The sequence below is a fragment of the Loxodonta africana genome, chromosome 5 (assembly GCF_030014295.1).
Source record: "Loxodonta africana isolate mLoxAfr1 chromosome 5, mLoxAfr1.hap2, whole genome shotgun sequence".
Classification (NCBI taxonomy): domain Eukaryota; kingdom Metazoa; phylum Chordata; class Mammalia; order Proboscidea; family Elephantidae; genus Loxodonta; species Loxodonta africana.
The window spans coordinates 159605735-159677823 of NC_087346.1; positions in this window are offsets into that span (position 1 = coordinate 159605735).

The window sequence follows — 72089 nt, forward strand, 5'->3', positions numbered from 1 at the left end:
CTGTGTGGAGAAGCACGGAGGCGAGGAGACCAGGTAGGGGCCGCCACAGGTACAATGGGATGGCTCAGACCTGGCTGGTGGCAGCTGAGGAGGCAGGCATGGCTGGACTCTGGACAGGATTGAAGACAGAGCTGACAGAATTTGCTGATGGTTTGGAATTGGGATGGGAGGGAGAGGGGAATCGGGGTGGCCCCAGCGGTATAAGAACGTGAGAACCACCAGCTTAGGTGGGAAAGTCAGAAGGAATAGGCTTTGAACTGAAAATTGTGAAGGTGGCTTTTACATGTCCACTCAGCTCAGCTGTGGTGCCCACTCATTTGGTCAAACACTAGCCTAGATGCTGTTATGAAGTAGTTTCATGTGATAAACATTTAAGTCAGTCAACCCTAAGTAAAGTGGACCACCCACCATAATGTCGGTGGGCCTTGTCCAATCAGTGGAAGGTCCTTTGGAGCAAAAACTGAGGTTCCCTGAAGGACAAGGATTCTGTCTCCAGGCCGTAACATGGACTTCGTGCTGGAATTCAGAGTCTGTCGCCTGACCTGTAGATTTCTGGAGTCTCCGTAATCACATGAGACAATTTCTTAAAATAAATCTGTATAGAAATAGAGATAAACCCATTGTGGTCAAGTTGATTTTGACTCATAATAGCGACCCTAAAGGAAAGAGATGAACTGCTTCATAGGGTTTCCAAGGCTGTAATCTTTATGGAAACAGACTGACACATCTCTCTCCTGAAGGTGGGCTGGTAGGTTCGAACCACCAACCTTTTGGTTAGCAGCCATGGGCTTAACCACTCTGCCACCAGGGCTTCTACTGTGACCATAGAAATAGAAATGATATAGATGATCTAAATGTAGACGTGGGTGGCTTGGTGATGAGACCTGCCACTAACCAAAAGGTTGGCAGTTCAGACCCACCAGCAGCACCGCAGAAGAAAGCCCTCGTGGTCTGCTTCTGTAAAGACGACAGCCAAGAAAACCCTGTGCAGCAGCTCTCCTCTGTAACACACGGTGTTGCCATGAGTCAGAATTGACTTAACAAGACCAGGAAGAAAGGCCTGGAGATCTTCTTCCGAAAATCAGCAATGACAACCCTATGGATCACAACAGTCTGATCCACAATGGGTCACGGGGATGGCGCAGGACCAGCCAGAGCTTTGTTCCATTGTGCATGGGGTCACCGTGAGTCTGGGGCCGACGCCCCAGCAGCTAACCACAACCTTTGGGGGCGGTGGTAGTCCAGTGGTGGAATTCTCCTTCCCTGCCCCCCCACCTACCTGATTCTCCTCCACCGTCCCTGCCCCTCCCCTCTGTCCTAAGCTCTGTTGGGAGATGTATTCCTAAACCTTGGAGCTCCCTCCTCTGTCTGCACCCTCAGCCCATAACCATTGTTCCCAGTTTCTGGTGTAAATCAAGAAATTTTAATGAAAGCAAACAAGGTGCCAGTGTCACCATCCGGACCTTCAGAGCATCCATGGAAACGCTTATGTACCGTGTATTCTATTTGGTAGTAATCCCGTTCCCCTCTTCCCCTTTCCATAGTAAGTGATTTTTTTTTTTGAAGCATTTTATTGTGGTTTAGGTGAAAGTTTACAGAGCGAATTAGTCTCCCACATAAAGTTTTCACTGTCCGATTATCTGAAGGAGATGGCCAGGCCTTTCTTCCTAGTCTGTCTCAGTCTGGAAGCTCTGCTGAAACCCATCCACCCTAGGTGACCCTGCTGGTATTTGAGCTTCCAGTATCACAGCAACTCGAAAGCCACCACAGGATGACAGACGGACAGACTGGGGGAGGCACTCACTGCGGAGCAGCAAAGCCCTCCCTGATCCTGAGCTCGCTCTAAGCTCCAAACACCGCAGAGGCTGCACCTGGTTAACCCTGGGCCTGCTGCCCTGGACGGGGACCAAGGACGTGAGACCGAGCAAGGGGAGTGGCCAGCACAGGGGGTGGGGCTCAGGGGGCAGAGGCGGGGGGCCCCCACCAGCCCTGCCCAGGGTACGAGGTGCCAAGGGAGCCGTCTTCTGATGCCTTTCTCAAGGGAAGCCAGAAATCTAAACCTGCAAAATATGGACTCGGCCTATTCTTAAATGTTGTCACCTAACGGAATAGTTTGAAAACACTTTGAAGGTCTATAGAGTGTGTGGCCTCTCGTGAAGTTCAGGAGTCCCTGGGTGGTGCAAAGGCTGAAAGCACTCGGCTGCTCGCAGCAAGGTTGGAGGTTCAGGCCCACTCAGAGGCACATCAGAAGAAAGGCCCGGACAATCTACGTCTGGAAAACCAGCCGCTGAGGACCCCCCGGAGCACAGTTTTACTCACAGGGCGGCCGTGAGCCAGAGCTGACTCGGCGGCAGCCGGCGGTCACACTGCATTAGCCCGGCAGGCAGAGCGGAGATGGAGGCTCTGCGGGTCCAGAATGAAGCTTGGGAGGCTGTGAGCCTGTGGGCGTTTGTAAGGTGCCCACCAGGGAGGAGCTGGTGCCACCCCTCGCGATCCCGGGTGATGCTGGGCAGAGGGCCAGGTGTGCACAGGAGTGGGGCCCCTGGCACTGGCCCTGAGACTTGGGCCCCAGGCAGAAGAAAAGGGACAGGAACAGGGAGGCCATACTGCCATGTGTCACCCGGAGAACAGCGCCAGACGCAGTGAGCATGGCTCTCAGGACAGCCTGGTGCCCCGCGCTGGCCGTGCACAGGAAGCTTGACAAGCCTGCCCCCCGGCACCCGGCGGCCCAGTGACTCATCTCCCTCGAGTTATTTTAAGTGACTCGAAGGTGCCGAGGAGCCACCTTGACAGCATCTATGATTAGCCGCCCACCTAAGCCAGCCCGCAAGGCTCCAGCAGGTGCACCTTCCCCCCTCCCCAGCCTCATACAGCAAAGGGGCAGCCCCCAGGCCCAGTCCACGTCCAAAGCCCCCAGGACCTGCAGAGGTGCTGGCTGCCCTTTCACCAGTCCCTGCAGCTCTCTGTGCCCCCCAGAATGTCCAAGGGTCCCCCGGGTGTTAGAGCCCAGGACCTTCCTCTTCCCCTCCTCCTTCTCATGGGGACCTGGTTCTAATATCAGGGTTTTAATCCCACCTCTGACCCATATCGCCTAGTGGCCTCCAGCCTGGCTCCCCATCCTGGGCCCTGACCTGGAGATCCACAGCCCCTCAGCACCTCCATGAAGGTGAGGCATGAGGGCCCTCAAGCTTAGCCCACCCCAGGTGACTCCCCAGGTCCCTTCCAGCCTGCTCCTGTGCCACCTTCTCCCACACAACACAGCAGCTCCCTTGGCTGGACCTGAACCTTGGGTCGTTGTTGGCCCCTCCTTCCTCTCACTCCCACCGCTGCACCATCAGAAAATCCCTTGGCTCCTCCCGTGGGCAAAGCTTGTCCAGAGACCAAGCACGTCCCCCTCACACTGCCCTCGACATCTCACCAATGGCCCCCAGCCTCTGACTGCTCTATCTCTGCCGCCATGTCCCCATGGTCTCCTGCAGCAGAGCTTCCCAAGTGGTCCTCACAAAACTTCAGGTCTCATGGCATCTCTGCTCAAAGCCTGCCTGGATGCCCACCCACTCAGTGACTGCCAAAACCCTCCCCACGGCCTCCAGGCCACATGGGACGACCTGCAGCCTCTCTGACCTCAGCTCCAGGTGCCTCTTCCTCCTCCTCCTCCAGGGTTTACCCAAGTGTCACCTTTAGACAAGGAAGCTAACATTTTGACAGCCTAGCCCCAACTTTCTATATTGCGATTTCTTTCTTTACTTTTTCTCCTTGTTGTTGTTGTTAGGTGCTGTCGACTCAGCTACGGCTCAAGGCAACCCAGGGTATAACAGAATGAAACACTGCCCAGTCCTGAGCCAGCCTCATAATCATCGTTATTCTTGAGCCCGTTCTGTCAATCCATCTCGTTGAGAGTCTTCCTCTCTTTCGTAGACCCTCTACTTTGCCAAACATGATGTCCTTCTCCAGGGACTGGTCCCTCCTGATAACATGTTCAAAGTAAGCAAGATAAAGTCTCATCATCCTTGCTTCTAAGGAGCATTCTGGCTGTACTTCCTTGAAGACAGATTTGTTTGTTCTGGCAACCCAAGGTATATTCAATAGTCTTCATTGACACCACGATTTGAACGCGTTAATTCTTCTTCGGTCTTCCTTTTTCATTGTCCAGCTTTCTCATGCGTATCAGGCGATTAAAAAGACTATGGCTTGGGGCAGGCACACCTTATTCCTCAAAGTGACATCTTTGCTTTTTAACACTTTAAAAGGTCTTTTGCAAAAGATTTGCCCAATGCAATATGTCATTCGATTTCTTGGCTGCTGCTTCCATGGGCATTGATTGTGGATCCAAGTAGAATGAAATTCTTGGCATCTTCAGTTTCTTCTTCGTTTACCATGATGTTGTTTTCTGGTCTAACTTTTCCTCAGTAGAACTACCTAACTCATTATCTGGTGTCTTGATCTCCTTTGTATCTCTCTCACCCAGAAAAAGGAAGCACCATGGAGACAGGAATTTGTGCTGATCACTGATGCCTCTCCAGCCCCTAGAACAGGGCCAGCCACAGGGTGGGGGTGGGGGGGAGTCACAATAATTATCCACTGAATGAATGAATGAGCTTATCCTTTCCCTCCTGTTGGAAGTCTGGTCATTCTCGGGCTGCCTCACTAGGACAGCCCATGTGGCAGTGCTCTGGTCAGCAGTCCCAGCTGAGCCCAGCCTGCCAGTCATCCCCACCAAAGTGCCAAACATGACACCATCTTGGACCTTCCAGACCAGACCGTCCACAGGCTGGATTCTGTGGAGTGACCTCAGTCAACACCAGCTAGAACAGAAGAACCACCCAGCAAAACCCTGCCCAAATCCCTGACCTGAGGAACCATGAGCCATAATAAAATGACTTTTGTTTTGCACTCCCAAGTCTTGGATGGTTTATTACCCAGTGATAGGAAACTGAAGTGTGGGCAGTAGGCTGAGGTGGCTGAATCAGCTTGGGGTCATGCAGGTCATAAGACTTGCACAGATGGTTGAACCTACTTTCAAAGTCAGTATTTAATACCTGATGTTTTGTTCTCAGGATTAATGTACTTGCTGCTAACCTAAAGGTTGGAGGTTTGAGTTCACCCAGAGGCTCCTTGGGAGACAGGTCTGGCTATCTGCTTCCAAAAAATCAGCCACTGAAAACCCTGTAGAGCACAGTTCTACCCTGACACACCTGGGGTCACCATGACAGCAAATGGTTTTCGGGTTTGTTTTGTTCTCAGCCTTTGTGTCTTTGGCTGAAGAGGCAAGAGAATGGGAAAAGTGCCATTAAACATCCCATTACGAGGCCAGTAACAGTTGTGACAGTGCCATTCGTTGATTTTTGACCAAATACCGGGTAAGTGCTCTGCAAACACTTCCTTGCCCGGGAAGAGTAAAAACAAGGGCAGACACATGCTAAGCACGTTCTGTTATCTTCTCTTATGACTACTCTGCCATTGCCCCCTTTCCCAGACGAGGAGCTTGAGAGCTAGAGAGGCCAAGCCCCTTGCACCCCGTCCAAGCCAGGATCCAGACCCAGCTCAGGCCCCTAAGCTGGGCTCGGACCCCCACAGGCACTGCCTCCGCCCAGGCTTCCAGTAGCAATGTGTGGCCACATCTGACTTCAAAGGTAGAGACCACATTTCTCCATCTTCTGGGGATGGCTGATGAGTCTTGGGAAAAAAATCCAATCAAATTGGGAGGTGTTTGGCCTGATATAGCACAAAGGCCCTGGGACTCCTGGCTCGGATACCTTGGATAAGTCACTTCCTTCCTGGAGCTCCTGATTCCTCACCTGCCCAGGGAGGCTGGGGGGTTCTTCCACTCACCTGTTCTTGGGAAGATCAAAAGGGGCTGCCTAAGGACGAGATGGCATGACTCCACTGCTATGAAATATCTAGAGAAGGCACATGCATAGACTGAAGGAGACTGGAGGCTACCAGGGGCTGGCGGAGGGGGCGGGGAGTTATTCTCAGCGGGCACAGGGTCCCTGTTTGCGGTGATGAAGGAGTTTTGGGAACGGACAGTGGTGATGTTTGCACAACATGGTGAACATAATTAAGGTCGCTGAATCGTACACTTAAAATGGTAAAAACAGCAAATTTGATGTCATAGACTTTATAACAACAAAATCTTTAAAAAAAAATAAGGAGGAGCATTGCCTAAAAGAGTTAAGCTTTCTCGCCTCCTGGTCCCATCTTCCCATCTGCACTGCCATGGTCCAGCGCAGGGGCTGGCGTGTAAGCTGGGTGGGGAAGCCCGAATCTGGGATGGGGAAACCCTTTTCCCAGTGCTGCAACATGCTACGCCCTGGAGCAATTCCCCGAGGCCCAGGAAAGCAGGTCTGGGGCCGGGGCTCCCCTGCGTGTCCTGGGCATCCTGTCCCAGGTCGCTGGCCTCTGCCCAGGGCCGAATTTTTCCCGATAGGCAAAGTATCCAAGGGATTAATTGTGCTTACTTACTAATCTGTAGGGCACCTGTTTTTCACTGCTTCATGTGGTGAAACACATGCGAAATTGTGCCCTACAGATTAGTCAGTAAACGCAGTTAAGCCCATGCATACCCGGCTTACTGTAAGCCAGGGTTTACAGTGCTTGCTGGTTAAGCGGCCTCACCTCGCTCAGTCCCTGGGGCCTGGCAGCACTTGAGGAAACCTTTCACGGGGATGGGAGCTCTTGGCACGGGCTCGACTGGCGGTCGGCAGGACTGGCCAGACTAGTCCATTATCTCCTGGCAGGGTCAGCGCTGAGTGTCTGTGCCCCTGGCAAACCAGCCCCCAGGTGCTGCTGGCACCCCCAGCACCTCCATCCTCCCGCCGCCCCTGGGGGATTCAGCTCTAGAGAGATGGTGGTGAGTGGAGCCACCTAGCTGTGAGCCACCAGGAAGGGACACTGAGTGCAGGCTGCTCAGGAAACTGGCCGCGGGCCCAGGCCCTGACCAAGCCATCTTCTGACCTGGGAGAGGGGCAGGGCGGCAGAGTCTGTTCTGGAAGGCATCGGTCTGGGCGTCAGGTAAAGGGTCTGCGTTCCAGAGAGCAGCTTGCTGTCCAGGCAGCAAATCTGCTCGGTGCTGGGGAAGGGGGACAGGCGCTGAGCTCTGTCTGGGGCCTGGGGCACTTGGGACCCCTGCAGGCAGCTCATCGAAGCTGGCGGGGGGAGCCAAAGGCTCAGTGATCATCCAGCCTCAGCAGAAATCCCAGCACCCCATGCAGGCGCCCCAAGGCCACAGGCAAGCCGCTTCACCGCTGGGATAGGAGATCAGCATTCCTACCTGTGTGGGCTGGGGAACTAAAAGGCATATATAGCGAGAGTAACGTGAGGGCAGTGGTAGAATTCTCACCTTCCACGCAGGAGGCTGGTGTTCAATTCCTGGTCAGTGGACCTCACGCGCAGCCCCACCCCTCTGTTAGCGGAGGCTTGCGTGTTTCCATGATGCTGTGGCACAGTGGTAAAGAGCCTGGCAGCTAACTAAAGGTTGGCAGTTTGAATCCATCAACCACTCCTTGGGAACCTTATGGGGCAGGTCTACCCTGTCCTACAGGGTCGCCGTAAGTCAGAATCAACTTGATGGCAAAGGGTTTGGTTTATGATGCTGAACAGGTTTCAGGAGCGCTTCCAGACTAAGGTTCACTAGAAAGAAAGGCCTGGAGACCTACTTCTGAAAACCAGCCAGTGAAAACCCTGGGGGTCACCCTGGTCCAATTCCACTGTGCATGGGGTGGCTGTGAGTCGGGGTGGACTGGACAGAGCTAACGACGAGAGTAACATGACTGCACTTTGAAGGAATTGGAGAGGCCCACTGCTGCCTGCGGCGTTCCGTCTCCTGAGGCCCACTGCTGCCTGCGGCGTTCCGTCTCCTGAGGCCCACTGCTGCCTGCGGCGTTCCGTCTCCTGAGGCCCACTGCTGCCTGTGGCGTTCTGTCTCCTGAGGCCCACTGCTGCCCATGGACCCCATCTGCCAAGGCCCGCTGCACCCATGGGACCCTGTCTCCCAAGGTCCACTGTGCCCATGGGACCCTGTTTCTTGAGGGCAACTGTTGCCCATGGGACTTCATTTCCCAATGCCCTGCTACTCACATGGGGTGCTCCTCGGACCCGCAACCAGGGAGAGATTACCCAACAAGCAAGGTAAGCACGTGCTTAGGGGCATCAACAAATCAGGGCCACCAGTTGTCCAAAGCAAAGACCCACAGACGCTGAGCAGACAGGACACAAGGAAAAGCGAGCGCCACAGGGGGAGGGAACCGGCGGGGCGCTAAATGAAACTCATTCCAGCTCCTGTGGGTGAGAACGTGCCGGCGGAAATAAAGTCCACACAGGGTCACGAGGGCGCCCACACGCAGGGTCACGAGGGCACCCACACAGGGTCACGAGGTCGCCCACACGAAGGTTGTTTAAGCTGTGGGGCCCCAACCACTTCCACACCTTTGCTGCCACCTGTCTCCACAGCCCCCTCCCGTGTAACTGAAACTTGGCAGGTCTCTTGGGAGTACACTATTTCTTTCTAATAAACAAGAGGTGGACGTGGGCTGTCGAGTCTAACTCTTGCTACATTCACCCAGTATGCAGCTGGATCCAACATGAGCGGTTACTGCGCAAGGACGGATTATATGTATAGATAACATGTCTCTGATGCATCTTGAGAGAACCGTCTGGTGCATACCAGCCTGCTGATCCAGCACCTCCAGCCAGAAGGGCCAGCAATGCTCTTTGCCACGATATAAACACAAGGGTATGCGCTTGTGAACATCCTGGTAAATGATAAATGGGAACTGCAGCCCCAGGTGACACGCAAGAGCGAGGGAACTCAAACAAGTCGACAATTGAGATGAATTCAGTCGCGTTACTTTAAAAAAGTGTATCGCATTTATACACAGGGTTACGTCCTAAGTTTTGTAAACAAAAATATTTAGAACTTTAACATATGTTTGGCACACACTCAGGCACATCAAAGCCAAATAGGTGAAAGTCAGTTTCTCCTTGTGAGACATCAACAATTCTACATTGGTTGTTGAAACAACTAAGCTCACTGACTCGTTTTCTTTGTACTGGGATATATGGAATGTTCTTTTTGTAGAAAATGTGGTATATAGTAAAAATCTTTGTAGCCCACACCCACTAAGAATTTTATAATCCAGTTCATCTCATTCCTCTAAAATGGCACACGCCGCTTCTTCCTTCAATCACTAACATTACAGTTGCCTTTAACAAGAAGTTACATTGTAGCCAGCTAAGACGCCGGGATATGTGTGTATGTGACTCTCATATCCCTTTCCAATGCTTGCGTAAGCAAATGGGGCATCACAGATTATCTGTGTTTAGGGCCCCCACATGCCTCATTCTGGCCCCGCCTGCCACACCCCACATCCTCGGGGCACCTTACAATGCAGAAACACGGCCCTGCCCCAGGTCTCCACCCTGGGTTGGCGATATATTACCCTCTCAGAAAATGTGTCCCTGTAAAAGGACCAAACCACCAGCTATCCACTTGGGGTACCAGGAGCTCTGCTGTGAAAGGGTCTTTCCACCCAGCACTGAAAGCCCTCTAAGAGTGGCTCATGCTGCTTTTGGGCTGTGTGGAGCCTTCCTGCATGCTTCCAGTGACAGGGAGCTCACCACCACACGGGGCAGCTGGCCTCAGCTCCCACTTTTTGAAGGCTCCTTCCTAGGCTCCAGGGAAGGCTGTCTCCTGGGCATTTGGAGTTGGGCCCGCCTCTCCCCCCGCTGCAGCAGGAGCAGCCAGGCCCTCCGCTCCTCGAAGCCTCAGTTTCCTTACCTGTACCAGAGGTGGTGGAGTCCTGCCTCAGGCCTTGGATGTGCTCGAAACATGGGGACATCAAAGGACTGACTGTCAAAGAAAAGCGGGGTCTCTGAGGTCCCCAGGCCGGAGTGTCCCCCCCATCCTATCCAGCCACGGGGGAAGAAGTGAGAAGGACCCAAATCACATCAGGGATTGTTGGGGGCCTCAGATCCACCAGGGGCACTTGCTAAAATGCAGACTCCAGGGTCCACCCCCCAGGAGTTCTGATGCAGTAGGTTGGGGGGCCAGGACTTTGCATTTAGCCAGGGTCCTGGGACCGTTGTTGGAGGCCTCCCGGAATCACATGGAAGAACTCTGTGCCATTGTGATACCTTCTCATCACAGGTGGAGGCCACAGAGGGGAGGTGTGGGCCAGGGTCCCACAGCTGCTGCCTAGCACCTCAGACTTCCAGAACCTTCCTGTGTCTGTGGTTAAGATTGTTGTCAGCTTGGCTGGGCCATGATTCTCAGTGTTCATGTGTGATCACTCCCATGATGGGAGCTGCTGTGAGAAGCCAATCCATCAAAAGGGAACTTCTTTGGGGCTGTGGCCTGCATCCAAATATAAGCAGACTTTTTGGCTTTTTGCTCACTCTGGATCCTGCAGCTGCCTCCTGTCCATCTGACCTCCCATTCTGGGGACTCGAGCTATCAGCTTATGTGTAGATCTTGGGATTTGTTGATCTTCACAGCCTGTGAGCAAAGCCCTGCCCTCTGACCTGCAGACCTTGGGTTCACCAGCCCCTGCATCTATGTGAATCAAGAGAAGCCTTGCAATCTTGCCTCCCAATCTTGGGATCCGAGGATATTCACGCCTGTGAGCGAGAACCCTACTTTCCGACCGGCCAGTCTTGGGGTCGCCAGCCCTGTGACCACGTGAGTCAGGTGAAGCCTCTATCCTAATCCACAGAATGGGAACGATACAGCTTCTCCAACTGCATGAGCCGTTTCTTTGTCATAAATCTCTCTATATTTATGCACTGTACTGGTTTTGCTTCTCTAGAGAACCCCGCCTAAGATGGTGGTAGAGCCTCAGCCTCCTCAGGGATTGGCCCACCCCAGCCCCTGCCCAGCAAAGGACATTTGGAGACAGCTGTGACTACCCCAGCTTGCATCACTGTGGGACCTCGTAACATGCACACGCACATGTACACACACCCATAACTCTTGTGCACACATAGGGTGTACACACACCCACAGCCCTTGTACACACACAGGCAGCTATCGAGGGGTACAGGAGAATGAAGGCCCCCTGGATGGCCAGGGAGTGGAGCACCAGGACAGCTGGGGGAGTGGGGAGGATACTAAGCAGGAGGGGCAGGGAACCTGCTCCAGACTGGCACAGGTGCAGCTCAGGTGGGGTAGAACCAGGTGAGTTGAGCAGGGTGTGTGGAGCAGGGTGCAATGGGGACATGTCAGCCACCTCCTTATGCACGGAGTGGGGAAGAGGCCAGGAGGGCATGGAGTGGGGCCATCTGTCCCCCTCACACAATGCTCCCGTTCTCCCTTGGATGGCCCCACCTGCCAGCTTTCCTTTGTCTCTTTAATCCTTTGGGTGGAGCGAGGAAGCAACCGTGACTAATTTAGTTTTCTGCTTCGCTGTGAGTCCATGGGGCACCTTGTCTTCTTCAACTTCCTTCTTCCCTTGGGCCCTGCTTGCAAAGCCCCCTCTTCCCCTCCCAGAGATGGGGGTGGCTCTCCTGTCCTCATAATCATCTTAGTGAAAGGACAGGTCTATCACCTCCCCTCACACATAGGCTGGCCCGGGGTGCGGGCAGCTGCCTGAGGCTCAGGGGCTTCCCACCACTGGGTCTTTGCACAGCCCGTGCCCTCCACTGGCCACCCTTCCCTACTCCTGGCCTCAAACTTGAAGGTCTAGTTGAAATATTACCTTTCTGTGAAACCTTCTCCTACCACTGCCCCATCCCCAGCACATGAGAGCTCACTGGAGGTGCTCCTTAGCCTTTTGTAAAGACCTCAGGGGTTGCACTAGCCCTGTGCGCGTGCATGTGTGTGCGCACATGTGCATGTGTGTGTGCCAGCCTCCCCCACTACTCTACCCACCCCAGACACTCAGAGCCAGCCACGGGCCAGAGGACAGTCCCAACCCTGCACTTTGTCGGAGTTCCTGGTTGGAAGCCTGGTGCTGACAATTTCTAGTGGACACACCTCAGTGCCTCAATTTTCTCGACTGTAAAAACCAAGTGATCTCAGTAGCACACAGCCTGACACAGAGCATGTGGTAATGAGTTGACTTGTTTTTTACCGTGGGGTCAGTTCCAACTCATAGCGACCCCATGTACAACAGAACAAAATGCCGCCCAGTCCTGCACCATCCTCACAATCATTAGTATGTTTGAGTCCGTTGTTGCAGCCACTGTGTCAATCCATTTAATTGAACGCCTTGCTCTTTTTCGCTGACCCTCTACTTTACCAAGCACGATGTTCTTTTCTAGTGATTGGTCCTTCCTGATAATACATCCAAAATAAGCAAGTCAAGATCTCTCCATCCTCACTCCTAAGGAGCTTTCTGGCCGTACTTCCTCCAGGACAGATTTGCTCATTCTTCTGGCAGTCAGTGGCATACTCAATGTTCTTCGCCAACACCATAATTCAAAGGTGTCAATTCTTCTTCAGTCTTCCTTATTCATTGTCCAGCTTTCGCATGCATATGAGACAATCGAAAATACCATCGCTTGGGTCAGGCGCACCTTAGTCCTCAAAATGACATCTTTGCGATTTTAAAGCGGTCTTTTGCACCAGATTTGCGTCATTTCATTTCTTCTCTTTACTGCTGCTTCCATGGACGTTAATTACATCCGTGGACGTTAATCGTGGATCCGAGTAAAATGAAATCCTTGACAACTTCAGTCTTCTCTCTGTTTATCACGATATTGCTTATGGGCACAGTCGTGAAAAGGAGGTAACTCACCCTTACAAAAATCTGGGAACAGAGGTGACCAGTGTTTGCTGCACACCTCTGTGTGCCGAGTCTCATGCTGGGTCCTTGTTTCCAAGAGCCCAGGCAGCTGAGTGTCCCTCTCTCCACTTTGGGGGATGAGGACACTGGGCACAGAGATTATGACATGCCCAAGGTCACACAGCTGGTGAGCAGGGAGCAGGGTTTGCATGCAGAGCTGCTCAAGTCCTGGGCACCTGGAGAGTACCAGGTGAGGGATGGGCAGGGGGGCTGCGGTGTCCTGCCGAGGCAGGCATTGAGGGGGTCATATGAACGCCCCAGCCAGCCCTGAAACCCCCTCGGTCCAGAAGGAGCCATTCTGACAGGTTCACCCCGCTCCTGAAAACCACGGCAATGTCACATGAAATCAGGAAACGATGTGTGTATTGTGCACACATTCACATATGTGTTAATGTGTATATGTGTGTGCATGCGCAATGACTGTACTGAAACCACAGGCTTTTTCCTCCTCCTCAACCCTAGTGCAAATGCCACCTCCTCCAGGAAGCCCACAGGAGTTAGTCACCTCCTTCTCTGCCAAAGCACATTTGCCCACATTGCCTTTGTACCTGCCAGGGTCCCGAGCACTGCATACATTTTAACGCACTTCTCCTCACCACAATCCTTCCAGCATCAGAGAGGGAAACTGAGGCACGAGCAGCTCCCTGCCTCCCTCATGTGTCTGCTGTGTGCTTAGTGCAGAGTCTGGCTCCACTGTGTTTCCATGATGACCCCGCATGACTCCAGGGCACAGAGCATGGTGGCATTTTCTGGAGGGGGAAGCTGAGACTGGGCCAGACAACTTTGGCCAGGTGCCCAGGGCAGAAGCTGGCCTGGAATTAAGGTTGGCACACACCCCCGCCCCCCGCTCCGGCCTCTCAACTGCCCAGGCTGCCAGGTGGCCGTGGGCACGGGCTCCAAGGGCACGCTGTGGACGCAAACCCCTCCTGCCTGCCTCTCTGAAGACCGTGGCTGCTGAGCGACCCCCGCCTGCCAGACGGGGCCAGCCATCCCCCTTCAGTGATGCTGCCCGAAAAATAACCGAAGGCTCTTCATGAACTACAGAATGAAACACTGTCCACTTCTGCGCCATCCCCGTGATCACCTGGGGATCAGACCGTTGTGATCCACAGGGTTTTCACTGGCTGGTTTTCGGAAGCGGATCACCAGGCCTTTCTTCCTGGTCCATCTTAGTCTGGCAGCACCACTGAAACCGCTCTGCGTCACAGCAACACACTAGCCTCCACTATCGGGGGGGGGGCTGTGCGTGGGGCGCACTGGCCGGGAATTGAACCTGGGTCTCCTGCATACAAGGAGAGAGTTCTACCCCTGAGCCACCACTGCCCCAATCACGCTACAGGTGTCAGGGATCTACAAGAGCCAGGTTTGAATGGCTCCGGGCCCCATACTCGTAACCCCGTACTCATCTGGCTCCCTAGCTCTTTGAAGGAGATCACGAGCTTGTTCTGAGCAGCCAGGGCAGCAGAGTCGCCGGGAGACACCTTTTAGGTCAGTTTGGGGGTGATGTGTCTTGTGAGGGTCATCCAAATGCAAAAGTCGCAGCTTTCAAGGCCACGAAGATTGAGCTGCTCTGCAAGGCGGCCAGGACTTCACAGGGACAAAGGAGGAGAGTTTGTCCTACTGGCTGGAGACTGGCTGAACCCATGCAGCCACAGTGGTCACAGGGCTCATTGAGGCAAGCTCTGTGTCCGATACCTGGCGGGAGCAGCGCTCCAAGGACACCAGGAGACTCGACTGGTTTGGCAGGAAGGATGCCTGGGATGAAGGTCCCAGCCCTTGGGAACCCCTGGGGCAGGTGAGCTGAGTGGAAAAAGAATCAGAGAAGGTACCCGTCTTCATTACCTGCTGCTGCTATTGTTAGTTGTGTTTGAGTCGATTCCGACGCCTGGCAACCCCACGTGTGCTTTGTAGAACTGCTCCAGAGGGTTTTCAAGGCTGCGGCCTTTCAGAAGCAGATCACCAAGCCTGTCTCCCAGGCGTTTCTGTGTGAAGTCAAACCACCAACCTTTCTGCTTGCAGTCAAGCACTTAACCATTTACGCCACCCAGGGCCCCTTCTTAGTTCCCTCACTTTGCTGTAATAAAAATGCCACAAGTCAGTGGCCTTAAAAAAGAGAAGTTTATTTTCTCACAGTTGGAGGTTAGAAGTCCACATTCACGGCACCATTTCTAGAGGAAGGCTCCCTCTGTGGCTCTGGGGAAGGTCCTTGTGTCTTTCAGCTTCTGCAGCCTCTGTGCCCCTTGGATTCCTGGTGATCTCCACGTGGCATCTGTCTTCCCTCATTTGTGCTAGCTCGTTTCTGGGCCTAATCTGCTCTCTTTATAATTCAGAGGTGAGTAGGTGTAAGACACACCTACACTGATACGTCCTCGTTAACATAACAAAGCCCTATTCCCGAATGGGATCACAGCCACAGGTATGGAGTTAGGACTCCCACACATATTTTGGGGGGACACAGCTCAATCCATAACAATGCCGCAGGCTCTGTGTTGGTGAGTGGGTGGGTGGGGAGGCCACGCTCTGGGTCCAGCGTGAGGGGGCACCTGTGGAGGGGCCAAGTGAGAGAACCCGCAGGCAGTGGAAGTGGGCATTTGGGCTGAGATGAGCATCAGGGATGAAGACCAGCAGGTAGAGGAAGCAATGGGGGAGGGTGCACAGGGAGGTGAGATGAGGGAGGTGTGTGAGAGGCAGGATGAGGAAAAGGGGCCCTGAGCATAGAAGGCGGGAGACGAGGGTGTTCTGTTTGACCCAGAGGGGCATGGGATGTCTTGGGTGTTCTGTCAGAAAGTGAGATTCATGCAGAAGGCCAGAAAGCAAATAAGATTTAGTACTCACAGGTCCCAGAGAGGAAAGAACAGGATGCCTCAACGCAGAGCCACACTAGGGGCTGCACCAGGGACAAGGTGGCAGCAAGCTGGGACTGCAGGAGGCAGCTTCTGCATGGCAAGCAGGTAGGGTTAGCTAGGTTTCCTGGGGATTGGGCATTCTGAATAGTCCTGCAGGCTCCAGGGGCACAGGAGCTGTCCCTAGGTGTTGGGTACCTGGCCCCAGGGCTATGAGGGTTCGTCATAGTGATCCAGGAGTATGAAAGCCTGATAAGCGGGGTGGTTGGTGTCTTAGTCCGGGTTCTCTAGAGGATCAAAACAGTGAAATGTGTGCAGATAAGCACCCACTCCTCACTTATCAACATGGTTAAGTGCCAAACACCAGGTCGTTATGTGAAAACCAGCATTTTGTGAAAATGGAGGCTGAACACATCATATCACAAAAGTATTATGTGGGACGTACTGGAAACCCTGGTGGTGTAGTGGTTAAGTGCTACGGATGCTAACCAAGGGGTCGGCAGTTCAAATCCGCCAGGCGCTCCTTGGGAGCTCTATAGGGCAGTTCTACTCCGTCCTATAGGGTCGCTATGAGTCGGATTTCAACTCGATGGAGCTGGGTTTCTCTAAACCGAGAGGTGTAAAATTTAGGTTGGTGTTATAGGTCCCACTGGTCATGAAAAGGTTACTGCCAGACATAGGTCATTGATTTGCCAAATAGTCAGATAGTAGATTTTTTACTATTGTCATAAACACAAAATGTCGGAAAATGAGATAATAAGTGAGGACTAGGTGTTTATGGAGAGATTTACTTCAAGGAAATGGCTCATGCAATTGTTTGGGCTGGCAAGCCCACATCCGTGGGTTAGACGTCAGGCTGACAACCTCCACTGGCTCGCATGGTTTCAGGGGCTCACGAATCCAAAATCTGTAGGCCAGGTGACAGGCTGGAGGCCACTGCTGCCTTACGTCACAGGAACCAGGGTCAGACACCAAGAAGACTGCAGATCAGAAAGAAAGTGAGCTTTCCCCGAACATTCGTTTATATCATGGATGTAGGCCACACCCCCAAGGAAACTCCTCTTTCATCTGATTGGCTGCTCACATCAGATCACAAAAGAGGTGATACATAGTATCTGCCAAACCACTGAGAACTGTAGCCTAGCCACGTTGACGCTTGACATTCACACCACAGTTGGAGAATGGACTTAATCAGCTGCTCAAAAAGGGGAAAAAACCAGCCTCCAGCCAGGGTCTCAAAACAGGGTGAGGACAGCAGTTGAAGAAATGGCATCACAGAGCAGCAGAAAGAGGCCAACGGGCCTGCAGCAGAGAAGAAAGACTTTGGAGATAGGACCGTCCCTGCCCCCAACTCCAGAGAGGCCAGGGAGGCTGACACCCGGAGGGGCTGGACTTCTCCCATCTCCTGGGACATGCGAAGGGGGCGTTTGGCCTTCCTCTCAGCTCACCAGCACCCCAACATATTTTTAAATTGGAGAGCTTCCCCCCAAGTGACTCTTGGTGGAAGGCAGAACAGGCTCCGTTTTCACACATAAGCCAGGCCGCCTCCATCATGAACTTTAAATCAGGAGCAAGAAATAAAGAGGAAAAAGTAGAAGTAGTCAGGAATTCTGGCAGCTGTAGCAGTTACAAAGAAGGTGGAGTTCCTGGTTCAGCAGGGGCAGTGGTGCCTGTTTGATGAGTGAGGAAACCGAAGCTCACTGAGGGCACACACTGAGGGGTGAGGCAGAGATCCATGGTCTGCCGGGCCCCTTCCCGTGAGACCCTATCCCTTGAAAAACACTGCACTGAACAAGGGACACAGTGGGGTGGATCCCACCTTCGTTGCTAACCATGTGGTATGATCAGCATGAATCCAACCCCCAAACGTGGAGATGGATCCAGCCCTTCCTTCCCACTTCTCCATCCTCACTGCCAGCCGCTCATGTGGCATTCCATCTCTCTCTGACTCTAGTCACCCAGAGCTGGGTCAGCACTCACACGTTATACAGACACCATCTTTCAGACCAGCTGTCCATGCAGCACTTCTCTGACAGTAGCCCCCCAGAACTGAGTCTGGCTCACAAGTTAGAAGGACACCTTTCCGGCTGGTAAACAGGCAGACACCAGCCCCCGTGGGTTTGTTAATTTGCTGGAACCGCTCATGGAATTCACAGAGATTATTACCATACTTAGTACTGATTTATTACGACTGAAAAAGGATACAAGTGAAGAGACACACAGGGTGAGGTCTGGGTGGGGTCCTGGTGCGGAGCATTCATGCTCCAAAGAGGGACACACTACCCTGTCCTGTGCTTGGTCCTTAACCAGGAAGCTCATCTGAGCCTTAGGGTTCAGGGCTCTCATTGGCCTTCCCACTTGGCCATGATAGATGAATCATGCCTCCTGAGGCTAGTCAACTTTGGGCTACTAGGTGGTCCTTCTTGAACTGGTCAGCCCACACCCATTAGCTTCAGGTGTTGGCCTGGCTTGAAAGAACTGAGAACAAAGGCCAAATGGCTTTCCACCAGGTATGTGTGAGACAACAATGGAAGATGTGAGGCTGCAGCACAGGAATCAGACCGAGGACAGTTTAGTTAGGACAGTCCCGAGCAGGCATCATCCCCCAGTGGTCTGTACAGTTTCTCCCATGAGAACGCAAGAAATTGGGTCAACCAGGAAGCAGAAGGGGGCACATATCTTTCTGCAGGAAGTTCCACCATTATAGTTCGGTCATGATGTTCCCTGGTTGGATGTTTTTCCTTTTCTCACTTAGTGTCTCTGTGAAATTTTTCAGCCGAATGAAAACGCTCTCCACCTTGCTCCTGTCACAGACTTCCCTAGAAGCTGTGGAAAATCAAACTCCAGCCCCTATCCCCCCCCCAGCCCTTCTCCTGACAGATGTCTGAGGGGGAAGCCCCAGCCCTGGTGCGCTGGGCCGGTCCTTTGAGACAAACATTGCTTTCCACAAAAGAGTCCTCATATCCTCTTTTCTTTTTTTATATAAATCAAACATTTATCGTGTCAATTTGATCCTCATAATAAAATCATTTGGGAACAACTGACAATGTAAGTCAGCAGAAAAGAATTCAAGAATAATGAATCATCCTGAAATAAATTGCAGCAAAGCTTTGCTATTTTTCCTCAAATAGTATTTGTCTTACAAAAATGGTTATCTTAGTTTGCAAGGAACAGATACACACAAACCACCTCTATAATTGGGATGTATCAAAAGGGTCCCTGGAGACGTAAGTGAGCAAGAAAGCATCTCAGCAAACACATAATTAGGTCTTTTGATTCTATCAGTTTTTGCTTCATATATTTTGCCGTTCTATTGTTTGGCAGAATCAAATAGATAGCAACTGTGTTTTTTTGTTGTTGTTTGTTTTTTTAATTATTATTATTTTTTGATGAGAAGTCCCTGGGTAGTGCAAACAGTTAAAATAGTCAGCTGCTGACCAAAAGGTTGGAGGCACAAGTCCACCCAGGGACACCTCGGAAGAAAGGCCTGGCAATCTACTTCTGGAAAATCCGCCATTGAAAACTCTACGGAGCACAGTTGTACTCTGACAACGACGGGGTGGCCATGAGTTGGAGTCAATCTGGCAGTAACTGGTATTGTTTGGTGCATACCTGTTTGCTATGCATACTGGTATGTCGTCTTGGTGGGGTGATCTTTTTATCAATACATCATTACGTAACATGCCTCTCTCTCTGTGGTAATTTCTTTGTTCTGAAGTTTACTTTCTGTCGTATTAATACAGCCACTCCTGCTTTCCTTTTGTTAATGTTCACATGATACATCTTTTTCATCCTTTTACCTTCAACCTGCCTGTATCATTATATTGGAAGTAAGTTTCTTGTAGACAGCGTGTGTTGTTGTTGTTATGGGCTTTTGAGTCATTTCCAACTCATAGCGACCCTACGTACCACAGAATGAAACACTGTCCTGTCCTGCGCCATCCTCACAATTGTTACGTTTGAGGCCATTGTTGCAGCCACTGTGTCAATCCCCCTCGTTGAGGGTCTTCCTCTTTTCCTCTGACCCTGTACTGTGCCAAGCATGATGTCCTTCTCCAGAGACTGATCCCTCCTGACAACATGTCCAAAGTATGTAAGACGCAGTCTCACCATCCTTGCCTCTAAGGAGCATTCTGTCTGCACTTCTTCCAAGACAGGTTTGTTCATTCCTCTGACAGTCCATGGTATATTCAATATTCTTCGCCAACACCACAATTCAAAGGTGTCAGTTTTTCTTTGGTCTTCCATATTCATTGTCCAGCTTTCACATGCATATGAAACAATTGAAAATACCATGGCTTCGGTCAGGTGCACCTTAGTCTTCAAGGCAACTTCTTTGTTTTTTTAGCACTTTAAAGTGGTCCTTTGCAGCATATTTGCCCAAGGCAATGTGTCTTATGATTTCTTGACTGCTGCTTCCGTGGGTGTTGACTGTGGATCCCAGTAAAATGAAATCCTTGACAACTTCAATCTTTTCTCCATTTTATCATGATGCAGCTTATTGGTCCAGTTGTAAGGATTTTTGTGTTCTTTATGTTGAGGTGTAATCCATACTGAAGGCTGTAGTCTTTGATCTTCATTGTTAAGTATTTCAGGTCCTCTTCAGTAGTCTTTGATCTTTATTGTTAAGTATTTCAGGTCCTCTTCACTTTCAGCAAACAAGGTTGTGTCATCTGCATAAGGCAGGTTGTTAATGAGTCTTCCTCCAATCCTGATGCCCTGCTTTTCTTCATATAGTCCAGCTTCTTGGATTCTTTGCTCAGCACACAGATTGAATAGGTATGGCAAAAGGATATAGTTGGGACTTCTTTTTTTTTTTAACCCACTCTGTCCATCTCTGTCTTTTTTTTTTTTTTTTTTGGTCCGTCTCTGTCTTTTAATTGGTATACTTAGACCATTTACATTTCTTGCAAGCATCACCACTATTTACTTCTAAAAGCTTTTCATCTCCCCAAACATCAACTCTGTGCCCATTAAGCAATAACTCTCCATTCCCTCTCCTGCCCCCAGCTCATGGTAACCACTAACCTGCTTTCTGTCTCTATGGATTTGCCTATTCTAGATATTTCATGTAAGTGGGATCATGTAATATTTGTCCTTCTGTGTCTGGCTTACTTCACTTAGCATAATGTTTTCAAGGTTCATCCACGTCTTCGTATGTCTTAGAGCTTCATTCCTTTTATGGCTGAACAATGTTCCCTATTGTATGGACATATCACACTTTCATTTATCCATCCAACAGCTGAGGAGCTCAGGGGCTCTTTCCAGCTTTGACTACTGTGAATAATGCCTCAGTGAATGTTGGTGTACAAGTGTCTGCCTGAATTCCTGCTTTCTCTTCTTTAGGGGATATGCATAGGATTTGGAGGTAGTCAAGGATTTCATTCTGTTTGCATCAATGATCAATGACCATGGAAGCAGCAGTCAAGAAATCAAATGATATATTGCATTGGGCAAATCTGCTTCAAGAAGGCCTTTCCAAAGTTCTAAAAAGCAAAGATTTCACATTAATGACTAAGGTGCTCCTGACCAAAACCATGGTATTTTCAATTGCCTCATATGCATGTGAGAGCTGGACAATGAAAAAAGAAGACAGAAGAAGAATGGATGTATTTGAATTGTGGTGCTGGTGAAGAATATTGAATATGACTTGGACTTCCAGAAGAATGAACTAATCAGCCTTAGAAGAAATACAACCAGAATGCCCCTTAGAAGCAGGGATGTGAGACTTTTGTTTTATTTACTTTGGACACATCATCAGGAAGGACCAATCACTAGAAAATGACATCATATTTGGTAAAGTAGAGGGTCAATGAAAACGAGAAAAACCCTCAATGAGATGGACTGACACAAGAGCCTCAACAATGAGCTCAAACATATCAAACAGCATAGAGATGGCGCAAGTCTGAGCGACATTTCATTCTATTATACACAAAGTCACCACGAGTCTAAGACAACTTGATGGCAGCTACCACCACCACCACCTAGGAGAGGAACGTCTGGATAATATGGTAATTCTGTGCTTAGTTTTTTTGAGGAACCACCAAACTTTTCCTCAGTGGCTGCACCATTTTTAGATTCCCACCAGCAATGGACGAGATTTCCAATATATTCACAGCCTCACTAACAAAATAATAATAATAATAAAATAATGGCCATTCATAAACAGTATACAAAACATTACTAACAATGCACAAACACCAGAAGAGAAACCAGATAACTGGGAGCTTCTAAAAATCAAACACTTATGCTCATCCAAAGACTTCAACAAAAGAGTGAGAAGATTACCTACAGACTGGGAAAAAGTTTTTAGCTATGACATTTCCAATCAGTGTTTGATCTCTAAAATCTACATGATACAGCAAAAACTCAACAACAAAAGACAAATAACCCAGTTAAAAAATGGGCAAAGGATATGAACAGACACCTCACTAAAGACGACATTCAGGTAGCTAACAGATGCATGAGGAAATGTTCATGATCATTAGCCATTAGAGAAATGCAAATCAACACTACAATGAGATTCCATCTCACTCCAACAAGGCTGGAGTTAATCCAAAAAACACAAAATAATAAATGTTGGAGAGGTTGTGGAGAGACTAGAACACTTATACCCTACTGGTGGGAATGTCAAATGGCACAAACACTTTGGAAATCGATTTCGCACTTCCTTAAAAAGCCAGAAATAGAACTACCATATGATCTAGCCATTCCACTCCTTGGAATATATGCTAGAGAAATAAGAGCCTTTACACGAACAGATGTACGCACACCCATGTTTATTGCAGCACTGTTTACAACAGCAAAAAGACAGAAGCAACCAAGGTGCCCATCAACAGATGAATGGATAAATAAATTATGGTATATTCACACAATGGAATACTACGCATCGATAAAGAACAATGATGAATCCTTGAAACATTTCATAACATGGAGGAATCTGGAAGGCATTAAAAAAATTATGCTGAGTGAAATTAGTCAGTAGCAAAAGGACAAATATTGTATTAGACCATTATTATAAGAACTCAAGAAATACAGAGAGGAAAATATTCTTTGATGGTTATGACGGTGGGAAGGGAAGGAGGGAGATGGGTATTCAGTAATTAGCCAGTAGAAAAGAACTATTTTAGGTGAAGGGAAAGACAACACACAATACAGGAGAGGTCAGCACAACTGGCCTAAAACCAAAAGCAAAGAAGTTTCCTGAATACAACCAAATGCTTCTAAGGCCACCATAGCAGGGGCAGGGGTTTGGGGACCATGGTTGCAGGGGACATCTAGGTCAATTGGCATAATAAAATCTGTTAAGAAAACATCCTGCATCCCACTTTGGAGAGTGGCATTTGGCCTTAAATGCTAGCAAAGAGCCGTCTAAAATGCATCAATTGATCTCAACCCACCTAGAGCAAAGGAGAATGAAGAACACCAAAGACACAAGGTAAATATGAGCCCAAGAGACAGAAAGAGCCACATAAATCAGAGACGACATAAGCCTGAGACCAGAAGAACTAGATGGTACCTGGCTACAGCTGATGACTGCCCTGACAGGGAGCATAACAGAGAACCCCTGAGGAAGCAGGAGAGCAGTGGGATGCAGACCTCAAATTCTTGTAAAAAGACCAGACTTAATGGTCTGGCTGAGACTAGAAGGACCCCAGTGGTCATGGTCTCCAGACCTTCTGTTGGCCCAGGACAGGAACCATTCCCAAAGCTGGCTCTTCAGACAGGGATTGGACTGGACTACGGGATAGAAAACGATACTGGTGAAGAGTGAGCTTCTTGGATCAAGTAGATACGTGAGACTATGTGGGCAGATCCTGTCTGGAGGGGAGATAGGAGGGCTGAAGGGGACAGAAACTGGTTGAATGGACATGGAAATAGAGGGTAGAGAGGAGGAGTACACTGTCTCATTGTGGGGAGAGCAACTAGGAGTATATAGAAAAGTGTATATAAATTTTTGTATGAGAAACTGACTTGATTTGTAAACTTTCACTTAAAGTACAATAATTTTTTTTTTGTTTCTGAAAAAAATAATAGTAATAATGGCCATTTTAGTGGGTGTAACATAGCATCCTAATGTGGTTTTGATTTGTATTTCCATGATGACTAGTGGTTTTGAGCATCTTTTCGTTGTTTATTGGCTGTTTTTATATCTTCTTTGAAGAAATATCTGTTTAAGTCCTTTGCCCATCTTTAAATTGGGTTGTTTGTTTTTTTGTTGTAGGAGTTCTTTATATCTTCTGGATATTAAACATTCTGATTCTATTTCATCTAAGCCTGATCAGCTTTGTAAAGCTATTTCAATATTTGAAAATCAATCAACATAATCCACCGTATTAACAGCTTAAAGAAGAAAAATCACATGGTCCTGTCAACTAGTGCCAAAAATGTTTGAGAAAATTCAACATGTATTCATGATATTCAGGAAGACAGAAGAATTGATGCAATCAAGTTGTGGTGTTGGGAAAGAATATCAAATATTCCACAGACTGCCAAAAGAGTGAACAAATCAGCCTTAGAAGAAATACAACCAGAATGTTTCTTAGAAGCAAAGATGACGAGGCTTCAACACGTTTACTTTGGACATGTCATCAGGAAAGTCCAATCTCTAGAGAAAGATACAGGTTTGGTAAAGTAGAAGGCCAAGAAAAATAAGGGAAAACCTCAGTGAGGTACATTGATACAGTTGCCACAACAATGGACTCAAACATACCAAGGATCATGAAGATGGCACAAGACCGGGTAATGTTTTATCCTATTATACGCAAGGTTGCCCTGAGTCAGAGCTGACCTGGTGGTAAGTAACAGGAACAAAGAACATTCCTGTTAAAGACTCTCCTAAAACTAATAATAAAGGAGAACTTCCTCAACCTGATAAAGAGAATCTACAAAAAACTTGCCTTCTGTGCAGGAGCCCCGGGGTTCCATTCCGGCCAATGCACCTCATGCCAGCCACTACCCATCTGTCAGTGGAGGCTTGTGCATTGCTAGGACACTGGAGAAGTTTCAACAGAGCTTGCAGACTAAGACGGACTAAGAGGAAAGGGCTGGATATCTACTTCCGAAAATCAGCCAGTGGAAACCATATGGGTCACAACAGTCTGATCCATAACTGATCATGGGGATGGCCCAGGACTGGGAAGCATTTCATTCAGTTGTGCACGGGTCACCAGGAGTTGGGAGCCAACTCAATAGCAGCTAACAACAACGAACATACTTAATGGTGAAAGACTACTTCCTCCCTAAGATAAGGAGCAAGGCAAGGATGTCTGCTTGTACCCAACATAGTGCTGGAAGTTCTAGCCAGTGTCACAAGGGGGAAAAGGAAATAAGAGGCATATCGATCAGAAAGGAAGAAATAAAACTGTGCCTATTTGCAGATGAAATGATCACCTATGTAGGAAGTGCAAGGAATCTACAAGAAAAGCTCTTAAGGCTAATAAGTGAGTTCAACAAGGTAGCTGGATACAAGATAAACATACAAAAATTGGATTGTATTTTTATGTACTACCAATGAACTTGCAGTTAACAAAATTAAAAATACATTTATAATTGCTCTAAAGAAGAAAAAAAGAAATACTTAGGTGTAGCTCTAAGAAAACATGTATAGGAATGCAACCACCTACCCAGGTGCAGGACACTGACAGACAGATGGTGGAGTGCCAGAGGAGTCAGCCTGGCCAGGGAAGGTGCTCCACCACTTGGGTCCCCTCCATCACAGCACTTCTCCCCCAGTTTTGCCCCTGCCATCTCTGTGTTATCTCCCCACCAGCCCCTGAATAGGGAAATGAAAGCAGAGAAAATTCAGCCCCAGGTCCCCAGTCATACAGAAGGTGCTCACCAAATGTTCAGTGAATGAATGAATATATAGATAGATGAATGGGAAAAACAAATAAACATACCAACAAAACTAGAACCTAGGAAAGAGAAGCCTGGTGGAAAATGAGTCAGCTCCATGGAGTCGGGGTCCCTTGTGTTGTCTTGGTCTTCTAGTGCTGTGTAACAGAAAGACCACTAGTGGGTAGCTTTAAAAAATATATATATATATTTTCTCAGTTTAGGAGGCTAAGCCCCTAACCATAACCCATTACCATCAAGTTGATTCCAACTCATAGTTACCTAGCCTGCCACATATTTCTTCCACAGAGCAACTGGCGGGTTCAAACCATCAACCTTTCAGTTAGCAGCCAAGAACTTAACCACTGTGCCACCAAGGGCTCCTTGTTTAGGAAGCTAGAAGCCCAAATTCTGGGCACTGGCTTCAGGGGAAGGCTTTCTCTGTCAGCTCTGGGGGAAGACCCTTGAGTCCTTGGAGATTTCCACATGACATCTATTTTCTCCCTTCTGTGCTTGCTTCTCCCAATGTTTAATCTGCTCTTTTTATAACTCAAAAGCAGTTAGCTTTAAGACATTCCCTGCATTGACAGTCTCCTTAACACAACAAAGAAGTCCCTATTCCCAAATGGAATTGCATTCACAAGTTAGAATTCCAAAACGTATTTTGGGGGACACTATTTTGGGGGACACAATTTAATCCATAACAACTGTCTAAAATATCATTTTCCAGGCAACAGAACCTGGCATGTACCAAAAATAAAGTTGCCATCTAGTCCATTCTGACTCATAGCGACCCTATAGGACAGAGTAGAACTGTTCCACAGGGTTTCCAAGGAGTGGCTGGTGGATTCCAATAGCCGACCTTTTGGTTAGCAGCCAAGCTCTTAACCACTGTGCCATCAGGGCTCCACCTGGCATGCAGCAGGCACTCAATACCTCTTCACTGAACCCAGGATGATGGGCACTGTCCTCAGGAATCTCAATCCAAAGAGAGAGAGCGGCTTTGTGGAACTGGATGCTTGGGTTCACTTGCAGCTCCACCACCGACCAGCTCTGACCTTGACCGCATCGCTTAGCTTCCCTGGGTCTTCCTGATGGCTGGTGAGAGTACCTCACTCATTGTGAGGGTGAAGTGGCATCGTGTATCGGAAGCACTTAGAATATGGTGGGCACTGCATGACATGAGCTATTGTCTACAGATGAGGAAGCTGAGGCTCAGAGAAGCTGAACCATCTGCCTGAGGTCACACAGGGAGCCTTCCATTCATGGAATGAATATTCTCAAGCACCTACTATGAGCCAGCCCCACGTTGGCACTGTTGCTGCGAAAGTGAGGCAGGAGATGGCCTTTCCTCTCTCCTCCAGTCCCTCCAGCAAGCGGGCAAGAAAACTAACATGGGGGGGGTGGGGTCCTGATAGGTATCAGGAGCTCTGGTGGTGCAGTGGTTAAGCTCTCGGCTGCTAACCGAAAGGTCGGTGGTTGGGACCTACCAGCCGCTCCATGGTAGGTCTTACATTCTTGGAAACCTTATGAGCAAGGTTGCCATGAGTCAGAATCAACATGACAGCACACAACAACAATAATACGTGCCAAAGAAGGCCTGGTGGCACAGCGTTTAAGCTCTCAGCTGCTAACCGAAATGTTGGCTATTCGAACCCACCCAGTAATCCGTGGGAGAAAAGACCTAGAGATCAGTTCTAGTAAAGATTACAGCCTAGAAAACCCTATGGGGCAGTTCTGCCTGCACACATGGGGTCACGATGAGTCAGAATTGACTGGACAACAACTAACAACAAGAATGATATCTGCCAAAAGACCATGGGTGGCACAAATGGTTTGCTCTCGGCTACTAACAAAAAGGTTGGTGATTAGAACCCACCTAGGGGCACTGCGGAAGAAAAGCGAGGCGACCTGCTTCCATAAAGATCACAACCATTCAAAACCCCGTGGGGTTCAGTTCTATTCTGTAACAGATGGGGTCACAAGGAGTTGGAAAAAACTCGATGGCAATGGGCTTGGTGTTTTGGTTTAATATGTCCCAGGCAATGGGCTGAGGACATTACAAATGGTGGCTCAGGTGACCCCTGTAATCCCACTGTGTCTGGAATGTTCTGGAATCTGCCCATCTTTCAGCCTGTCCGAGACTGCCTGCTGCTCGGATCTGCCAGGCAGCAGTGGTTCCCTGAATGAGACCCACTCTCACCTCCAAAGACCAGCAAGCTCCCCCCCACCCACCGCCAGGTGCAGATTCTGAGGAATGGTCCCTGGGAGTAAGGAGAATGTCGTCAGAGGAGCCCAGGGGGACTTGCTGGTGGTGTGTGCCCCCCGCGGGGGTGGCTCTCAGCTCTCCCCTTCCTTAGGGAGCTGGCTGCTCAGAAATTGACCCAGTTAGCATAAACCAAGCTCGGCAAAGTCCATGAAACTCCTAAATCAATTTGAAGTTCCCAAATCGAATCCGATGAGGCTCTGTAACTTGGTTGACTCAGGAAGAGCCGATCCATCAGCGCCCCCGCGGCCCTAATAGGATGCGCAGAAAGCTCCTCAAATGAGTTATCCCAGGAAGACGACTCGGCTCAGGAAACAGCTCCCACCCCTGGGGCAGAACTGGGCGCAGAGGCAGCTGTGGTGGAGTTTGCATGACTTAAGGAGGAGGAGTGTAGCTCTTAGGGGTCCTCAACATAGATCCAGTTCTCCTAAAGCCGATGAGGGCATTCGCGACAAGGCTGGCACTCTGTGGGAGACGGGGGCTCTGTCTGGGGTCCTGCAAAAGGCGTAGTCTTTGAATTCAAAGAAAGGGAGACTCCGGGCAGATGCGAGAGCCCCCGCTGAAGGGTGCGAGCAGACGCACAGACCACTGCGCTGTCCTCCAGGTGGATACGACACCCCCAAAGGAACATTCTCTGCCCCTTCAAGGTGTGCGGACCTGCGGGAATGCTGGTGGACTGGAGAGGCCCCTGGACCTGCGGGAATGCAGGCAGGCTGGTGGACTGGAGAGGCCCCTGGACCTGCGGGAATGCAGGGCAGGCTGGTGGACTGGAGAGGCCCCTGGACCTGCAGGAATGCTTGTGGACTGGAGAGGCCCCTGGACCTGCGGGAATGCAGGCAGGCTGGTGGACTGGAGAGGCCCCTGGTGAGGCGTGGTAAGCCCCTCTTCACTGGGGAGTAAACACGGGAGGGTCGGGGTCCAGGGTCGGGCAGGCACACCCCATCACAGCTTCCCACAGGTGTACCCTGAGAAGGCCTTTTCACCCTTCAAAGCCCAGTGTTTAAATTTCCTTCGTTCGTTCATTCATTTGTTCACTTATTCTTCAGTGATTCACTGATTCATTCATTCATTGATTTGTTTGTTGATCCATTGGTTCATTAATTCATCAATTCATTCTTCATACACGGATTCATTGATTCTTTCACTTGTTGATTTTTCATTGGTCCATTCATCCATAAGTTCTTTGATTCACTCATTTGATTAACTCCTGCATTGATTCATTCATTCATTGATTCATTTACTGATGCCATTGTCAGTCATTCAGCAGCCACTCCTGAAGCTCTGTATGAGTGTGGCCTGTGCTTAGCCTGGGGTACAGAGATGACCTTGGACGTCCCTGCCCTCTGGGAGTGCACCCTCTAGTGAGGAGACAAACACACCACTGAGCAGCTGGTGTCGAAGTCCACGCACATACAAAATGCACACGCGTGCATCTGCTTCCTTGCCCACTCTCCCCCATGACCTTCCCGGACACTCTCGGCCCCAGGGACAGCCTCCTCTTCCTGCCCTGAGACTCTTCTTTCCACCGCCCCACCTGTCGGCTGTGTCAGATGGGTTGTTCACATCTGTGAGTTCATCCCTGAGGTTTATCTTTGTGCATTTCCATGTCCCCAGTGCCCTGATGGTGTGGTGGTTAAGTGCTTGACTCTAACATGAAGGTTTGTGGCTTGAACCTACTCAGTGGCTCGGCAGGAGGAGGGCCTGGAGATCTGCTTCTGTAAAGACTACAGCCTAGCAGGTCCTGTGGGCAGTTCTGCTCTGTCACATGGGGTCACTGTGAGTCGAAATCAACTCCACGGCACCCGACGGCACTGATCGCACCTCCGCAGGCCTGAAGCAGAGTGGGCTCCAGCGAATGTTTGATGAATGAATGAATGAATGAGTGCTTTGTTTCCTAAGTACAGGATGGTTCACTTGAGAATCACATGAGTGGCCTCTCTCCACGCAGGCGCAAACGTCCAAGAGCTTCCCTCGGGGGCAGGGGAGGGGGGCAGTTTCACCAGGACCCTCGGGGGCGGCTGCTCCTGTCCTGTCCCCCAGGTGCCCCTGTTCTCAGTGTCCAGGTCACATCTGCTGTCACTACCCAGCTCTGTTCCTTTAGAGCTCTAGCCCTGGAGGACACACCATTCTTCCCACCCTTCTGCTGGCGGCCAGGAGAGCCAAGATGGGTGGGGGTCCCTGGACAGCCTTCCTGAGGGCTGGGAGGACATGGGGAGGTAACCACGGGCAGAGAAACCTTTGATTAAACTCTCGTTGAGAGCCTTCTCTGAACCAGTCTCTATTATCACTAGCATCATAGCGCCTGTGTGTTTCCTGCTGCCTCCAAGGGCCAGGAGGTCCACCTTACCCCCGCCTCATCCACCTGCCCCAAGTGCCAGCCTCAAGACAGGCCATGGGGTCTTAGGGTGAGGGCCAAGGCTCTCAGCACTAAGCCCCCACCCTCCACACTCGACGGGGCTCCCAGGTTGTGGTGGTAACGTGACTCATGCCTAAAAGTCCTTGGTCCTAACAGGTGAGGAGGAGGATCCCGGGTAGTCAGGTGGGAAATGTCACAATCAGCAGCAACCCCCCCACACACAGGGCCACCCCCAGACCAGGAATCTGATTTACATTGACCTCTTGAACGCTGGCACAGTGGCTGCAACAGTGAGCTCATACACAGCAACGATTGTGAGGACAGTGAACAACAGGACAGCGTTTCATTCTGTTGTACGTGGGTCACTGTCTTAGTTGTGTAGCACTGCTATAACAGAAATACCACAACTGTTGTCATTAGATGCCATTGAGTTGATTCTGACTCATGGCCTCCCTACATACAACAGAACAAAACATGCCCAGTCCTGTGCCATCCTCACAATTCTTGTTATGCTTGAGCCCACTGTTGCAGCCATTGGGTCAGTCCATCTTCTTGAAGGTCTTCCTCTTTTTCGCTGACCCTCTACCATGCATGGTGTCCTTCTCCAGGGACTTGTCCCTCCTGCTAACATGTCCAAAGTAAGTGAGATGAAGTCTCGCCATCCTCACTTCTAAGGAACATTCTGGCTGTACTTTGTCTGAGACAGATTTGTTCATTCTTCTGGCAGTCCATGGTATATTCAATGTTTTTCACCAACACCATGATTCAAAGGTAGCGATTCTTCTTCAGTCTTCCTTATTCATTGTCCAGCTTTCACATGCATATGAGGCTATTGAAAATATCATGGCTTGGGTCAGGGGCACCTTAGTCCTCAAAGTGACAACTTTGCTTTTCAGCACTTTAAAGAGGTCTTTCGCAGCAATGCAATCCATCATTTGATTTCCTGACCATTGCTCCTATCGGTGTTGACTGTGGATCCAAATAAAGTGAAATCCTAGATAACTTCAATCTTTTCTCTTTGTATTATCATGTTGCTTATTGGTCCAGTTGTGAGGATTTTTGTTTTCTTTAGGTAGAGGGGAAACCCTGGTGGCGTAGCGGTTAAGTGCTACGGCTGCTAACCAAAGGGTCGGCAGTTTGAATCCACCAGGCGCTCTTTGCAAACTCTATGGGGCAGTTCTACTCTGTCCTATAGGGTCGCTATGAGTCAGAATTGACTCAACGCCACTGGGTTTGGTTTTTTGTTTTTTGTTATGTTGAGGAATAATCCATACTGAAGTCTGTAGTTATTGATCTTCATCAGTAAGTGCTTCAAGTCCTCTTCACTTTCAGCAAAGAAGGTTGGGTCATCTGTATAAGGTAGGTTATAGAGACTTCCTCCAAACCTGATGCCCTGTTCTTCTTCATATAGTCCAACTTCTTGGGTTATTTGTTCAGTATACAGATTGAACAGCTATGGTGAAAGGATACAACTTTGACACACACCTTACCTGACTTTAAACCAGGCAGTATCCCCTTGTTCTGTTCAAACAACTGTCTCTTGATCTACATACAGGCTCCTCATGAGCACAACTGAGTGGTCTGGAATTCCCATTCTTCATAATGTTATCCATAATTTGTTATGATCCACACAGTAAAATGCCTTTGCATAGTCAATAAGACACAGGTAAACATCTTTCTAGTATTCTCTGCTTTCAGCCAGGATCCCTCTGACAACAGCAATGATATCCCTGGTTCCACATCCTCTCCTGAATCCAGCCTGAATTTCTGGCAGTTCCCTGTCAATATACTGCTGCAGCCACTTTTGAATGATCTTCAGCAAAACTTTACTTGTATGTTACATCAACGATATTGTTGGATAATTTCTACATTCGGTTGGATCACCTTTCTTGGGAATAGGCATAAATATAGATCTCTTCCAGTCAATTGGCCAGATAGCTGTCTTCCAAATTGCTTGGCATGGATGAATAAACACTCCCAGCACTGCATCCATTTGTTGAAACATCTCAACTGGCATTCCATCAATTCCTGGAGCCTCGTTTTTCGCCAATGCCTTCATTGCTGCTTGGACTTCTTCCTTCAGCACCATTGGTTTCTGATCATATGTTACCTCCTGAAACGAATGAACGTCGACCCATTCTTTTTGGTATAGTGACTCTGTGTATTCCTTGCATCTTCTTTTGATGCTTCCTACATTGTTTAATATTTCTCCTATGGATGGCTTTAACAAAGAGAGATTTATTCTCTCACAGTCTAGGAGGCTAGAAGTCCAAATTCAGGGTGCCAGCTTCAGGGGAAGGCTTTTTCTCTCTCTTGGTTTAGAAGGAAGGTCCTTGTCATCAATCTTCTCTTGGTCTGAAAGCTTCTCAGTGCAGGGTCCAAAGGACATGGTCTGCTCCAGGTGCTCTTTTCTTGGTGATATGAGGTCCCCTGTCTCTCTGCTTGCTTCTCTCTTTTATGTCTCAAAAGAGATTGGCTCAAGACAAAATCCAGTCTTGTAGATTGAGTCCTGCCTCATTAACACAACTGTTACTAATTCCATCTCATCAACACCGTAAAAAACCCATTGCAGTCAGTGGAATCTGACTTATAAAGACCCTATAGGACAGAATAAAATTGCTCCATAAGATTTCCAAGGAGCACATGGTGAATTCAAACTCCCGAACTTCTAGTTAGCAGCCAAACTGTTAACCACAACACCACCAGGGTTTCTATCAACATCATAAAGACAGAATTTACAACACACAGGAAAATCACGTCAGGTGACAAAATGGTGGACAATCAAACAATACTGGGAATCGTGGCCCAGCCAAGTTGGCACATATTTTGGGGCGACACAATTTAATCCACAACAGTTGCTATGAGTCAAATTCGACTTAACACCACCCAACAACAACATATAACTCCGTACAGTTCAAGTCAATTAAATTGAGACCACTGCTCCCCAAAGAGGGGGTTCATTGCACCTCCCTGGGTTGCCATGTCCTGTGGCATCTACCCGTAAGTGATAGCGCTCAGCTTCCTGGGTGGTCACTATCCGTCCCCCGCACAAGGCCTGGGTCTGACTCATTGCTCGGTCACTCACCCATCCCCTAGTCTGGTATACAGTTCGTACTCAGTTAGTGCATGATGACTAAAGATGGCACAGGCCATACTCTTAGTGGGCTCAGGGAGTGTGGGATGACTGACTGACTGACCAACCGGCTGACTGACTGAATCAATAAATGAACCAGTAAGCCAATGAATCGGTGAATGAGTTAGTGAATGAGTCAATGATGAAGTCATTGATAAATCAATGAAGAATGATGTAATGAATGAATCAATGGATGACTCAATGAATAAATGAATCAATGACCTCACGAGTCAATGAATGAGTGAATTAATTAATGAAGGATGGATCAGTGAATGAATGAATCAGTGGACAAAGGAATCAAAGAAGAAACGAAACTTAAAAACTTAACTGTTAAGGGCTATGTCGGGAGTGGGCCATAACGGCCTGGACGCTCTTGTGTTTACCTCAGAGATGCAATGCCCTGAGCGTCTTTACACATGGACTAAAGTACTCACTGCTTCCTGTGCACCCCAACGTGAGAGACAGGTCCCATGACCCTCCCTCTGTACCCCCCACTGAGGCTCCCCAAACAGGCTTCACCCTCCACCTCTTCTCCAGAGGTCTCCCTTCTTGAACCCTGGACTACTCTCTCCCTGGAAGACCAGTTCTCCCCAGAGAGACCCTCCTCTCTCCTCAGCTCCCTGGGGGCTTCAGCCTCCTCTCCTAGGCCAAGGTCTCCCCGTTCCCTCAGAGGCCATACCCGCAGGTCCGCAGCTCAGCCGTGCAGTAGCCAACCTTGGGCCTCTCCTAGGCCAAGGTCTCCCCGTTCCCTCAGAGGCCATACCCGCAGGTCCGCAGCTCAGCCATGCAGTAGCCAACCTTGGGCCTCTCCTAGGCCAAGGTCTCCCCGTTCCCTCAGAGGCCATACCCCCAAGGTCTGCAGCTCAGCCATGCAGTAGCCAACCTTGGGCCTCTCCTAGGCCAAGGTCTCCCCGTTCCCTCAGAGGCCATACCCGCAGGTCCGCAGCTCAGCCATGCAGTAGCCAACCTTGGGCCTCTCCTAGGCCAAGGTCTCCCTGTTCCCTCAGAGGCCATACCCGCAGGTCCGCAGCTCAGCCATGCAGTAGCCAACCTTGGGCCTCTCCTAGGCCAAGGTCTCCCCGTTCCCTCAGAGGCCATACCCGCAGGTCCGCAGCTCAGCCATGCAGTAGCCAACCTTGGGCCTCTCCTAGGCCAAGGTCTCCCCGTTCCCTCAGAGGCCATACCCCCAAGGTCTGCAGCTCAGCCATGCAGTAGCCAACCGTGGGCCTCTCCTAGGCCAAGGTCTCCCCGTTCCCTCAGAGGCCATACCCGCAGGTCCGCAGCTCAGCCATGCAGTAGCCAACCTTGGGCCTCTCCTAGGCCAAGGTCTCCCTGTTCCCTCAGAGGCCATACCCACAGGTCCGCAGCTCAGCCATGCAGTAGCCAACCTTGGGCCTCTCCTAGGCCAAGGTCTCCCCGTTCCCTCAGAGGCCATACCCCCAAGGTCTGCAGCTCAGCCATGCAGTAGCCAACCGTGGGCCTCTCCTAGGCCAAGGTCTCCCTGTTCCCTCAGAGGCCATACCCACAGGTCCGCAGCTCAGCCATGCAGTAGCCAACCTTGGGCCTCTCCTAGGCCAAGGTCTCCCCGTTCCCTCAGAGGCCATACCCGCAGGTCCGCAGCTCAGCCGTGCAGTAGCCAACCTTGGGCCTCTCCTAGGCCAAGGTCTCCCCGTTCCCTCAGAGGCCATACCCGCAGGTCCGCAGCTCAGCCTTTGCAGTAGCCAACCTTGGGCAGGTCACCTACCCTCTCAGAGGCTCAGTTTCCTCATCTGTAAAATGGCAATGCTGATGAAATAGCCGCCCGCCTGCCCGCCTCAATCAGGGGTGAAGGTCCAAGGAGTCCAGCGGTCTCAGCGGACACCTGTGAGAAGTTAGTGTCTGACGACTCATTTGCATAACAAGCCTTGAAGGCAATTAAAGGCCATCCCGTGTGCCCGGCTGCAGAGCTGCGGGCCAGAAGCCACTGCACTGTCAAGGCCCCTCCATCTCAGCCTTGTTTGTTTATGTCTCTGGGCTGCTCGGGAGAGGAGCTGCTGTGATGACAACCCGCACACATCTTAGAGAAAGGAGATGGAATCTCACAGCTGCATTTTAAAAAATTTGCTGCCTTCTGTTCCATCTCTTCTGCAGGAGCCCTCAGCCATCCTCTGGATTCAGGGGCCCAAGGGGTTCCCTCATCCCAGGCTATGCCCCCTCCTGCAGATGTTCCTTGGGAACCCCAGCCTGGGAGGTGGTGGGGAACAGCTCAGCCTTCTCCCCTACAGATGGGACCTGAGGCCCCACCAGGGGGTTAAAGCAGGCAGAGGTGGGTGAGAAGTCGGGGCATCAGGGCCTCCCTGCCCCGCCCGCCTCACCACTCTGCAGGGAACGAGCCAGAGCCCACCCACTGGTGCCCTCTGCTTTCTCCCCGAAAGCAGGACTATACCACTGGCCTGGCCACTAACTATGTCAACGCCATGGATGACCAGAAAGTGGTGGAGAATGTTCTAGACTAAAGGAGAGTAACAAGAAAAGACAGCTAAATGCCACACCCATAGATCCTGGACTTCTAAAAACAATAATTGGTGACATTGGGCAAATTAGAACTTAAACTAATCTAGACCATCACAGTGTCTCCACACTAAACTTCCTGGGTGTACAGAGTGCTGGAGGTGGGCAGGAGAGTGCTCTGGGTTTTAGGGGACACACAATGACACATGGCCTTGGTGATAGAAATGATGCCAGAAATGGCATGATAGAATTTTGCAAGACCAACAACTTCTGCATTGCAAATCCCTTTTTTTTCACCAACATAAAGGGTGACTGTACACATGGACCTCGCCAGATGGAATACACAGGGATCAAATCAACTACATCTGTGGAAAGAGAGGATGGAAAACCTCAATATCATCAGTCAGAACAAGGCCAGGGTCCGACTGTGAAACACTCCCTCAGTTGCTCATAAGTAAGTTCAAGCTGAAATTGAAGAAAACTAGAACAAGTCCACGAGAGCCAAAGTACAACACGTTGAACACTAATGACCAAAGACCAGACAAGTTGTAGAATGACACCAAGGACATCATCATACATGAAGAAAGCAAGAAGCCATTAAAAAGACAGGAAAGAAAGAAAAGACCAAGGTGGATGTCAGAGGAGACTCTGAAACTTGCTCTTCAACATCGAGTAGCTAAAGTGGAAAGAAGAAATGACAAAGTAAAAGAGCTGACAGAAGATTTCCAAGGGCAGCTCCAGAAGACAAAGTAAAGTATGATAACGGCATATAGAAAACCAAAAGGAAAGAATAGGCTCGGCATTTCTCAAGTTGAAAGAACTGAAGAAATAATTCAAGCCTCGAGTTCGCAATAGGGAAGAGTTCTAGGGGGAAAATATTAAACAATGCAGGAAGCATCAAAAAGAAGATAGAAGGAATACACAGAGTCACTAGATGTTCAACCATTTTAGGACGTAGCATGTGATCAGGAACCGATGGTACTGAAGGAAGAAGTCCAAGCTGCTCTGAAGGCATTGGCGAAAAACAAGGCTCCAGGAATTGATGGAATATCAATAGAGATGTTTCAACAAACGGATGCAGCACTGAAAGTACTCACTTGTCTGTGCCAAGCAATTTGGAAGACAGCTTCCTGGCCAACTGACTGGAAAAGATCCATATTTATGCCTGTTCCCAAGAAAGGTGATCCAACCAAATGTGGGAATTATCAAACAATATCATTAATATCACACGTAAACAAAATTTTGCTGAAGATCATTCAAAAGTGGCTCCAGCAGTATATGGACAGGGAACTGCCAGGAATTCAAGCCTGATTCAGAAGAGGACGTGGAACCAGGGATATCATGGCTGATATCATGGCTGAAAGCAGAGAATACCAGAAAGGTGTTTACCTGTGTTTTATTGGCTATGCAAAGGCATTTGACTGTGTGGATCATAACAAATTATGGATAACATTGTGAAGAATAGGAATTCCAAAACACTTAACTGTGCTCATGAGGAACCTTTACGTAGATCAAGAGGCAGTTGTTTGAAAAGAACAAGGAGATACTGCCTGGTTTAAAGTCAGGAAGGGTGTGCGTCAGGGCTGTATCCTTTCACCATACCTATTCAATCTGTATGATGAACAAATAATCCAAGAAGCTGGACTCTATGAAGAAGCACGGAGCATCAGGATTGGAGGAAGACTCAATCTTGCTTGCTCAAAGTGAAGAGGACCTGAAGTACTTAACAATGAAGATCAGAGACCACAGCCGTCAGTATGGATTATACCTCAACGTAAAGAAAACGAAAATCCTCACAACTGGACCAATGAGCAACATCATGATAAACAGAGAAATGACTGAAGTCATCAAGGATTTCATTTTACTTGGATCCACAATCAACACCCATGGAAGCAGCAGTCCAGAAATCAAAAGACCCATTGCATTGAGCAAATCTGCTGCAAAAGATCCCTTTAAAGTGTTGAAAAGCAAAGGTGTCACCTTGAGGACTAAGGTGCACCTGACCCAAGCCATGCTGTTTTTAACCTCCTCGTATGCATGCAAAAGCTGGACAATGAGTAAGGAAAACTGAAGAATTGATGTCTTTGAATTGTGTGTTGTCTAAGAATGTTGAATATACCATGGACTGCCAAAAGAACAAACCTATCTTGGAAGAAGTACAACCAGAATGCTCCTTAGGAGCAAGAATGGCGAGTCTACGTCTCACATACTTTGGACATGTTGTCAGGAGGCATCAGTCCCTGGAGAAGGACATCATGCTCGGGTAAGTCGAGTGCCAGTGAAAGAGACGAGAACCCTCAATGAGGTGGACTGACACAGTGGCTGCAACAATGGGCTCAAGCCTTACAACGATTGTGAGGATGGCGCAGGACTAGGCAGTGTTTCGTTCTGCTGTGCACGGGGTCGCTATGACTCGGAACCGACTCAACGACTCGTAACAACAACAATAAAAATCTTTACAGGAGCAGATCACCCGATCTTTCTGCCTCAGAGATACTGGGTGGGTTCGAACTGCCAGCCTTTCAGTTAGCAGCCAAGTGCTTAGCTATTGTGCCACTAGGACTCCTTCCTTCGACATACAGATGGGGAAACTAAGGCCCCAAGTAGAAATGGGGCATGTCCTGGGCCTGTCGGGAGCCAGCCACAGGGCAGTGCAGCATCTGGGTCCTCCTAGCACCTCCACACCACGAATCAGGCTCCGAAGAAATACAACCAGAATGCTCCTTAGAAGCGAGGATGCAAGACTTCAGCTCTCTTACTTTGGACTCATCATCGGGAACAACCGATCGCTAGAAAAGGACACCATGTTTGGTAAAGTAGAGGGTGAGCAAAAATGAGGGAAGCCTCCATGAGATGGGCTGTCGCAATAGCTGCAACAATGGCCTCAAACATGCCAACGATCATGAGGATGGCACAGGACAGGGCAATGCTTTGTTCTGTAGCCCACAAGGTCACCATGAGTTGGAGCCGACTCCGTGGCAAAACACAACAGGTAACTGGTACAGAGTCCTCTCTGCTGCCCAGGAGGCAGACACTGCCAGGGAGCCCCACCTGCCAGGGAGCCCCACCTGCCACCTGTGGCGGGAGCACCAGCTCCGGAGCCTGAGGCCCTGCCCACCCTGCGGCCCCAGCGCCCTGGCTCTGATCAAGGTGCAGTCCTCAGGTTGTTCTTCACTCGGTACTCACCTGTCAGGTGTCCCCTCAGCACGTCTGCGCCATGCGCCACGCCCATGCCTTCTCTCCACTGCCTCACTCAGCGCCCAGCTGACTTGGGTGGGTCTCATCCCCCTCCCCCGACGCGAGCAGGCCGGCAGAGCCAGAGTACGTGTCTCTTGGCGAGCAGGTGTTTCTCCCCGGACAATGGCAGTCATGGCAGCGGTGATGGTGCGCTTGGCGGCCGCCCAGGCCAGTGTGGTGTGGGGAGCGTTCCCACCTCCTCCCCCACCTTCTCCATCTCTGGGGTCCCTGGAGTGACAACAGGATTCTCACTAAAAGGTCGCTCCACAGGGGGCCGCATGGGATCCCACTTTGGTGAAGTTCACACTGAATCACCTACCCCTTCCATGTTCTTTCTCCACATGTCCAGTCCACGGAAATGATGAGAAATGACAAGCTGCAGAGCGTTCCAGGTGACATGTATTTTCTCCTTCATACTTTTACATGCTATCGATATTCTCTACAATGGACATGGTACTCTTGCAATCGGAAACGAAAAAATTGATTTCATAAGGGGGGGGGTTGCATGTGGGTGCCTGTCTTAGTTGTCTAGTGCTGCTATAACAGAAATACCACAAGGGGCTGGCTTCAACAAACAAACTTATCCTCTTGCAATCTGGGAGGCTGGAAGTCCAAATTCAGGGCGCCACCTCCTGGGGAAGGATTTCTCTCTGTCAGCTCTTGGAGAAGATCCTTGTCATCAATCTTCCTCTGGTCTAGGAGCTTCTCAGTGCAGGAACCTGGGTCCAATGGACATGCTCCACTCCTGGCTCTTCTTGCTTGGTGGTGATGAGGTCCCTCTCCTCTCTGCTAGATTCTCTCTTTTATATCTTAAAAGAGATTGACTCAAGATACAACCTAATCCTATAGATTTTGTCCTGCCTCTTTAACATAATTGCCTGTAATCCTGCTTTATTAACAACCTATAGGTTAGGATTTACAACAAGTAGGATAATCATATCAGATCACAAAATGGAGAACAACCACATAATACTGGGAACCACGGCCTAGCCAAGTTGATGCACATTTTAGGGGGGACACAATTCGATCCCTGAGAGTGCTTTAGCTGGGGCTACAGGGGACAGTCCAGTGAAGACAGCTGCCAGGCCAGGGTGTCCTCAAGTCAGGCTTCTGGGCACTGCGCCCCAAGCTTAACCCAAGTGCCGTAGAGTCTACACCAACCCATGGCGCCCCGTGTGTCAGAGCAGAGCTGTGCTCCACAGCGATTTCAGCGATTGTTCGGAAGCGTGTCACGAGGCCTTTCTCCTGAGCAGCCTCTGGGTCGACGTGAACCTCCAGCCTTTCAGGTAGTAGCAAATGCGTTCACCAATTCACCACCCAGGAACTCTCCAGAACAAAAGATCAAGCGGATGGAGGGGCAGGAAGGAGTCCCAGGAACTTGCTGGGAAGCCTCCTGGGCTGTGGAAGGGAGCCGTGGGGCTCGTGGGTCACAGATCTGGGGGGCCTGATGCGCCTTCTGTCATCTCCCCTCCCCGTTCATATTGGACGGCCAGCTGGGACCAGTTCACTAGGCTGACCAGTGGAAACTGTCCTCCCTCTTTGAGCCTCCATTTGACCACAGCTGTTGTCTCCAAACTGTGTCACTAAAAAAGCAAACAAAAAGAAAAAAACCAGCTGTCATCCAGCCAGTGTCAGGGTAGAACTGCGCTCCACAGGGTTTTCAGTGGCTGGTTTTTTGGAAGCAGATCACCAGGCTTTTCTTCCAAGGAGCCTCTAGGTGAGCTTAAACCTCTGGCCTTTAAGTTAGCAGCGGAAGGCTTACCATTTGCACACCTGAGAGACCCCAGCTCAGGGAGAGTAGGGGCACCGGGGAAGAGCCTGGAAGTTCCAGGGTTCAGTCCTGGCTCTACCTCAGCAGAGAAGGTCCCTGCAGGTCCCAACTTCAGATTCCTCAGCTGGAAGATGAGGGGAAAGGAGCCCCGGTGGTGCAGTGGTTAAGCACTCAACGGCTAACTGAAAGGTCCATGGTTCAAACTTACCTAGCAGCTCCGTGGGAGAAATACCAGGTGATCTGCTCCTGTAAAGACCACAGCCTAGGAAACCCTATGGGGCAGCTCTACTCCGTCCTCCAGGGTTGCTGTGAGTCAGAATCAACTCGATGGCACACAACAACGACAAGATGAAGGATCTCCCCACGTCTCAAAGGCCTGCAGAGGGTGAGGGGTCATGATGCCCCACAGAGGGGCCCCGTCCAGGACTGACTCACGCAGCACCTCGACCAGGCACCAGCCCCCGTGGTCTCTTGCCTTGGTGTCCAATCGTGTCCAGTAGAACCTGTGGCTGTCCCTCTGAGCCTGAGGGTGCCCTGGTCCCTGGCCCATCTCGTCTGCTCTGGCTGCACAGAGAGGCTGGCATTATCACTAAAAGAAACAGTGCGATGCCTCTAGGTGCTTCGTTTCTGCCTTGGAGTCAAGTTAACGAAATAAATAAAATAAAAACCCAAATAGAAACATGTGCACAGTCGGAAACGGCGCGAGCTGGGTTGCCGCAGAGCAGAGGAGCTGGCTGGTTGCAGGATCCTGTGTGCGTCCAGGCCCAAGACGCAGCTGAGGTTTGAATTTCAATAGCGCGTAATTATAGGCAGGCTGCTCCTCATCCCAGCTCTGGGTGGGAGGAAAGAGCAAACACCACGTCTGTATTCACTTCCGCCCGCCAGCTAAGTGGGTGCCTGCTCTCGCTGCCAGGAAGAAGGGCCCTGACAGGGTGCCTGGTCCACCCTCCTGTTACAACGGGGAAATCGAGGCCCGGGGAGCTGACAGGGCTCTTGCCTGGACAGCAGGAGGGGGCGCAGGCTCACAGAGTTGGGCAGAGCTGCTCTGAATCCAGACCCAGCCACTTCCCTGTGGTGGGACCTGGAGCTAGCTGCTAGACTTTTACAAGTACCCATGCCCTGATGGGGGTCAGCAGGGTGACCACCAAGGCCCAGGGCTGAGGTTCATCAAAGAAAACCCATTGCCATCAAGTCAATTCTGACTTATGGCTGGTTTTTTGGAAGTAGATTGCCAGGCTTTTCTTCCCTGGCACCTTAGGTAGACTGGAAAAAATAACCTTTCAATTAGCCTCCTATGTACCACACCCACTCCTGAGGGTGCAAGCTCCGTGTCTACGCCTGCTCTGACTCCCTCCCCAGGTCAGTGGCTAAGGGGGCCAGCCTCAGCTTCCTGACCCTCACCGCCCAGGCAGACCCTGCTCACCTCCTTCCTCCAGGTGTCCTGAAATAGGAGACCAAGGAGCTATGGTGACTGGATAGAGTGAACACACAAATGGTGCCACTCACCCGCCTGCCTAGGAGCACACCACCAAACTTGCTGACTGCTGGGGCAGGACCAGGGAAGCAGCGAGCTTCACCCTGGGGCCCAGAGTGGTGGAGGGGGGGAACAAGCAGTGTTCCTGAAGAAGATGGGGTAGGGGTTGCATGCCCTTCCTCCCCTTCCCAGAGCCAGGGCACAGGGGAGGCAGAGAATCTCCCCGGACGCACTCCCAGGCCGCACCCAGAAAAAGACATGGCCACAGTGCCACTGGTCAGGTGGTCACTCCAGCAGGACCAACCCTCAGTGCACGTGGAGACCCCACCACAGGCCAGGCAGGCAGCAGTGACAGGACACAGAGGCACAGACCCCCGGGGCCCCCAGGGGAGGAGGCAGGACTCACAGCTTGGGGGGCACTGAGGTGAGGGCCTGATCCTGTTTCCTGGTTCTTGGGGTGTGGCAATGAGAGGGGTGCTGGCCATCCTATCAGAGGGCTCCTCTGGCCTGATTTGATCTGACTTTCCGAGAAGGAGGTGAAGGCAGGGCTGCCATTGCTAACTTCTCTGGTCCTGTGTGATTTTGTACAAGTGTCATAACCTCCCTGAGCCTCAGTTTCCCCACCTAACCGTGGAGACAGGCAGAGCTCAGCACAGTGGCAACTCCACTCCCACAGCTTGGAAGGGCTATGTGAGCCACGCCTGGGCTGCTCTGGGACTGTCCCTCTTTTGTCTTGCAAGATTCTCAGGCCGTGGTCAGCCGAGCTAATGTCCTGAAGTGAGAGGTGCTTGGGTGTCTTGGGACCACCTGCACTGCACGTGTGCATGAGCGTTTTTCAACTGGGTTCAGCAGACTGCGGCCCGTGGGCCAAATTCTGCCCTTCGTCTGCTTTTGTAAATAAAGTTTTATTGGCACAGAGCCACAGCCATTCCTTTACATACTGTCCAAGGCGGTTTTCCTGTTACGATGGCTAAGTGGAGTACTACAGCAGGCACGTGTGGCCACAAAGCCTAAGATATTCACTCACGGGCCCTTCGCAGAAAAGTCTTCCGGCCCCTCTCTAGAGGGAAAGGCAGGGGTCAGCAGGGAGACAGTGGAGGGGGCGGCTTCTGTTCAGAGCTCTAACTTGCTGGTGGCTTTGGGCTGGTAGTCCAGATTTTTTTCTTTTTTTGTTTTACAGTTCAATGACATTGATTATATCTTTCATGTTGTGCCAACGTTCTCACTATCCTTTTTCAAGTCATCCCACCGTCATTAACATAAACTCAATGCCTCCCAAACAAAAAGCTCCTCCTTCCCCCCCACAACCCCTGATAGCTACTCACGATTGTTGGTTTCTACACATCTGCGTATTTCGTGTAAGTGAGATCATACAGAACTTGTCCTTTCGTGGCTGACTTATTTCACTCAGCGTGATGTTTTCATGGTTTATTTGTGCTGTAGCATGTATCAGGACTTTATTCCTCTTTGTGACAGAGTCATACGCCATTGTATATAGACCACAGTTTGTTTCTCCACCATCTGTTGGCTGGAGCCCTGGTGGCACAGTGGTAAAGAGCTATGGCTGCTAACCAAAAGGTCGGCAGTTCGAATCCACCAGCCACTCCTTGGAAACCCTATGGAACAAGTTGTACTCTGTCCTATAGGGTTGCTATGAGTTGGACTCATCTCGACGGCAGCAGATCTGGTTTGGTTTACCATCTGTTGATGGACATGTCATCTGTGTTCCACCTTTTGGCTGTTTTGCAAAGTGCTGCAATGAGCATCAGGGTACGTGTGGTCCGGCTTTTGCATGTAGACGTCTCCAGTGGTGACAGAGGCAGGAGCAGCTGAAGGACAGTGAGGTCCTGGGATGTCCAAAGCTGAAGTGATTATCTACACACACACCCCAAGTTTGCTCCTTACGTTCATGGTTCATTGAATGGAGTCATTACTCCCAAGGTCCCCAAACCCTCTCTGTGCTCCTTCTCCACATCAGATCCCAAGACCTTCCATGTTCCTTCTGATTTGGCCTTCTCTCTCCATCCTCACCAGTCCCAGTGTCTCTCCCTTCTTCATTGGTCTCCCTGCCTTCCCACACTCTCCCCAGGCACCTTCTTGTCCACAGCTGGAGAGGACTTCCGGTTGGAGGTCGTGGCTTGGGATAGAACATCTAGGCTGTAGACTACGGGAGAGGACTTCTGGCTGGGAGCAGGGAACAGGGTAGAACATCTAGCCTGAAGGCTGTGAGAGAGGACTTCTGGCTGGGGGTGGTGGAGCAGGGTAGAACCCTAGCCTGTAGACTGTGGGAGAGGACTTTGGTTTTTTCCAAGCAAAGTGGGCTTCCCTGGAAGGTTCTGGGCAGAGAACTGACATTTTCAGGACCGGTCAGGCTGCTGCTGAGGTGAGACTAGAAAGCAAGGTCAAGGGTGGGAGCAGCCAGACAGACCATAAACTCTTACATAACACGCCACCCCAGAGCTCAGCTGCTTAAAATCAACATCTTCTTTTGCTAACTATTTTGTGGGTCAGGAATCCAGGAAAAGGCTCAGCTGGGCAATTCTCACCTGGGGTTCCTCATGCAGTTAGTTGAATGTCTAACGGGGCTCTTGTCATCTGCAGGCTGGACATCCACAATCTCTCGACCACGTGGCTGGTGGGTGGTTCTGGGTGGGCAGGGTGGTCAGCAGAGCCTTTCCCTGTGCACTGGGCTTCTCACAACACAGGGGCTGGGGGGAGCCTCACTAGAGGAACATCAAAGAAAGAGAGTTCCAAGCCAGGTTTCTTCTAACCAACTCCAGAATTCATGCCGTGTCTCTTCTGCTGCCTTCTCTCTTTCGTTCTCTTTTTAAATAATTTGCTTTGTTTTTATTGTTGTTAAGACTATAAACAGAAAACATACACCAAATCAATAATTTCTACGTGTATGATTCAGGGACATTGACTACATTCTTCCAATTGTGCAACAATTCTCACTCTCCTTTTCCAAGTTGTTCCTCCCCCATTAACATAAACTTACTGCCCGTAAGTTTATGTTAATGGAGGAGGAACAACTTTCCTATCTGATCTTTCAAATTGTTTTTGTCAACTTGATCCCATATCAATAGTTCTTAAAAGAGCATATGCTTGTCTTAGGGTGGGTTCTTTACAGAAGTAAAACCAGTAAAGCATATACAAATATATATAGAGAGAGGTTTATATCAAGGAAATGGTTCACGCAGTTGTAGGGATTGGAATGTCCCAAGTCTGTGGGTTAGGATAGAGGCTTCTCCTGATTCACATAGTTGCAGGGGCTGGCGAACTCATGATCAGCAGGGAAGAGAGCAGGGCTCTTGCTCACAGGCTGCAAAGATTGACAGATTCCAAGATCTGCAGGCAAGACAGCTGGTAATCTGCTAACCCAAGACCCAAGAACCAGAGATCAGATGAACAGGAGCCAACTGCAGGATCCAGAGTGAGCAAAAGCCCACTAGCCTTGCCAGAATGTCCACTTATATTTGATGCAGGCCCCAGATCCAAGGAAACACCCTTTCAACTGCTTGGCTACTCACAGCAGATTCCATTGTGGGGGCGATCATACTATATCAAATCTCAACATGGAAGTGATTACAACATCATACAACTGCCAAACCACTGAGAATCATGGCCCAGCCAAGTTGGTACACAACCTTAACCATCACAACGCTCAAAGCAGACATTCTTTATTAATGAAGCTAAACTATTATTTGGTTTTAAGAAGACTTCAGGGGATATTTTTAGTTTAAGGTTTAAAGATTATCTTGTGGCAATAGTTTCAGGAGTTCATCCAGCCTCGGTGGCTCCAGAAAGTTTGGATTCCATGAGAATTTGAAATTTGCATTTTTCCCCTTTTGATCAGGATTCTTCTATAGAATCTTTGATCAAAATATTCAGCGATGGCAGTCTGGCACCACCCAGTTCTCCTGGTCTCATGGCAAAGAAAGCAGTTGTTCATAGAGGCAATTAGCCACACATTGCATATCCTCCTCCTATTCCTGAATTCCCTTCTTCTTCTGTTGCTCCAGGAGAATAGAGGCCAATTGCACTTTGCATGGCTGCTTTTAAGCTTTTAAGACCCCAGTCACTACACAATGAACTGGGAGATAGAACAGAAGCACTAAACATGGTATTGGGCCTATTAACTGGGATGTCCCATGAAAGCATGACCCTAAACCTCCAAACCAAGGAACCAGATCCCAGGAGGTGTTGGTTGTATGTAAGAGCATCAGCTGGTCTTCTCCTCCTGTTATTGTTGTCGTAAAATTACTTAATCACACATTTTCCATTTCGACTTTTTTTCAAGTGTGCAGCTTAATGACATTAATTACATGAAACAGTTATCAACCATCGCTGATGCCTCTGTTAATCACAGCGAGTCTCTATGGCCAGCCTAGATTCAAAGGAAGGTGTCTTAGTCATCTAGTGCTGCTATAACAGAAATACCACAAGCTGGTGCCTTTAACAAACAGAAATTTATTCTCTCACCATCTAGGAGGCTACAAGTCCAAATTCAGGGTGCCAGCACCAGGCGAAGGCTTTCTCTGTCAGCTCTGGAGGAATGTCCTTGTCATCAATCTTCCCCTGGTCAAGGAGATTCTCAGCACAGGAACCCTGGGTCCAAAGGATGCGCTCTGCTCCCAGCACTGCCTTCCTGGTGGTATGAGGTCCCCATGTCTCCCTGCTCATGTCTCTCTTTTATATCTCAAGAGATTGACTTAAGACAAAACCTAATCTTGTAAATTGAGTCCTGCCTCATTAAAATAACTCCCTGTAATCCCACCTCATTAAAAAAAAAATAGTAATTAGGATTTACAACACATAGGAAGATCACATCAGATGACAAAATGGTGGACAATCACACAGTACTGGGAATAATGGCCCTGCCAAGTTGACACATATTTGGGGGGAGACACAATTCAATCCATGACAGAAGGGAATGAGACCCCATCTCTCAGTATGAGAAGTGTCAAGAAATTCCCAATCTTCTTTTAAAACTGCCATGGGAGGCCACTGCCATAACCCAGGACAGAGCTGGAGCTACCTCAAGCCAGGGAGGTGGGGTGTAGGTGGCAAGAAGGGGTTTAGATTCTGGAGTTATTTTGAAGACTTGATGATAGATTGGATGTTGGACAACAGTTTCCAGCTGCGCTGACCCAGGAGTATCCTGAGCTCAAGGACTCCATTATCTCTGATTGTCAGGCCTGTACCCACACCTGTCGAGTGAATGGATGAATGAGAGGGGTCAGCCCCATCCCTGCCCCGATCCTGGTGCACAGGGGCCCGCACACGGTGGGCGCTCAGGACCTGGGAGACGGAGACTCTCAGGCGGGACAGTATGTGTTTACAGGGTGCTGTTTCTACAAGCCTGGGCCAACAACCCCCAGTGCCATGGATTGAAATGTGTCCCCTAAAAAGACATATTGAAGTCCTAACCCCTGTACCTGTGAACGTGACCATGTTTGGAAAAATGTTCTTTCCTCGAAGATATCATAAGTTGTCATATCAGAGCAGGGCAGTCCTAGCCCTAATCCCTTCTGAGTGGGGTCTTCTAAAAGGGAAAGCAGACACACGGAGAGACACAAGGGGGGAGACACTGTGTGAGGGTCTGTTTACAAGCCAAGAGACACTGAGAATCACCCTGAAAGAGACAAGGAAGGCTCTTCCCCTAGAGCTGAAAAAGAGAACGTGGCCCTGCCAACACCCTGAATTCAGACTGTCAGCCTCCAGAACTGTGAGACAACAAAATTCTGCTCTATGGGGCCCCATCCCCCATATGCTATTTTGCTGTGGCAGCCGCAGAATACAAGGCAGATCTTGACTGCACCTTTGTCTGTTCACGTTTCCTTGTGGGACATTAGGTAACCCCACAGGGAAAGGGTTTGGCACGCTTGAGTTGGACCCACTGTTGGAGGCTGTGTAAGACCGGGTGATGACAGGGGTGACAGAGCTTCCAGCAGCTGCAAGGCTCCCTGCCGGTGAGCAGAGGCAGCCCAGCACCCAGCCCCTAGCAGGCACTCATGAAGTCAGCTCAGCGCATGAACCCCCAAGCCAAGCCCAGTCACACACAGTAGGCACCGGACTACCAGCCAGAAGGGGGGGGTCCCCCAAAGCTGCTGTGAGGTACAGTGCAGACAAGTCACGGGGCTCCCAGCAAGGCAGCCCAGAGTGGCAGAAAGGGCTTACAGGCTCCAAAAAGGTAAACCGAGGCACAGAGGTCCCCAACCTCTGGCTTTGCCAGCCCTTCCCCACCTGGGCCCCAACCTTTCTCCTTCTCTGTGTCTCTCTCTCTCTCTCTCTCCCCTCCTCAGCATCTGCTTGGGGCGCTAATTGAGCCGTCAGCAGAAGGCCCCCTCTAGTCTATCCCGGAGCCACTGGTGGATTGCCTGACCCTGAAGGCCTGCTCACCCTGAGAGCTGATACCCCGTGGGGCGGGGAGCCCCACAAGCAAACAAGCATACACTCTCTGAAAGGCTGTGAGGAAAGAAAGCACAGAGGGGAAGGGCAACAGTCAGGGAGGACTTCCTGGAGGTGGTGCTATATGGGCACAAACCCTCAGTGGGTGGACACATGGAAGGGAGGGAACTGTGGAGAACTTGGCCTTCACATACAGCTCAGGCAAAGAGCAGGGGGGCTGCCAGCACAGCAGGACTAGGTCCTGCAGCACCTGAGACTGGGGCCCCACCTGACCCCCATCCTTGTGCTGTGTGTGCACCCCACCCTCCATCCTCTCTGCTACCCTGAGGCCATGCTGATCACATAAGTTAATTTCCCAAATGGCTGAATCGATACCTAATTACAGCCACACACAACTCTGGCAGCTGAGAGCCGAGAGCCAGGGCCTGCTATGGCCACTCCTGTGACCAGAAGCTACAGGTGGGAGGGGCTTAGGGCCTGTGGCCTGGGAGCACAGCTGAGAAGGGGAGATGGGGAGAATGGGGTCTGCACCCCCACAGCCCGCCAGCCCCTGAAGGATTCTCAGACAGCCCATTTTTACCTGCCGGGATGGCTCCCATGGTGCAAGGTTACTCCCCGTCCCTCCTGCATGTGAGGGAAACTTGGGTCCGACTTGGCAGGATGGCTTGGACAGACATCACCGCAATCACAGCCCAGCCCAAGCCTTCCCTGGCACCGTACCCACACGGCAACCCTCTGCCCTGAAGCCAGGGGCTCACGGGGGAGCCTGGAGCATGAAGGGAGGCCCAGGGGACAGGCACTCCATGGAGGCAAGCCAGAGAAAACCAGGGGGTCTCACCCTGGAGACCTGCGGGTGCTTCTCCCATCCCAGCCCTCCCAGGCTCCCCAGGAGAAGGAACCTAGCAGGCTGAGGCTGGAGGCTGGTCTTGCTCCTGGAGGAGCACGGGCAGAGCCAGGTGGGCAGCTCAGCACCCACTGCAGTGGGCACGGAGCAGGCCTGGTGGTCTCCCACTCACCTGCCCCTTTCTTCTAGAAGCTGGGAGTCTGCGCCGGTTGGGGCTGGTGAGGAGGAGTGTGGAGCAAGAACACAGAGTTGGCTTTGGAAGAGAAGGTCTTGCCAGGAACCCCGGCCTGCTGGCTGCTTTAGGAAAGGGAGCCAGTCGCCTGAGTGAACAGTGAGGAGGGCCACCCAGCTCTGAGCACTTCACACAGAGGCCTGGCTCTGTCCTCTCGGCAGCCAGAGGAAAGTGTGCTCCTTAGCCCATTTTACAGGTGGGGAAGTGGAGGCACAGACACGCCTAAAAACATGCCCAGGCTTCTAAGACAGAAGAGGAAAGCTTTGGGTGGACCCGGCACCCTGGCTGCCAAGGTCCCACCCCAGAACCGCATTCCAGGGGGTATTTTCTCTTTGGATCTAAACCCCACCCCATGGCTGTCTGACATCGTGAGAGCACAGATTCTTTTGGGTTCAGTAGATGGTGACCCTTTCGCTTTTGAGCCCTTAGAGTCTGCAGAGGGAGGCCTGGGAGGGCATTGTTGACCCCGGGGCTGAGCACGTGCTCCTGGCTCCACAAGCTCCAGGTGTCATGTGTTCATTTGACCACACTGTTATGGGTTGCACTGTGTCCCCAGAAGAGACACGCTGAAGTCCTGACTCCAACACCTGCGAACATGGAAAAGAGCCTGTAAGTCGATGGAGATGACCCAGGAGAGCAGCTCTGTCCCGTAGAACATTCTGTGACAATGGACATGTTCTGTATGATTGTGGGATAATTCAGGATGGCAGCTCTGTCCCAGGGAACGTCCTGTGACAATGGACATGTTCTCTATGATGGTAGGGGTGATCCAGGAGAATAGCTCTGTCCCAGAAGCCCCACCCCCTCCCTATCTGCCGGCTGACCCTCGTGCCCCTCACAGATGTGAGCCAGGAACCCTACCTCCCTCACTGTTATCATTCCCTTTTTACAGAGAAGGAAACTGAGGCAGAGGAGTCCAGGCAATCTGCCCACGGCCACGAAGGTGGGAGGGACTGAAATCACCAGCCTGCACCACTACCCCCACCCCGCCCCAGCCTCCCTGTGCCCAGCCTGTCCCTGCCCTGATGCAACAGCTGATGGCGGCTCATTGTTCAGGACAGGAAACATCCTGTTTCATTTCCTCCCCATTGTTCCCCGAGACACAGCCCCTAGCAGGCCTGCAGGAGCCTCCTTCTCATCCCCTCACTGGGGTTCTGGATATTAAAACCGCCACTGGCTGTGCTGGAAGACACAATGAGGACCCTTCTTTTAATGAGGCCAGCGTCTGAGAACAGCAGAGACTGTGGCTGTGGAACGGCAAGGTGGGGAGCTAGCCAGGAGGGCGGACCCACAGGCACCAGGGACATCCTCCCAGCACCCTACGGCTGCACCCCAGCCCACTTGCAGAGCAAGCCCGCTGGGTCCGAGTCCGGCTCGTCCACTGCAGCCAGGAAATGCTGGGTCCCGGACCTAACCCTGCAGCCACCTGGTTCCCAGACACTTTGGGGCCCCCAGCAGCCCAGCCCCTTCATTCATGGTGGCAGGGTCAGGTTTTCTTTGGTGTCCACCAACCTCCAGCCAGTGACTTGTGAAAGGGTGGGCCCTACCAGCTACAGGGGTAAATCCTGCTCAGTCCAGACAGGTGTGGCAGTCCCTTTTCCTTTGCCTGACCAAGGCGTGGGTCACGAGAAAGGAGTGGCCACAGGGTCTCTTGCTCCTTAAAAAGGCTCAGGAAAAGACAATCTCGCCATTCACTAACCATGGTCACATTGTCATGACTGCCGGTATAATAGCAACCACCTTGCAGCCACAAAGAGGATCTGCCTGGGGCCAGACCTATGAGCTGAGAATGTGGAGCAGAGACATGGGAAGGATGTGGGCCTCCGTGCCCATTCGGAGCCTCCGAATCCACCAGTTGTGCAGCCAGCCCAGCTCAGGCCCTCCTGTTCTAGGAGGTTAGACTTGGTCCTTACGGTACACACCATTCTGAGATGTGTGTTCTATTAGGGGAGCCAAAAGTATTCTGGTACCCTCAGTATCCATGTCTGCAAATAACCCACCTACAATGTCGCCTTCTCAAATAAAACCCAGGACTCCCTGACGTGGCAGTGGCAGGAGACTCCGTATCTGTCTATCTCTAGGTCTGTCTGCTGTCTATCTGTCTGTCTGCTTGTCTACCCATCCAACCATCCATCTATCCATCCATCCATCTATCCATTACTCCATCCATCCATCAATCAATCATTCTATCTCTCTATCTATCACCTTGAATGTCTAGTAGCTAAAGTGAAAGGAAGAAATAATAAAGCAAAAGAGCAGAACAGAAGACAAAGTAAAGTATTACAATGAAATGTGCAAAGACCTGGAGTTAGAAAACCAAAAGGGAAGAATGCTCTGCATTTCTCAAGCTGGAAGAACTGAAGAAACAATTCAAGACTCAAGTTGCAATTTTGAAGCATTCTACAGGGAAATTATTGGACAACTCAGGAAGCATCAAAAGAAGATGGAAGGAATACACAGAGTGACTGTATCAAAAAGAATTGGTCGATAATCAACCACTTCAGGAGGTAGCATATGATCAAGAACTGATGGTACTGATGGAAGAAGTCCAAGCTGCACTGACGTGAATGGTGAAAAACAAGGTTCCAGGAATTGATGGAATTCCAACTGAGATGTTTCAACAAATGGATGCACTCGTCTATGCCAAGAAATTTAGAAGACATCTTCCTGTTCAATCAACTGAAAGAGATCCATATTTGCACCCATTCCAAAGAAAGCTGAGCCAAAAGAATGCTGAAATCATCAAACAATATTATAATATCACACACAAGTAAAATTTTGCTGAAGATCATTCAAAAGCCATTGCAGTGGTACATCGATAGGGAACTGCCAGAAATACAAACCAGATTCAGAAAAGGATGTGGCACCCAGGATGTCATTGCTGATGTCAGATAGATCCCGGTGACAGCAGAGAATACCAGAAGGATGTCTACCTGTGCTTTATTGACTATGCAAGGCATTCGACTGCATGGATCGTAACAAATCATGGATAACATTTCAAAGAGTGAGAGTTCCAGAACACTTAATTGTGCTCATGAGGAACCTATACGTAGACCAAGAGCCAGTCCTTCAAACAGAACAAGGGGATACTGCAAGGTTTAAAGTCGGGGGAGGTATGCATCAAGGTTGTGTCCTTTTACCATACTTATTCAATCTATGGAGCCCCAGTGGCACAGTGATTAAGAGATGAGCTACTAACCAAAAGGTTGGCAATTCGAATCCCCCAGTCACTTCTTGGAAACCCTATGGGGCAGTTCTACTCTGTCCTATTGGCTCCCTACAAGTTGGAATCAACTGGACAGCAACAGGTTTTTGGGTATTTTTTAGTTAAAATAATCTGAGATAGTGGACTACGTGAAGAAGAATGCAGCAGCAGGATTGGAGGAAGACTTGTCAACAACTTGTGATATGCAGATGACACAGCCTTGCTTGCTGAAAGTGAAGAGGACTCGAAGCACTTACTAATGAAGAACAAAGACCACAGCCTTCAGTGTGGATTACACCTCAACACAAAGAAAACAAAAATCCTCATGACTGGACCAATGAGCAACATCGTGATAAATGGAGAAGGGGTTGGAGTTATCAGGATTACATTTCACTTGGGTTCACAATCAATGCCCATGTTGGGAGCTTGTTGTGGTGGTTAGGTGCTGTCAAATCGGCTCCAACTCATAGCGGCCTGGTCCTGCGCCATCCTCACAATCATTGTTAAGCTTGAGCCCATTGTCGCAGCCCCTGTGTCAATCCACCTCGAGAGTCTCCCTCATTTCCACTGACCCTGTACTTTGCCAAGCATGATGTCCTTCTCCAGGGACTGATCCCTCCTGACAACATGTCCAAAGTATGTAAGACACAGTCTAGCCATCCTTGCTTCTAAGGAGCATTCTGGTTGTACTTCTTCCAAGACAGATTTGTCCCTTCTTTGACAGTCCATGGTATATTCAATATTCTTCGCCAACACCTCAATTCAAAGGCGTCAACTCTTCTTCAGTCCTCCTTATTCATTGTCCAGCTTTCACATGCACTTGATGCAATTGAAGATACCATGGTTTGGGTCAGGAGCACCTCAGTCTTCAGGGTGACATCTTTGCTCTTCAACACTTTGAAGAGGTCTTTTGCAGCAGATTTGCCCAATGCAATGGGTCTTTTGATTTCTTGACTGCTGCTTCCATGGCTGTTGATTATGGATCCAAGTAAAATGAAATCCTTGACAACTTCAATCTTCTCCATTTATCATGATGTGGCTTATTGGTCCAGTTGTGAGGATTTTTGTTTTCTTTATGTTGAGGTGTAATCCACACTGAAGGCTGTGGTCTTTGATCTTCATTAGTAAGTACTTCAGGTCCTCTTCACTTTCAGCAAGCAAGGTTGTGTCATCTGCATAACGCAAGTTGTTAATGAATCTTCCTCCAATCCTGATGCCCCACTCTTTTTCATTTAGTCCAGCTTCTCGAATTATTTGTTCACCATACAGACTGAATAGTTAATGGTGAAAGGATACAATCTGATTCACACCTTTCCTGACTTTAAACCACCCAATATCCCACTGTTCTGTCTGAACACTGCCTCTTGATCTATGTACAGGTTCTTCATGAGCACAATTAAGTGTTCTGGAATTCCCATTCTTCTCAGCGTTATCCATAATTTGTTATGATCCTCACAGTAAAATGCCTTTGCGTTGTCAATAAAACACAGGTGAACATCCTTCTGGTATTCTCTGCTCTCAGCCAGGATCCATCTGACTTCAGCAATGATATCCCTGGTTCCACATCCTCTTCTGAAACCGGCCTGAATTTCTGGCAGTTCCCTGTCAATATACTGCTGTAGTCATTTTTGAATGATCTTCACCAAAATTTTGCTTGCTTGTGATATTAATGATATTGCTCGATAATTTCCACATTCGGTTGGCTCACCTTCCTTGGGAATAGGCATAAATATGGATCTCTTCCAGCTGGTTGGCTAGGTAGCTGTCTTCCAAATTTCTTGGCATAAACTCATCCAGCGCTGCGTCCATTTGTTGAAACATCTCAGCTGATACTCTGTCAGCTCCTGGAGCCTTGTTCTTCGCCGCCAATGCCTTCAGAGCAGCTTGGACATCTTCCTTCAGTACCATCGGTTCCTGATCATATGCCACCTCTTGAAATGGTTGAACACCGACTAATTCTTTTTGGTATGATGGCTCTGTGTATTCCTTCTATCTTCTTTTGATGCTTCCTGCTTCATTTAATATTTTCCCCATGGAATCCTTCACTATTGCAAATCAAGCCTTGAATTTTTTCTTCAGTTCTTTCAGCTTGAGTAACGCCGAACGTGTTCTTCCCTTTTGGTTTCCCATCTCCAGCTCTCTGCACATGTCATTATAATACTCTACTTTGTCTTCTCAAGCAGCCCTTTCAAATCTTCTGTTCAGTTCTTTTACTTCATCATTACTTCCTTTTGTTTTAGCTGCTTGACGTTCAAGAGCAAGTTTCAGAGTCTCTTCTGACATCCATCTTGGTCTTTTCTTTCTCTTCTGTCTTCTTAATGACGTCTTGCTTTCTTCATGTATGATGTCCATAATGTCATTCCACAATTTGCCTGGTCTTTGGTCATTTGTGTTCAGTGTGTTAAGTCTATTCTTGAGATGTTCTCTAAATTCAGGTGGGATGTGCTCAAGGTCATACTTTGGGTCTCCTGGACTTGCTCTGATTTTCTTCAACTTGAACTTGCATATGAGCAATTGATGATCTGTTCCTCAGCTGGCCCCTGGCCTTGTTCTGAGTAATGATATTGAGCTTTTCCATTGTCTCTTTCCACAGACATAGTCGATTTGCTTCCTGTGTGGTCCATCTGGCCAGGTCCATGTGTATAGTCACCGTTTATGTTGGTTAAAAAAAAAAAAGGTATTTGCAACGAAGAAGTCGTTGGTCTCGCAAAATTCAATCATTCAATCTCCAGCATTGTTTCTATCACCAAGGTCATATTTTCTAGCCGCCGATCCTTCTTGTTTCCAACTTTCGCGTTCCAATCACCAATAATTACCAATGCATCCTGACTGTATGTTTGATCAATTTCAGACTGCAGAAGTTGATAAAAATCTTCAATTCCTTCATCTTTGGCTTTAGCGGTTGGTGTATAAATTTGAATAATAGTTGTATTAACTGGTCTTCCTTGTGGGCGTATGGATATTATCCTGTCACTGACAGTGTTGTACTTCAGGATAGATCTTGAAATGTTCTTTTTGACAATGAATGAACACCATTCCTCTTCAAATTGTCATTTCCAGCATAGTAGACTATATGATTTTCCGACTCAAAATGGCCAATACCAGTCCATTTCAGGTCACTAATGTCTAGAATATTGATGTTTATGCATTCCATTTCATTTTTCAGGATTTCCAATTTTCCTAGATTCATACTTCGTACGTTCCAGGTTTGGATTATTAATAAATCTTTGCAGCTGTTTCTTCTAGTTTTGAGTTGTGCCACATCAGCAAATGACTGCCCTGAAAGCTTTACTCCATCCACGTCATTAAGGTCGACTCTACTTTGAGGAGGAGCTCTTCCCCAGTCATCTTTTGAGTGCCTTCCAACCTGGGGGGCTCATCTTCCAGAACTATATCAGACAATGTTCTGCTGCTATTCACAAGGTTTTCACTGGGTAATGCTTTTCAGAAGTAGACTGCCGGGTCCTTCTTCCTAGTCTGTCTTAGTCTAGAAGCCCAGCTGAAACCTGTCCTCCGTGGGTGACCCTGCTGGTATCTGAACACCAGTGGAATGGCTTGCAGTGTCACAGCAACAGAGAAGCCCCCATAGTATGACAAACTGACAGACACGCGGAGGCTGAGTGGCTTAAAACCACAGAAATGTTTTCTGCCTCTCTTCTGGGTGCCAAAAGTCCAAAACCAGGTGTGGGCAGGACTGAACACCCTCTGAAGCTCTATGGGAGGAAACCTGCCTTTTCCAGCTTCTGGTGGCCTGGGTGTTCCTCAGCTTGTGGCTGCGTGGTTCCATCTCTGTCCCGTCTTCACAGGGCAGTCGCTGTGTCTGTGTCTTCTCCTCCTTTAAGACACCTGGGTTAAAAGATAAGTGAGTCTTTCGTGAGGACACTTGTCGTTGGATTTGGGGCACACCCAGGTAACCCAGGATGATTCGTCACCTCAAGATCATTCACTTAATCACAGCTGCAGAGACCCTTTTCCAAATAAGGTCACACTCACGGCCCCGGGGACTAGGATGTGGACATATCTTTCTGGGGTCATCATTCTGCCCACAGCACTTCCCCTTCCTTCCTCAAGCATACTCTCTGAAAAGAATCCTGTCCCCCAAACTCCATCTCAGAGCTTGCAACCAAGAAAACACAACCAGCAACCACCTGGGACCCCAGAAGGCAAGGGGATCCACGACCATGTTGGGGAAGCCCTGGAGGCCGAGTTCCTGGCAACTGTGGGGTGCGGTCGAATTTTCCTAACTGCTATTCTGAGACTGTGTACTCCATATCTGGAAACGAGGCTCCCAGAGGCGTCTGGGGGCACCATATGGGGAGGGGTGGGCAGCAGGTGGGACTCAGGCTGGTAGTTCCTCTCTCAACCTTGCTTTTACCTGCTTTGTGCCCTGAGCCCCTGGAGGTCGAAATGTTCTCCTGCATCCTGGGAGAGATGGTCAAAGTGGGTCTGGACACTACCACCGGAGGGAGTTCCAGGAACCTCCACCAACCTGGGGTCACCTGACCCTCTCCCCCTGCCCATATTCTCTCCCCCAACCACATGGCTAGATCAATAAACAGATGATAGCAGGATAGTTGGATAGAGAGGTGATAGATGGATGCTGTTGTCAGGTGCCGTTGAGTTGGTTCTGACTCATAGCAACCCTGTGTACAACAGAACAAAACACTGCCTGGTCTCCACAATTGTCATGCTTGAGTCCATTATTACAGTCACTGTGTCAATCCATCTCGTTGAGGGTCTTCCTCTTTTTCGCTGACACTCTACTTTACCAAGCATGATGTCCTCCTCCTGAGAACATGACCAAAGTACATGAGGTGAAGTCTCACCATCCTCACTAAGGAGCATTCTGGCTGTACTTCTTCCAAGACAGAATTGTTCATTCTTCCAGCAGTCCACGGTGTACCCAATATTCTTCACCAGCACTGATTCAAAAACATCAGTTCCTCTTCAGTCTCCCTTATTCACTGTCCAGCTCTCACACGCATGTGAGACAACTGAAAACACCACGGCTTAGGTCTTTTTTTTTTTTTTTAGGTCAGGAGCACCTTAGTCCTCAAAGTGACATCTTGGCTTTTCAACACTTTAAAGGGGTTTTTTGCAGCAGATTTGTCCAATGCCATATGTCTTTTGGTTTCTTGACCGCTGCTCCATGGGTGATAGATAGATGATAGATAGATACATGGATACCAGATAATAGGTAAATCATAGATCATGGACGGGTTAGAGTTAGAAAGATGATAGATGTTGTTGTTGTTAGGTGCCGTCAAGTTGATTCTGACTCATAGCAAACTTACGCACAACAGAATGAAACACTGCACAGTCCCGTGCCATCATTACAATCATTGTTATGCTTGAACCCATTGTTGTAGCCACTGCGTCAATCCATCTTCTTGAGGGTCTTCCTTTTTTTCACCGACCCTCTACTTTACCAAGCATGATGTTCTTCTCCAGGGACTAGTCCCTCCGGATAACATGTCCAAAGAATGTGAGACGAAGTCTTGCCATCCTCACTTCTAAGGAATATCCTGGCTATACTTTTTCCAAGACAGAGTTGTTTGTTCTTCTGGCCGCCCATGGTATATTCAATATTCTTCACCAGCACCATAATTCAAAGGTGTCAATTCCTCTTCAGTATTCCTTATCCATTGTCCATCTTTTGCATGCATATGAGGCAATTGAAAATATCACGGCTTGGATCAAGAACACCTTAGTCCTCAAAGTGACATCTTTGCTTTTCAACACTTTATAGAGGTCTTTCTGTAGCAGATTTGTCCAGTGCAATGTGTCATTTGATTTCCTGACCACTGCTCCCATGTGTCTGTCAGTTTGTCGTACTGTGGGGGCTTGCGTGTTGCTGTGATGCTGGAAGCTATGCCACTGGCATTCAGATATTAACAGGGTCACCAGTGAAGGACAGGTTTCAGCTGAGCTTCCAGACTGAGACAGACTAGGAAGAAGGATCCAGCAGTCTACTTCTGAAAAGCATTAAAATTTAGCCAGTGAAAACCTTATGAATAGCAGCAGAACATTGTCTGATATAGTTCTGGAAGATGAGCCCCCCAGGTTGGAAGGCACTCAAAGGACGACTGGGGAAGAGCTGCCTCCTCAAAGTAGAGTCGACCTTAATGACGTGGATGGAGTCAATGTTTTGGGACCTTCATTTGCTGATGTGGCACGACTCAAAATGAGAAGAAACGGCTGCAAACTTCCATTAATAATTGGAACCTGGAATGAACAAAGTATGAATCTAAGAAAATTGGAAATCCTGAAAAATGAAATGGAACGCATAAACATCGATATCCTAGACATTAGTGAGCTGAAATGGACTGGTATTGGCCATTTTGAATTGGAAAATCATATAGTTTACTATGCTGGAAATGACAATTTGAAGAGGAATGGTGTTCATTCATTGTCAAAAAGAACATTTCAAGATCTATCCTGAAGTACAACACTGTCAGTGATAGGATGATATCCATACGCCTACGAGGAAGACCAGTTAATACCACTATTATTCAAATTTACGCACCAACCACTAGGGCCAAAGATGAAGAAACAGAAGATTTTTATCAGCTGCTGCAGTCTGAAATTGCTCAAACATGCCATCAAGACACATTGATAATTACTGGTGATTGGAATGCGACAGTTGGAAACAAAGAAGAAGGACCGGTAGTTGCAAAATATGGCCTTGGTGATAGAAACAATGCTGGAGATTGAATGATAGAATTTTGCAAGACCAATGACTTCTTCATTGCAAATATCTTCTCTCACCAACATAAATGGCGACTATACACATGGACCTCGCCAGACGGAACACACAGAAATCAAAAATCAGAACAAGTCCAGGAGACCCAAAGTATGACCTTGAGTGTATCCCACCTGAATTTAGAGACCATCTAAAGAATAGATTTGACACATTGAATGCTAGTAACTGAAAACCAGACAAATTGTGGAATGACATCAAGGACATCATACATGAAGAAAGCAAGAGGTCATTGAAAAGACAGAAAAGAAAGAAAAGACCAAGATGGATGTCAGAGTAGACTCTGAAACTTGCTCTTGAACGTCAAGCATCTAAAGCAAAAGAAAGAATTGATGAAGTAAAAGAGCTGAACAGAAGATTTCAAAGAGCGGCTCCAGAAGACAAAGTAAAATATTATAATGACATGGCAAAGAGCTGGAGATAGAAAACCAAAAGGGAAGAACATGCTCAGCATTTCTCAAACTGAAAGAACTAGAGAAAAAATCCAAGCCTCTAGTTGCCACAGTGAGGGATTCCATGGGGAAAATATTAAACGACACAGGAAGCATCAAAAGAAGATGGAAGGAATACACAGAGTCACTATACCAAAAAGAATTGGTCATTGTTCAAGCATTTCAAGAGGTAGCATATGATCAGGAAATGATGGTACTGAAGGAAGAAGTCCAAGCTGCTCTGAAGGCATTGGCGAAAAACAAGGCTCCAGGAATTGATGGAATATCAATTGAAATATTTCAGCAAATGGATGCAGCGCTGGAGGTGCTCACTCATCTATACCAGGAAATATGGAAGACAGTTCCTGGCCAGCTGACTGGAAGAGATCCATATTTATGCCTATTCCCAAGAAAGGTGATCCAACCGAATGTGGAAATTATAGAACAATATCATTAATATCACACGCAAGCAAAATTTTGCTCAAGATCATTCAAAAACGGCTGCAGCAGTATATCAACAGGGAACTGCCAGCAATTCAGGCTGGTTTCAGAAGAGGACATGGAACCAGGGATATCATTGCTGATGTCAGATGCATCCTGGCTGAAAGCATAGAATACCAGAAGGATGTTTACCTGTGTTTTATTGACTATGCAAAGGCATTCGACTGTGTGGATCATAACAAACTATGGATAACATTGGGAAGAATGGGAATTCCAGAACACTTAATTGTGCTCATGAAGAAACTTTACCTGGATCAAGAGGCAGTTGTTTGGATAGAACAAGGGGATATTGATTGGTTTAAAGTCAAGAAAGGTGTGCGTCAGGGTTGTATCCTTTCACCATACCCATTGGGCAAATAATCCAAGAAGCTGGACTATATGAAGAAGAACGAGGCATCAGGATTGGAGGAAGACTATTAATAACCTGCATTATGCAGATGACACAACCTTGCTTGTTGAAAGTGAAGAGGACTTGAAGCACTTACTAGTGAAGATCAAAGACCACAGCCTTCAGTATGGATTACACCTCAACATAAAGAAAACAGGAGTCTTCACAAGTGGACCAATGAGCAACATCATGATAAACGGAGAAAAGATTGAAGTTGTCAAGGATTTCCTTTTACTTGGATCCACAGTCAGCAGCCATGGAAGCAGCAGTCAAGAAATCAAAAGGCGCATTGCCCTTGGGTAAAACTGCTGCAAAGGACCTCTTTAAACTGTTGAAGAGCAAAGATGTCACCTTGAAGACTAAGATGTGCCTGACCCAAGCCATGGTATTTTCAATTGCATCATATGCGTGTGAAAGCTGGACAATGAATAAGGAAGACCGAAGAAGAGTTGATGCCTTTGAATTGTGGTGTTGGTGAAGAATATTGAATATACCATGGACTGCCAAAAGAAGGAACAAATCTGTCTTGGAGGAAGTGCAGCCAGAATGCTCCTTGGAAGCGAGGATGGTGAGACTACGTCTCACATACTTTGGACATGTTGTCAGGAGGGATCAGTCCCTGGAGAAGGACATCATGCTTGGCAAAGTACAGGGTCAATGGAAAAGAGAAAGACCCTCAACGAGGTGGATTGACACACTGGCTGCAACAATGAGCTCAAGCATAACAATGATTGTAGGAATGGCGCAGGACCAGGTAGTGTTTTGTTGTGGGTAGGGTAGCTATGAGTCGGAACCGACTTGACGGCACCTAACAACAACAACAAGCCGCCCAGAGTGTGGCACTTTCCTGTGGCCATCCCGGCATGCTCCTGTGAAGGAAGCAGGAACATTGGACTGGGATACAAACCAACAGCCTCAGCCACACCACAGGAGCTCTGAGCCGTCCCGAGTCGGGCGACGTGGCCAGGTCTCTACTTCCACGTCCATCCATCCTGGGAAGCCCTAGAAGGGGTGTGGTTGTGACAGCAGCTCTCTGCCACGGAGACCATCTGCCTACAACTTCCGAGATGCGGGCAATAGGGACTGACCCCAAGGGCTCTGGGCAGCAAACTTGGGGCCGGGCATCAAGGCCAACAAGCCAGCCAGTGCTGTCAGCCACCCTCAGACACCTGGGTCTGGCCCGGGTTTCTTTCTTGAGGTATCGTACGGCCCCAAATGGGCACCTTCTCTCTCTGGCTTTCTTTCATCACACAGTCAAGGAAATGGACTAGACCTGGGGAGAAACAGCTCAACTCCATAGATGTGTCCCCTGAGGGCCACACCCAAGGAGGAACCTGACAGGCTTCCTGAAATCGCATGGGGCTGTCTAGCTGACCTCTGCCCTCCAGGTCCCTCCCCCTACTCAGGGTCACAGGTTGGGTGGGCCCAGCTCTGTGGCCATACCCAACAGGAGCCATCTAACCAATGGCCTCTATGGGCTCTCATGTCTGGCTCCAGAAGGCGGCGGCATCAATCGTGCCCTAATTAAACAAGACAGAGAGCATCTCAGCCCCAGTGACCTTTCCAAAAGGCCTGTAATGCAATGACTCTCCCTTGCCACTGCCCCCCCTCCTCCAGCCAGAGGGAGCTAATGTGATTAGAGGGACTAGGGGTGCAGTGCACAAGGGAGTAGGCTGAGACCAGCAGCAGCCTTCTGGAGGGGACAAGAGCTGGAGGACTAAGTCAGGACCACCACAACCTCAGCCCTAGCCCTCTGTCTCCACCTCCCCATGCCCCCTTCGCCAACAGTCAGAGCTTTCTAAACACCTACCCACTCCAGCTTCAAACCCATGTGACCCCCACTGTCCCCAGGACAAAATCCAAAAGACTCCTTTCTGTGAGCATTGTCCTCTGGAGCCCTGGGCTGGTGGAGGGAAACCAGCAGCCACAGAAGCTTAGATTCCCCTGGCATCCCCCTGGCTGTGCTGTGGGAGGGAGTCCAAAGAGAGGACTCCCACCCAGGGAATCCCCAGGCTCCAGAGGCAGAAACTCTGGCCATTTGGTTCCTTCCTCACACCCACCGGGTACTCTGTCTTCTGAGCCTATCAGTTTTACTACCTTGACAGTTCTTGAGCCCACTCACTTCCAACCACCCCCTGTTGCCACCCAGGCTGGGCCACCATGACCCTTCGTCTGACCACTGCATTGGCTCGTCCTGGGCTCTGGCCACCCCTTGTCTACCCTGCCTTTCTCTGCCTCCCCAGTCCTTCCTCTCTGCTTCAGCCAAAGCAGACTTCCTGAAACACACATTTGGCAATGCCACCATCCTGCTTATTCACCTCCAGGGCTCCCCCGAGAGTCTGGTGGGGAAGCAGGTGGGCTTTAGAGAGCTGTCACAGCCCAGCCCCTTGCACAGCTCCCCCTGAGGCCTGTGCTTGGCCACCTCTCTGTTCTTTGCTCAAGCTCCCCCTCCTACTGGAATGCCTTGTCCTCCTCTACCTGCAAAACTCCTATTCATCCCTCAAAACCCACTCCAGATATGTCCTGGGAGGCCCACCTCACTGGAGACAGCCAATCCGGCCATCGTCATGTGCTCATCACAGACATGAGAAGCTATTTTCGCAGGTCCCATAGCTGTTGGAGGCAGGTACCTCAAGTCCCAGTGGTCCTCAGCACCTGACACACAGCCTTCCTGGTCGTCTGACTCTCAGGGCCCACTGGCTGAGGACAAGGCAAGGCCGGAGCTGAGGGAGCTGACTGGCTCTCCGGCACTGGCAAGATGGCAGCTCCCAGTGGCTGCAGAACTTCCCTCATTCACCATTGTCCAGCATGAGTAATGTGACCTCGGTGCCTGGAGATCCATTCCCATTTCCGTGATTGATCCATGGCCTGGAAACACGCCTGGCTCTGCTTTCCTGAAAGATGTCAGCTCCTGCCCGTGCCAACACCAGTCCTGAAGGCTGCCCCAGGTGAGTCAGTTCACGCTCTGCTTCGGCCCCAAGAGTGCTCAGAAATGCCCACCCCAAGGGCATCCTCATCCCTCTGCTAGAGGGTGACAGGAAGCCAGGCCACTGTGACAGTCTGGGGGGACATGACAGGGCACACAGAAATCCTTGGATTCCTGGCTCTGGGATGAATGGTCCAGGTGAGAACCTGGTCCACTCTCCTTTCTGTCCACAGCCCAGTAGTCCTCCAGGTGTGTGTACCAGCATCACCTAGGAACCTGTTAGTGATGTGGATTCCCACTCCACTCCAGACCTTCTGCACCACTGGGAGTGGGACCCAGGAACACAGGTCTTCACAGTTCCCCATCCAGGTGATTCTGATGGGTGGTAATATGTGAAAGCCACAGCTCTGAGCATTCCCAGCGCCTCTGGGTGACCCCTGTGCTGCATGGGGGAAGTAGGAGAGGGAAGGTTCTAGAAGGTCCCTCTTCTGGAGGGACCTACTGGCTGGAGGGGAGGCCAAAGGGGAAACAAAAAGGATTGACAAGATCAGACATGAAACCTGGACAGGAATTGGCCCCTGGACCCTGCACACAGGTTACAGAACCTGAATTTGCTCCTCCTGGGGGGGGGGGAACCCCTAAAGCATCTAAGTCTAGAAAGATCCACACCCACTCTTCAATGTGGGGAAGGGTTGGAAGAGGCAGCTAGAGGCCCAGAGACAGATCAGGGGGCAGCAGCAAAGGGCCAGATAAGAGAGGGAACTGGTGATATGACTGAAGCTCACCTCTGAAGTGAGTGGATAGATGAATGAACAGAAAGAAGGAAGGAAGGGTGGGTGGGTGAGAGGGTGGACGGATAAGATGGAAGGAAGGAAGGGAAGATGGATGATGTGGACGGACGGACGGACGGATGGACGGACGGATGGATGGTGGATAATGAGAATGTGGTGGGAGAGGGCTAGCTTCTGGGCTAAGAGATGTAACCTTCATCCTGAGAACTGGGGAGCATCCAGAGCATAACCAGAGGGATAGGTGAATCAGCCAGATTTGTAATTTAGCACAATCACTTAGCTGTAGGGAGGAGATGACCTGGATGGGCCTTCCCTTTGCTATACTTGTCTGAATCCTGGCTGGAATGCCCCTGCTCCAGTGGTAAATATGCCAAGTACAGAGCTCCAGATGTGCCCATAAGAGCTTCTCTCCTGGGGTCCTGGGATCACAGGCCTCTGCCTTACTTGCTTGGGGGCTACAGGACAAGGAGGAAGGGGAGCATACACAGGAGAGTCAGCAACGAGGAGGGGTGCTCAGGAGTGAACCCCTGAATCTGGGGGAATTCCAGTGAGAATAGACCCAGCCCCAGGCTTTCCCTTGGAGACTTCTGGAAGCTTCCGGATGTCTTGGACCTACCCCATTGTTTGTGTGCATGGCAGGCAATGGTGCCAAGTGGCTACAGATCCCTGGGCCCCAGCAGGAGCCTCTGAGGTTAGAGGCAGTCAGCCTGTAACACATTCTGGGTGTACTTGGGGCAGGACCTGGTCAGATCAGGGTCAGAACCCTCCTTGGTGGCCACCACAAGGAAATTAGGGGGGCTGTGATTCCCTTTGAGCCTCATGTTACTGCCCCATCACTGCCCAGCAGACCAAGGGCCTTCTCTCCCCACCCCAGATAGTCAGGAGGTCAGGTGGAGCCACAGAAAGGCCCAGGACATGTGACCTTGAGCAAGTCCTGTCCCCTGGGCCTAAGGGTCCTCAGGTGTAGAACAAGGTGTGGGACCAGAGTTCTCAGACTCCCTCCTTCTCCAGTCTTGGACAGGGCCTCAGTTTCCACATCTGTGAAATGAGTCTTTACTCTGACTCAGGATTTGTGAGGAGTCTTTGAGAAGCTTGACTGTGTAATGATCATTGTTTTGTCATCGTCCTCAAGCAATAAAGCCAGTGGGAGAGACAGACACACAACACCCATCATGTAAGGAGCCTAGGTGGGGAGAAGCAGGGATGAGGCAGTGACATCCCAAGGACGAAGTATTCATCCGCCTGAGATCCAGGGGACATTCTGGAGGTGAGACGTACTGTCCCCTGTGGGCAGCTCCTGGCCCAGACAAGCTGGTTATGGCAGAGCAGAGAGTGACCACGGTTCTGAAATAAGTCCTGGACCTTTCTGTCTTTTTAAACTTTCTACTTTGCTCCTTTCCTCTGGAAAAGGGGTGGGTTTTTTTTGTTTTGTTTTGTTTGTTTTTTTCTAATGCTGGGGAACAAAGATTTTGTTGACCCCTCTGCCCTTAATTTCTGTCTTAGTCATCTAGTGCTGCTCTAACAGAAATACCACCAGCGAATGGCTTTAACAATGAGAAGCATATTTCCTCACAGTAGAGTAGGCTAAAAGCCCAAATTCAGGGCGTTGGCTCTGGAAGAAGGTCCTTGTCATCAGTCTTCCCTTGGTCCGGGAGCATCTCACCACAAGAACCTCAGGTCTAAAGGAAGCGCTCGGCTCTCAGCACTGCTGTCTTGTCTCTCTGCTCACTTCTCTCCTTTGTATCTCAAAAGAGATTGGCTTAAGACACCATCTAATCTTGCAGATCTCATCAATAGAACTACCACTAATCCATCTCATTAACGTTAAAGTGATAGAATTTACAATATATAAGGAAATCACAGCAGGTGACAGAATGGTAGACAGTCATACAACACTGGGAATCATGACCTAGCCAAGTTGACAGAGGTATTGGGGGGACACAACTCAATCCATGACAACTTCCATTTTCCTGGGTGAATGTCACATTGTATGAGGACCTTAGCATCATTTGGACATTTTCATGTTGAACTTGCAGGTCACTGACTACTCAGCAGGACACGAAAGACACTGCCCCCACCCAGTACTGTCGGCTCTACGTCATCTGTGGCAAGTCAGAGGTACTGCATTTGCCCTCAGCGGAGTTGGAGTCCCACCACCGGTGGAACACTAACATGATGGGGCACGCTACAGCCCAGACAGCAGGGGGCAGCAAGCGTGCGTGTTGGCATCTGGACCTCTAGCCAAGTAATGTCGTGTCCTTACAGTGTCCCAGTCCCTCTCAGGGGCTCTGCTGCCTTCTAATGCCCTGTTTAGCCACTTCTTCAGGAGTCAGCCCATGTCACCATCTCTGGACACTGAGTCATCCTTCAATTCACCCCTCTATTTAGCCACCCATTCATCCATCCACCGTTCGTCCATCCCTCTATCCACCCATCCACTCACCCATCCATTCACTCATCCGTCTATCTTCTTTCAGTCATCTGCCCACCTATCCATCTACTCATCATCCATCCATCCTTCCATCCCTTCATCCATCCATCCATCTCCCCACCCACCCACACATTCACCCACCCATCAATCCACTCACTCACCCATCCATCTATTCATTCCTCCATCCACTCACCCATCCATCCATTCACCAATTCATCTATCTATTCCTCCATTCATCCATCTACTCACCTAACCACCTACCCACTGTCTGTCCCTTCATCTATCCATCCATTCACCCACCCAGCCTACATCCACCTATCCCTCTATACACTCATCCATCCATCCCACCTTCCCTTCATCCCTCCATCCACCCATCTATCCATCCATCCACCCACCCAGCCTACATCCACCTATCCCTCTATACACTCATCCATCCATCCCACCTTCCATCCATCCCTCGGTCCACCCATCTATCCATCCATCTACCCACTCCCCATCCATCCATCCACTCATCTGCCTGCCCATTCATCTGTCCCTTTCTTCATCCCTTCATCCATCCATCCATCCACTCACATCTCACTTTGTATTTATCCAATAAAAATGCTTCTTTTGTTAAGCATTCATTTAATAGTAGATGATCTCTTTATCACGCTTTACAAAATGTTTCTGCATAATTGATTTCATTTATTTTACTTCATCTTCAAAACAGCCCTAATTATGTGTTAAAGATGCTTATGGAACGCCGTGTTCTCCTTCCTCTTGGGCCCACAGCTACACCGCCAGCAGGAAGGTGAGGAGAGTGAGGGGCGCCATTTCTGAGCAAAGGCTTTACAGAAGTGGGTTCACCTGCTCTTAGCTCTCCTTTGCCCTTCCGCACTGGGCATCAGTGATGATGAGCCCCAGGAGAAGGCAGAGGCATACAGTAGATGAAGTGGGGCCATGGGCACCCAAAGAAGGACACTGCCCACCAGCCAGGAACATCTGCCCGAAGATGTTACACAAGTAAGAAATAAATGTCTGTCATGTTTGGGCCATTATGTGTTTGGGTGTCTTTTGGTTACTATAGATGAATCTACCTTCACTAACAGAGACTTAGACATCATAACCCCCAATTGCCAGCCTCAGAAGAAATACAACCAGAATGCTGCTTAGAAGTGAGAATAGTGAGACTTTGGCTTTTTTACTTTGGACACATTATCAGGAAATACCAATTGCTAGAAAAGGACATCATGTTTGGTAAAGTGGAAGGTCTGTAAAAATGGGGAAACCCTCCATGAGATGGATTGACACCATTGCTGCAACAATAGACTCAAACATACCAACGCTCATGAAGATGGTGCAGGACCGAGCAACGTTTCCATCGGTTACACTTAAGGTCGCCATGAGTCAGGGCTGGCTTGACAGCAACTAGCAACAACCAACAACACCTCCCTGTTTACAAAAGAGGAACCTGAGACCTATGAATGCGAAGCCATTGACCACAGCTCATACTTCTGGGTGGCAGGACAGCTGGGACTCCCTCCTGGGTCTCTGTAACCCCGCATTCATGTGGCCAGATACCAAACATCTCCGTGCACCAAGTCCTCCCCAGGTGCCAGGCACAGTGGTGCAGGGGCATTGTCCCCATCCTCCAGAAGACACAGGAACCTGGTCTGGCCCATCTCTTGTTCCCAATGTCTTCCACCTGTGTGCCTTGTTGTGGCCTCTTTTAAGACTCTGTTAATAAAACTGAAAGCACAAAAATGTGTTTATGAGCTAGACAGTGCTGGACGACCGTTAATTGCTATTGAATATGATTGATAAAATAGTCCAGGTAATGCAGTGGTTAGAGTACTCAGTTGCTAACCAAAAGGTTGGCAGTTCAAACCCACCAGTTGCTCTGTGGGAGAAATATGTGGCAGTCTGCTTCCATAAAGATTAAAAAAAAAATCCTTTGCCGTTGAGTCAATTCTGACTTATAGCGACCCTATAGGACAAAGCAGAACTGCCCCATAGGGTTTCCAAGGAGCGACTGACTGATGGATTCGAACTGCCAACCTTTTGCTTAGCAGCCGAATACTTAACCACTGCACCACCAGGGCTCCAAAAAGATTACAGCCCTGAAAACCCTATGAGGCAGTTCTGTTCTGTCCTGTAGGGTTGATATGGCTTTAATGGGTTATAACTGATAATAATCTCATTCCTATCTGTCACGGTCACACCGTTACCTGCAGGAACACAGCATTTGTATTTCACCAGGGCCAGGGGTTTTCCCAGAAGACCAGTGTTGTGTTGTGTAGGATGTTAGAAATCTTAGAAAACTAACAGCCAGGTACTCAGGTTTGACACGAGTAAACTTGTTTAGTTTATTGCAAGGCAGTCATGGCAAGGCATGCATAAGACCTCATGAGAAGAATCAGAATTAACAATTATGATTACAATGTTAGTTCAAAGGTTAGAGTTCAAATGATTAGACTCTAGGCTTTTGCCTTTAAGGAGAGGTCTCGAAAGGAAGGCTTGACCACAGCTTGAGCTCAGCAGAGGACCCTCATAGCAAGGGACCGAGGTCAGCAGGCAGAATTTCAGTTCCAGCTCTCCCTTCTCTCAGTGAGCGAGCAGAAATTTAGGGGTTAAATGTGAATCTGTCACCTTGGTCCCACACAGCAAGGGCCAGTGACGTCAAAGACCAGGATGTTATGTCTTTTCTCTAGGGTTAGAGATCAGCCAATGACTCATCTTTTCTTCAAGGTTAGAAATTAGGGAGGTTGTGATCTTTGACAAGAGCCCAAAGTCCATCAAATGGGGAAAAGACAGTCTTTTTCACAAATGGTGCTGGCAAAACTGGATGTCCATCTGCAAAAAACTGAAACAGGACCATACCTCACACCATAAACAAAAATGAACTCAAAATGTATCAAAGACCTAAATATAAAGCCAAAAACTATGAAGTTCATAGAAGAAAAAATAGAATCAACACTAGAGGCCCTAATACATGGCATTAGCTGGATACAAACCACAACCAACAGCACACAGACCCCAGAAGACAAGTTAGATAACTGGGATTTTCTAAAAATTAAACACTTATGCTCATCAAAAGACTTCACCAAAACAGTAAAAAGAGAACCTACAGACTAGGGAAAGAAAATTGGCTATTTCAAATCAGACAAAGGTCTGAACTCTAAAATCTTCAAGAAAATCCAACACCTCTACAACAAAAAGACAAATAATCCAATTAAAAAATGAGCAAAGGAAATGAACAGACAGTTTAACAAAGATGACATTCAAGCAGCCGATAGACACGTGAAGAAATGCTCATGATCTCTAGCCATAAGAGAAATGCAAATCAAAACCACAGTGAAGTACCGTCTCACTCCGGCATTACTGACAAAAAAACAAAACGCACGAACCAGTAAAACAGAAAATAACAAATGTTGGAGAGGCTGCAGGGAGATCGGAACTCTTATACACTGCTGGTGGGAATGCAAAATTCTGGAAAACAATATGGCGCTTCCTTAGAAAGCTAGAAATAAAAATAGCACATGATCCAGCAATCCCACTCCTAGGAATATATCCTAGAGAAATGAGATTCTTCACACAAACAGACATATGTACACCCATGTTCATTGCAGCATTGTTCACAATAGCAAAGAGGTGGAAACAACCTAGATGCCCATCAACAGATGAATGGATAAACAAACTGTGGTACATACACACAATGGAGTGTTACGCAACGCTGAAGACCAGCGATGAATCTGTGAAGCATCTCATAACATGGAGGAATCTGGAAGGAATTATACTGAGTGAAATAAGTCAATCACAAAAGGACAAATATTGTGTGAGACCACTACTATAAAAATTCGTGAAAATGTTTACATGCTAAAAGAAACAATCTTTGATGGGTATGAGGGATGGGAGGGGTGGGGATGGAAAAACAATTAATAGATAATAGATAAGTGGTGACTTTGATGAAGGGTAGGACAGTACACGTTACTGCGGAATCCAGCACAACCTGTCCAAGGCAAGGTCATGGTAGGTCCATAGACACATCCAAACTCCCTGAGGGACCAAATCGCTGGGCTGAGGGGTGTGGGGACCATGGTCTCAGGGAACATCTAGCTCAATTGGCATAACATAGTTTATAAAGAAAATGAAGGGGGTAATGGGCGGGGCTTGGGGAGGTAAGGAGGAGAGAGGCAGCCCACAAGGGGTGCATGACCCAGTGGCCTGGTGGCCCAAGCATTGGAGTTCGGCCTGCAGGGAGGTGCGGGGAGGGGAGGCCTAGGCTCCCAGGGGGAGGGGTGCTCAGGGGAGCTGGAGGACGCCAGGGAGAGAGACTGAGGACCTCTGAAGCAGCTAGTGCAAGTGGCTCCAGGGTGGCGAGAATTCGGTGAGCTGGGCCCCTGCACAGGGGTGTTCAGCGGACACTGTGGCACCATCACGGGCATGTCCCTGTGGGCCCAGTCGGCATCATTCTTAGCCCCACCTGGCCCAGGTGGAGAGTCATGCGAGGCAGAGGCCCCAGACCCTCCCCACAGCACCGGGGAAGGTGGGGACCAGGAACTCAGCTGAGCAGTCTACACATCACCTCTGGAAATTCTCACTGTAATTCCATGACAGAGGAGCGGAGACAGGGATTACCTGTCCCCAGCGTGGTGGGTCTGCCTAGTTGGGAAGCCCACGCTGATACTGCAGGCCATCCCAAAGCGGTGCTCCGTGCCCACACACCACGGATGGGCCTTTCAGGGCTGGCGACTGTGGACAGCCACACCTGTCCTTCCCAAGGAGAACAGGGCGAGGTTTACCTGTGCGTCCTCAGCAGCCACACCTGACGGCACAGAGGACTGGCCCTGGACCCTCTGACGCGATGGGTACGTTGCCAGAAGGAGGCACTTCCTGCTGCAGAGAGGGCGCTCTCAGACCCCCACTCTCCTGAGCAAAGGGCAGGAGCCCTACGGCCTGGAAGCAGCTGCGGGTGTGACTTGGGGAGTGGCTGGGGTGTGG